The 72,089-nt window shown below is 42.7% G+C and overlaps 1 protein-coding gene across 1 annotated transcript; it reads right to left on the bottom strand.

Annotated features, from left to right (window-relative positions):
- Window positions 1–35,402: 35,402 nt before the first annotated feature.
- LOC107107436 (protein kinase C alpha type) lies at window positions 35,403–64,677 on the bottom strand (the record flags this gene model as incomplete). Its single annotated transcript, XM_015407742.1, has 10 exons — window positions 35,403–35,866; window positions 39,856–39,996; window positions 42,035–42,142; window positions 44,573–44,653; window positions 48,312–48,450; window positions 49,895–49,957; window positions 52,713–52,804; window positions 53,239–53,412; window positions 55,002–55,145; window positions 64,654–64,677. Coding segments are annotated over 10 exons (1,131 nt in total), but the record flags the coding sequence as incomplete, so codon positions are not given.
- Window positions 64,678–72,089: the final 7,412 nt, after the last annotated feature.

Below are 72,089 nucleotides of genomic sequence, written 5' to 3'. Positions count from 1 at the left end.
CACAAGGACTACAGCTGTATGTTTAGGGAGGGTTGTAAACAGTGTTCCTTTTCCCCCCGGAAAAAAAATGGAAAACCCTGGGTTTTTTCCGAGCTTCAAATTTTCCAGAAATTTTACATCTCTAGCCATTTTCCTGCCTCTCTCCTAAGAACTGACAACATCATATCGTTTAATTATGCAGGCACAACAAATAAAGGGTGCTGTCCTAAGGCTAGCAATGTAGGGTGGTAACCAGTTAGTGTGAGCTAGCTCAGTTTTTTAGCCTCTGGCTCACCCATTTTTGTCCCGGCTCAGGAAGGAGGGCTCCAGAGCAAACTAATTTATACAGTAGCCAAATCGCTCACTCACAACTTTAATAGCTCACAAAGTAGAATTTTTGCTGACAAGACTCCACAGCTTAGAGGAAGCATTGGCTGTAAATATTTTAATTAATAAAATAATAAGTAAATAAAATACACAAACATGAAGAATGATGGCAAATATCAATTTATTTCAGCTTGTGTGCAATCCTGCCTGCAACATATTGTTTTGCTTAGTAACTCCCCTCCCCCCCAACATTGGCATTGATGTTTCTGTGCAGTTTTAGTTCCGTATGCACACATTGTTGTTGTTCAGTCGCACAGTCGAGTCCGACTCTTTGCGACCCCATGGACCAGCTCCCGCCAGGCCTTTCAGTCTTCCGCCATCCTCTGAAGTTTGCTCAACTTTATGTTCGTTGCATCGAACATGATGCACACATTAGACTCTGCCATGTTGAGATTCAATCTACATCCAGCATGATGGACAGCCTTTTTGGAAAAAATGTAAGCTCTCAATCAAAAAATTTGTTGTGGGGATATACAGATGGCATTTTACTCCAACTAAATTGAAGAAAATCTTTAGTGATAGTTCAGATCAATCCAGGTAGTCATCTGTGTTGGTCTAAAGCAGTAGAACAAATGTAGAGTCCAGCGGCACCTTTAAGACCAACAAAGGTTTATTCAGGATATGAGCTTATGTGTGCATGCACACTTTTTCAAATACATTGGAATGGAAGGTAAGGTTCAAGCTTATAGGCAGGGGCTGAACAGCAAATTAACATGTAACATGATGAAGATGATTTAAGATATGCCACGACAAAACTAAATAACAAGCTAAGGCTATAACATCAACAGTTGTAAAGCAATAAATATGTCAAAATAAGATTGAGACTCTCCATTCACCCCTCTAAGGCATGGAGGCATTTTTTCTTTTTTGAAGTAGGTATAGTGTTATGTCAGTCAAACATTCCAGTATTCCTTGTATTCTAATATACTATTCTGAAAAGGAAATACACTAAAATACAGAGGATGTATAGTCCCTCTGTATGAGAATACATATATGAGGACTGAATGAGTTAGCATATGTAGTGAGATAAGAAACCAATATCCCTGTTGAGTCCCTGATCGCTATACTTGGAGTCTGTTCATCCATGGAACCCACTCTTTAACAGTCCCTGGGAGGTTTTTGTTCCAAGTGTTGTAATAATTCTGTTCCTGAAGTTCCTTGAGGTCACCCATTGAATGTCCTGGAAGGCTGAAGTGTTCTCCTACAGGTTTCTCAGTCTTGTGATAGCAATGTTGTAGTTGCTGTTGGGTAAGAGGAAGACTGTGTGAATTTGTCAGGAGGAGGATACCACATGCAACCTCTGCTGGACCAGCCTGAGGTTGTGTATGAGTTTTTATCTGGTTGATAGCTAGTCCTGCATTGATTTAAAGGCCAATATGGTATTTGTTCTTTTTGTCCAAAGGTATCTTGGAAAAACATAATTGTCGTGCAGTAAGTGATCAGTAATACAAAACAGTACTTAGCAGTTGCTTCAGGTCCATGAGTTTACCACAGTGTGCATGAATTTACTGACATATATGCTAGAAAAAAGAGACATCTCTTCTCTACTCCAAGATTTAATTTCTAGAGTCCTTGGGGAGTGAAATAAACTCTGAAAAATGACAATCCAAGATTTTAATAAGGCAACCACAGAAGACAAAAACATGGACAGCGTTTTCCCACAGGAAAAAGGAAATCAGGACTCTTCTTGGTAAACAGGTACAATAGGAGCATATGTGCCTGGGTGGAAGACACCATTTTATGAGGCATTCCCCCCTTCTTCTTTCACAGAAGAAGGCATTTGTCTTTCAAGATGGTGTGCATGCATAACCTAAAAACAAAGAATTTTGTTCTGTTTTTGTTTTGTTTATATATTTATATGTTGCAGACACAAATGTATGCATATTTAATAAACAAACTCATGCAATGAATCACCTAAGGTTACTTTAATCAGGTGATGACAGCTCTAATTTAGACACTTGTGAAACTACCCACTCATAGGCCCTGCCCTCAGCAGTTTCCAATAAACCTCATCTGTTTTTATCCTTGCTGTTGGATAGTAACTAATGATTCCCAGAGCACATAAAGATGAGCTACTGTAACTGCTGCTCTGGGATGTTTTTAGAATTTGCAACATGTACCTTGCTTATGACTGAAGGGTACTTGTATGTTAGCTATTAACTTTGCAAGCATACCTGGCATTTCTTTGCTGTGCGAGTCAGTTTAGCATGATGCATAGTTGCTAGGAGTTTTTATATACATGTTTGCTGATCTGGCATTTTATCTTCTGAATCAGCCAAGATCCAAAATAGCCATCCGCCCATATGCCTCTCATTCTAAAGCACTAACTGTAGAGAAGAATATAATCCACTGGGATATTTCTGCAACTGTTTTCTACTGAGCTCCATCTGACCTGAAATTCTGACAGGGTGGGGGATCTATTCTCTCTTTACCTTCTGCTGGAGCAGGTGTACCTACTCTGAGATTATGAGATATTTATGTTCTGACAGCATTTCCTACATTCTGCTGACAAAGATTTCAGAAACAAATATATAACATAAAACTCATGTTTATTGGAGCTTGGTGAATTATTGCAGAAGTTGTTTTGTTGTGGTGCCTTGTTGCAATTGTGGTTCTTTTGCAAGTTTATGTTCTGATGAACAGAACACATTAACTGAGCAGATACAGATAAGTATATTGTCCTAGCTCCCATATTACACAAACAAATAATTTGTTGTACATCCAGGCAATGGCCTTAAAACTGCTGAAGCAGCAGTTGAAAAGTGCACCCTGAATAAGGTGGTTTTCTGTAGGAAGATCTCATCCATTGATCTTAAAATATAGAAATCCACTTGAATCAGTTTTGTGTTTTAGTAGTTGTTCATTGTTGAGGTTTAGAAGTGTGTCCCATTAGGGAGACTGTAATCTGTTGCTGGGCAGACTAGGTTCCCTCTATATTGGAGGGGAAAGCAGAGGAAGAAAGATGGAGGAGAAAGTAAAGCAGGGGTTATAAGAGGAACAGAAGAATAAAAACTGACTTTAAGAATCCAGCTTTATGCTGTCTCCTTGCCTGCATTAAGCTACAAGAATCTGCCAGCCACTTGGCAAAATGTTCAGTATGACTGAGCTTTCTATCAGATGTTCCGGACACTTCCTTGCACCAGAAATCTTTCATTGCTCATATCAACATGCTTCCAGCCAGCATCCGGAGAACACAATACATTTGAAGCCAATCCTTAAATTTTTCAGTCTCTTGGACAGGGACCTCTAAATAATTTACTTTGGATGCTCTTAAAACTACATTAACTGAACAGAAAAATGAAGAATTTTTTTTTTTTACAAAGTCAATCTGGTACATAAGAATTCTGTACTACCAGAGAGATTTAACAAAGACGGGGTGGGTGGGCGGGCTGGGAAACTACTTTTTCCCCCTTGGAGCACAAATCTAAAACTTTTCCACTGAGTCATAAATGTTTTAAAAACTCTTGGGGGGGGGGGAATCACTCTGGTACCTTGGCTAGGTCAGTGGGTGGAACCTGGTACTTTTTGGTTGATCTGGGGGTAGAACACACTGCAAACATTACTTAATCAGCTCAGGGGGAAATGGCTGAGGGAAATACAAGGTTTGCCCTTGCTTTTCTGGCACCTGGCTTGAAAGCTGTAACCAGACAGGCCAATTTTATTTCTAGTCCATTGGTAAACCCTAGTAACAGCTTGCTTCTAAGGTCTTGGGTGGCAGACATACCCTTACTTAGAGACAACCACCTAATTTACATGGCAAGTAACATGGAAACATAGTCATCTAGTCCAACCCCTTGCATAACTCAAGAAATTCACAACTACTTCCCCACCCCACTCCCCTAGTGACCCCTGCTCTATGGCAAGAGGAAGGCAAAACAACAACAACAACAACAACACCCCTCCATGATCCCTAGCCAAGCTGGCCTGGAGGAAAATTCCTTCCTGACCCCAGAGTTGCAATTGGCATTCTCCTGGGCATGTAAGAAAGAGCCACAAAAGCCAAGCACTGGCTGATCCCTTCCTTCCCTCCCTGTCATGATCTGCCTAAGTAGGGAGAAGTATGCAGACTGTAAGAGATGGGGTAGTCTTTGGTGTGCATATACTAGCTGAAAGACTATCATGTATGATCTGCAGTTTTCTAGTATACTGTTGGACAGTTTGGGGGGGATGCTTGAACTGGTTCCTGTTAGGTTCCCTTTTATCTCAAAATCCCTGCAGCACAGAAGAAGCAGACCTGGATAGTGGAATTGCTTGAGGTACAGGTTACTCAACCAATTATATACTCCTATGCTGAATCACAGCTAACATACAGGAAGAGTGAAACTGTGTCCACAGTCATTATCAATGTGAAGGGGGGAAAACAATTTTCAGCCCAGGCAAGTGGAACAGAAGAAGATGAGTGAAAATGGATTGCAGGTGTGGAGAACAGCAATCAAATGCTTACTAACGGGCAGAAGGTGAAAATAAAAGGATAGCCCCATATGCCTTTCTTCTAAGGTGTAGAAAAAGAGAAATTAATCAGAAGTTTTTCAGACAAAACCAGTGAATAAGAAAAGAAAGGGGTTGAGATAAAGTGCTGCATATACCTTATAACACCCTGTGAGTCCCTTCTAGTGTACAAATTCTGGGTTCAGCTATGAAGCTCACTGGATGGTCTTGGTCAATTCACACCTTTCCCAGCACTATGGCTGGTCATGAGGATAAACCAGGAAAATGGTTTTCAACACCTATTTCAGAGGCGTTGGTTTTGCTTTTCATACCATTATGCTAGTATATAATATAGATGAATAAGAGGAGAGTGCAGATTGTGGGCATAATTAGCAGACAAGGGAACCACGTCCTTCGCAAAAAGAAAATTAGATACTGGTGCCTGCTTTTCTGAACCATTAGTAAAGATAAAGTTTCCCTTGCTCGAAAGCCAGTCAAATCTGACTCTAGGATTGCGGTGCTCAATCTCCATTTCCAAGCCGAAGAGCCAGCGCTGTCCAAAGATGTTTCCGTGGTCATGTGGCCGGCATGACTAAACGCCAAGGCGCATGGAACGCTGTTACCTTCCCACCGAAGCGGTACCTATTTACCTACTTGCAATTTCTTGCTTTCAAACTGCTAGGTTGGCAGGAGCTGGAACCAGAGACGGGAGCTCACTCAGTCATGCGGCCCTCAGGTCTCGAACTGCTGAACTACCGACCTTCCAGCCTGCAGTTCAGCGTCTGAACCATTAATGGTCACACAAATGAGAAAAAACATGCATCAGCCTTTCTCATCATACTGGTAGCTCTCCATGCAGAAATTCTTCCATATCTCATATACATGCATTACTCACAGAAACCTACACCTGTACAGAATGCTTGGGTCTAACAATTTATTTGGCTAGTACCAAAAAGTAGAATGTACCCTAACAAACCTATGCAGTTACTCCAGTCTAATCTTTTTGTCCATTCTGCAGCACTGTCCGTTGTTGCAGAGTGTGAATATATTCCTCAGCCATGAGACACTTTATGCTCATTGCAACATACTGGCCTTGTATGAGCTGGAAGTGGTTAGAGTCCATGACGAAGGATCAGCTCTGTAACGGAGAACCATGTTTCAGAAACAAGAGTGGTAGGATCCAAGGCTAAGCATATTGATTTCAATGGGCTTAGAATAGAATAACTCTGCATAAGATTGCACTGGGAAGTCATACTCTCCAATATTCTTCAGGTAAAAATAGGCCACCTGTATTCTCACCTCTCCCTCTCTAATATTACACACTGCTTGAGGCTCTTGTCTACCTTCAGTGTTTGTCAACTCTGCAGAGGCTGTCCTATACTGGTGTGTTAATAAGCTGGCCATAGAAGTGTTTGGAGGAAACTAATGTTTTCTTAAGGCTATCTTTTTCAGGTTGTCATTGCATTGGAGCCTGTATCTGTTTTTGCTTTTAGCACCTTTGCTTTTTATATGCTTTGAGATGTACAAGCTGTATGTTTTTCTACAAGCCACTTTGAGCTCCATTTCCTTATTTCATGTGATTTTTAATTTTTTAGTAGATATATTTTTTCTTACTGTAAAATAGTTGCATCTAAAAAAATAGCAGTTTATAGTATTTGGATAGATGATTGTGCAGGACATTCAGGTGTGGTAGTTCAGTTACACCTTGTGGGTGACCCATCAAGAAAGAATTCGTGACAGACTAGGTTGCATAATCGAAAAAGTAAAAAAGGACAGATAGCTACAAAACCTAATTATTCTAAATATGTTATTCTTAATAATTCAAAATGAATCTTAGCTGTGGCATCACAAAAAGTATGGCTCCCAGCTCAATAAGAAGAAGCACCATATGTGCCTGGTTTGTGTGTGTGAGGGAGGCAAGGATGACGGCAGGCAATTGGGCCTGGTGTTGAGTGTTGACCAGGTAGCTCTCAAGCAGCTTCCTACAAACACCTTTTCTGGCCACCTATGGATGTCACCCATGATACTTCCCTCAGACTATTCCAGGCTCTGCTGTGCCATCCACAAATACCCTTCTCTTAAAACTGTGGGCTCTGTACTAGGTGCTCCGGGAGCAGCTGGAGTGGGCAAAGCAGGAGTACAAGAAGAAGAAGAAGAAGAAGAAGAAGAGAAGAGATTGGATTTATACCCCGCCCTTCACTTGGAGTCTCAGAGCGGCTTACAAACTCCTTTCCCTTCCCCTCCCCACAACAGACACCCTGTGAGGTGGGTGGGGCTGAGAGAACTCTTGACACAAACTGTGCCAGAGCTTGTGACTGACCCAAGGTCACATCAGCAGGTGCAAGTGGAGGAGTGGGGAATCAAACCTGGTTCTCCCAGATTAGAGTCCACGCACTTAACCACTACACCAAACTGGCAGTTGTGGACCCACAATGGGCAGGAGAAACCTTGAAGATAGGAGATTCAGTCTGGCTCTCCACTAAGTACACTTGGAGTCAGCGACCCTCCTATAAATTGGATGCCCAATTCATCAGCTGTTACCAGATCACGGACGAGACAAACCCAGTGGCATATCACCTGGAACTTCTGCAAATGATGCACATTCACCTGGTATTCCATCACACTTGTAGCAACCCTACACCCACTCCATCACACTTGTGGCAACCCTACACCCACTCCGCATGCTTGCCCCACCTCCACCTCCAATGCTGGTGGAGGGCCAGGAGGAATACAAGGTGGTTCAGCTCCTGGACTCTTGTTGATGCCCCGGCCAACTTCCGTACCTTGTGGAATGGAAGGGTATGGGTCTGAGGACAGATCTTAGGAATCTGCATGCCCCTGACCTGGTGTGACAGCCTACCCCGGGAAGCCTGGGCCTAAAGGGTAGCATTCAACATAATCCGCCCCTTTCTTTTTCAGTTCTTTTTTCTGGGGAGGGAGACTTAAGGTGCAGATCAGCAACGTGCCCAGCACATAAGCAATCTAGGCCCTGCAAGTAACCCATTGCAACAGTTTTTCCCCATTGTGGTGGGCATATATTTATGGAGGGCTGAATTTGAGAACAAAAGCATTTGTTTTTGGTGTGACAACCAAGCCATGGTAAGGGTAATTAACAGTCAGGCATCAAAATCAGATAGAGTCATGGGTCTCATGAGGTATTTTGTGCTACTTTGTCTGCTAACGTTTCATTTTCAGCCAGCCTTGTCTTGGGTGGGGACGATGGCATAGCAGATTCCTTGCCTCACTTTCAGGAAAGGAGATTCTGCCCTTTGGCACTTGGCTCCCCAACCAGTCTGGATCCCTTTATGGACAATCTATGGGCTCTTGAGATCAGACCATAACAACGGGAGTACTACAATTCCACCTATTCTTGTCACCCCAAAGCATCATGGGCTGCTGATCCATCCCTGAGACATTTGTGAACCAATATCTCATTGCAACCTCAGCAGTGAATGAGTGGCCAGGTGCTAACAGAGAATGGGGACAACACCTTATGTAGCCACAAGTTTACTGATTACAGCTGTACAGGTTTGGCTGCTGAGAGGAAAGACCCTGGTATGGCAGCCAGATGGGAACACTTGGGTGCAGGCCACTCTGTCCTTCCCTTGCCCCCTGGGGGCGAGGAGAGCCCTGGATGGGAATCCCAGCTTGGCCTTGGGGAAGCTTTGGACATTACCTGCCTGGGTCGACAAGGCATGCACTGGGAAATCTGATGCCAACCCTTGCTGAGGCTGTTACTTTCCATGGCCATCCAAATGCTCTTGCAATTCAGCTGAACAAAGATTTGGGGAAGATGGCTTGTGGTCTCCCTGTGGTGTACAGCATGAGCTGACCTGGAGCAATGCCGGTGGTGGTTTCAAGATGTCTGAGCTCCTGCAGAGGAGGGAGTGATGGTAGGCTTGCTGAGTCAGCTGGACTGAAGCAAGGAGTGGAGAGCACATGGTGAGCTGCTGCTAGAAGGTAAGGGGTTTTGGTTTTTCTCCCTTTGCCTTCCTAGCTCCTGAGTGGGAAGCTGAGAGTGAGTTGGGTTCTTTGTAGCATGATAGAGAGTGGTTCTTTGGGGGGCTGTTTGTGTTTTGGGGGTTGTTGGAGGCTGAGTGAGTTGCTGTGGAGTGCTGTTGATTTTGAAACAAAGGGCTGCTCCTCGCCAGAGGCATGAGCCTTTGGCGAGAGCCAAAGGGCTCTTGCCCTATGGCTTTTAGCTTGTGGGTCTTGCTTGGAGGCCTTGTAAGTACCTGAGAAGAGGGCTGCTGCTGAGTTCTAGAGAGAGAACTGCTGGAAAGGTAGCCATGGTCAGTCTCAAAGTTTTCAGGGTAAATCACCACAACAAGAGTATGTCGGACTTTGAGGGAAGTTCCTGGAGGCTGTAGAAGGCTGTAGAAGATAGCATTGCTCCTAGGGAGATGGATAAAGAAGGATCTATTCTGGTGACCTGCCAGGGTTGCACCATTATCATTTTTCTGCCTTGCCAAGAAATGCATTATCCATGCTGCAAGTGCAAGCTTATAAGAATGCTCGAGGAGAAGGTGGGAGAACTTGAGGCACAAATCTGTACACTGAGGAACATCAGGGAGGGAGAAAGGTTTTTAGACATAACAGAAGAGGGGCTCCTGAGAGAACAGAAAGAGATAACAAATCCTAAGCAAGAGGAAGGAAGTAACAAGGAACAGGTGGGTGAGTGGAAGAATATGACTTTGAGGAGTAAGATAATCAGGAAACACAGCCAGTGGAGCTACAGAATCGCTACCAGCTGCTTCTGATGGTGGAAGATCAGAATAGCACGCTCCGAGATCAAAAGGATGTAATTGAAACAGATCAGAATAGCACACTCCAAGATTGAAAGGATGTAACTGACACACAAAAACATAGGCAAAGAAGGAACCAAGCTATTCCATGGAGGAAGAGACAAGTAGTGGTGGTTGGTGACTCCCTACTGAGAGGGACGGAAGAAGTTGTGTGCAGACTGGACAAGGAATCTCAAGAGGTTTGCTGTCTTCTTGGAGCATGTATCCAAGATGTGACTAAGAGAATTCCAAGACTGGTCAAAACCTCTGACTGCTAGCCGCTCCTGCTGATCCACGTGGGAACAAATTATACGGCCGAAAGAAACCTTGAATGGATATCCAAAGACTATGAGGCTCTGGGCAAGAAGGTGAAAGATCTGGCGGCACAGGTGGTGTTCTCCTCCATTTTACCTGTTGAGGGCCATGGAGCTGGAAGGGAGAACAGGATACTGGAGGCACCCCTCCACATTCCAGATCTATGACAGGGCTACCTGACAATGGCTGGTTACATAGATGGTGCCATCGAGAGGGATTTGGCTTCCTGGACCATGGTATGTACCTCTGACATGAGGGACTATTGGTGATGGATGGGGTGCACCTTACAAAGAATGGGAGGAATGTCTTTGCTGGAAGACTTGCGAACCTGATCAAGAGGGCTTGAAACTGAAGTCATCAGGGGAGGGAAGAAAAAGCCTGATGTTGTGCGGCATCCCGAACACTAAGTTCAAGAAAGGGAGTGACCAGAGAATAAATGGAGAGAGGTGAGTTCAGTAATTTTCAGGTAAATTCGAAGGGACCTAAGATAGGAAAGGATGTCTGTAACCTAAGATGTCTTTATACTAACGCACAGAGTAAGGGAAATAAACAGGATGAACTAGAACTTCAAGTATTGGAAATAAAGTATGATCTGATAGGTATCACTGAGACTTGATGGCGATTGAAGGATATACCTTGTTCTTAACATCACTCTAGGCTATACCATCTAATCATAGATCAAGATCTGAGGCTCAGGGCAGCGAAGATCATTGGTGGCTGATAATGGTGGGCCAGGGAATATCAGTGCTCCTGGGGAGGGGAAGGTATAGCGGTGGGACCAGGCAGAAATGGAAGGAAAGGGGGCAGAGAAAGAGAGAAGCCAGTTTGGTGTAGTGGTTAAGTGTGCGGACTCTAATCTGGGAGAACCGGGTTTGATTCCCCACTCCTCCACTTGCACCTGCTGATGTGACCTTGGGTCAGTCACAAGCTCTGGCACAGCTATTCCTGAAAGAGCAGTTTGTGTCAGAGCTCTCTCAGCCCCACCCACCTCACAGGGTGTCTGTTGTGGGGAGGGGAAGGGAAAGGAGTTTGTAAGCCTCTCTAAGACACCTTTGGGTAGTGGAAGGCGGGGTATAAATCCAATCTCTTCTTCTTCTATATCTCTATCTGCTTTATGGATGGTAGTTATTCCTAACAGTGAACGTGTTCCTGTAACCATAGTACTAGCAATAAAGTATAACCTTTCCAGAAGCGTGTACTCGATTGTTTGACTGTGGGTCCTGACATTCTGTTAGGAATAACTACCATCCATAAAGCAGATATGTAGTATCGAATTACTACCGGGTCATAAATTGCTGAAGGGACGCATTTATGCGATGGGACCGGCTGAGAAAGATGAACTGCATAAGTTTATTGATAAGAACCTGGCCCGGGGTTTTATCAGACCAGCTTCCTCGCCATTCGCAGCCCCCGTGCTGTTCCAGAAAAAGAAAGATGGGGGTTGAGGCTATGTACTGACTATAGGGGCTTAAATGATGTTTTGTCTACTAATGCCTACCCCATGCCACTCATCAAAAACTTGTTGACCGAGGCATCTAAGGGAAAAAAATCTTCTCTAAATGCATACTTCCGAGTTCGCATAAGGGAGGGGGATGAGCACAAGACCGCCTTTAATACACCCCTGGGCCAGTTCAAATACTGAGTGATGCCATTCGGCCTCCAGGGGGCTCCAGGAGTATTTATGAATTTGATTAACGAGGTGTTGCAGAAACATTTATTCAAGGGGGCCCTTGTTTACTTGGACGATATCTTGCTGTATTCCCCCGACCTCCCCTCACACGTAAAACGGGTGAGGGAAGTACTCCGGACGTTGCACAAGCACAAACTCTTTGCTAAACTCTCCAAATGCGAGTTCCATAAGCTGGTCATTGACTTCTTGGGGTATAGGATCTCCAACAAGGAGTTAGAAATGGACCTGGGGAAAGTTAGGGATGTGCTGGGGTGGGAGGCCCCCCCGCACACGCCGCCAGCTCCAGTCCTTCCTTGGATTTTCGAATTTCTATCGAAATTTTCTCCCCAACTTTGCCCAGATCAGCTTACCACTCACTGACCTGCTGAAGACCATGGGAAAGGTCCAGACATGACCAAATCGAGTGCTACGCTTCAGTGGACGGAGGAATGCCAGGAGGCTTTCGACCAGCTTAAAGCTCTGCTCATGTCAGAGCTGGTGTTGGCCCACCCGGATGAAAACAAAAAAATCATCATCCAAGTCGACGCCTTTTCCAAGTTTCTATTCACGTTGCACCATTTCCCAGGCTCTGCCAATTCACTGCTAGACACACTATCCCACCTCCCACAACGTGACAGCCAAAGGGAGGGGGTGCTTGACTCTATGTTCACACCCTCACATCTAGGAGGGGTGGTGATGACCCACAGCCGCGCAGCCTCCTCCCCTCCGGATCAGACCTCCAGACTCGACTCCTCCCGAAAGACCTGGTTTGGGAGCTACAGTACATGGCGGGATGGCTTAGACTGAGCCAATTGAAATTGAATCCGATGAAGACGGAGGTCCTGTGCCTGAATCGGAGTGGTAGGGGGGTAGGGATGGCATTACTGGCCTTCAATGGGGCACTATTGGTGCCAGCACCAAGGGTCCGGAGTCTGGGATTGCTCCTCAATACTTCCTTAACAATGGAGGCCCAGGTAGCAACCACTGCCAAGGCAGCCTTTTATCATCTCCGGCTGATCAGGCAGTTGGTTTCTTTCTTCGAACGCAATGATCTGGCGTCGGTGATCCATGCAATGGTCACCTCAAGATTGGACTACTGCAACACTCTCTACATGGGGCTGCCCTTGGTGCAACTCCAGAAGCTGCAGCTGGTGCAAAATGTGGTGACCAGGCTGTTGATGGGTCTCATTATGCGGGAACACATCCAGTTTATGCTAAAGGCATTGCACTGGCTGCCAATAGTGTTCTGGATTCGCTTCAAGGTGCTGGTTTTGACCTTTAAAGCTCTTTATGGTCAGGGACCTGTCTATCTGAGGGACCACCTTTCCCCGCATGTTCCCCAGAGAGCACTTCGATCAGGACTCCAAAACTGCCTGGCCCTCCCTGGTCCAAAGGAAGCCAGATTTACATTGATTAGGACCAGGGTGTTTTCTTTAGTAGCACTGGCTTACTGGAACAAGTTCCCTGGTGATATCAGGGCCCTGCAGGACCTCTCACAGTTCCACAGGGCCGTGAAAACAGAGCTTTTCCAGCAGGCCTTCCGATAACCTCTGGGCCGACCTAGAGCTGAAGCTTTCCAGAGCAGTAGTACAGTTGACAGCATGTGAACGCACTTTACTCAGAGAACCGCCATCAATAATAATGGTTTTAAATTGTATTATACATTATGTATTATGTATTCGTTATTTTTGTATTGAATATATATTGTTTTACTGGTTTTATGTGAGCCCCCTTGAGCCCGCTTTAGCGGGGAGGGTGAGGTAAAAGTCGAAATAATAAATAAATAAATAAATAATGGGTGGAAATTACAAGGGAGTCAATACCAGCTAAATATCAGGAGAAACTTCCTAACTGTAAGAGTGATTGAGCAGTGGAACAGACTGCCTCGGGAGGTGGTGGATGCTCCTTCGCGGGATGTTTTCAAGTGGAAGCTGGATGACCATCTTTTGGGTATGTTGTAGGGCTATCTTTTGGCTATGCTCCTGCAGAATGCAGGGGGTTGGATTAGATGACCCGCAAGGTCCCTTCCAACTCTAACATTCTATGATTCTGTGATTCTATGATGGCTGGAGCAGTGGTGTTCCTAGCCTATTTGGTGCCCAGAGCAGATAATTTTTAGCACCTCACCTCTATTTTTTTCCCTTGCCATCAAGCCACAGCTGACTTATGGCAACCCTGTAGGGTTTTCAAGGTAAGAGATGTTTGGAGGTGGTTTCCCATTGCCTGCCTTCATGTCAGCCCTGCTTAACGTCTGAGACCTGATGAGATCAGGCTAGGCTGGGGCTATCCAGGTCAGGGCCATCCTCTGTATGACAATTATTTTCATTAATAATCATGAAATAAAATGAACAATAATAATGGCCAGACAATAGATTCAGGTGGGTAATATAAACATTCATACAGAACATTAATTTTTTTACATTTGTCCCTTTCATACCCTACCCACCTCCCTTTCCCCCTCCCTAATATATGGCTTCCCACAGTGCTTCGACCTCCTGCCCATCTCTTTATTAATTTTTACAACAACAATTTTCTTTTTGTAATTCACTAGGTAACTATTATTTCACTATAGTAATTAATTTTTAACTTATCCTATCTCCCAGAACAAAGTTTGGTCTTAAAGGTGCCACGGGACCTAAACTTTGTATTCAGTGGCCAGAAAAGAAATGTAGACCATGAAAAACTGTATATATAATCATACCAGTAAAAAAAAAATCAAATCAAATTCTAACACACTGTTCCATCATGAGAGCCAGTGTGGTGTAGTGCTTAAAGTGTTGGACTAGGATCTGGAAATTCAGGTTCGAATCACCACTCAAGCCACGGAAATCTGCTGGGTGACTTTGGACCAGTAACATTAGTCTCAGCCTAGCCATGATCTGGATAACCCCAGGATCGTCTGATCTCATCAGATCTCAGAGGCTAAGCAGGGCTAACGTGGAAATGGCAAATCACCTCCAAATGTCTCTTGCCTTGAAAACCCTACAGGGTCATCATAAGTCAGATGTGACTTGATGGCAAAAAAATAATAATCCATCATACCATTTGTGTTGGGAGGGCTTCTGTTCTCCCTTTTGAAGCCGAAGAGATGACCATCCCAAACATCTACATCTACAAAGCATTTTTGAGAGCTAGGAATTTGCCTTTGTACTAACATTTAGTAACTAACACTAGCCAAAGCATCACAAAATAGTGATCGCAAGCTTCACCAGACTGGATATTAAGAAACATACTACCCCCTACAGAAAACAGGGGGCGGACCAGAAAAATTAGGCGAAGGGAGGCAGAAAATGAATGGGAAACATGTGGAGAAGAGGGAGAGAGATTAAGAGAGGGAAAGGTTGTTTTATCTTGCTGCAACACCCTAACCACTGCTTTGCGAGATCTGGCTGAGCTGGGTGCAAAGAGGGAGAGAGAAAGGCTAGGCGATTGAAGAAAATGACCTGCAGGCTGGCAATTACCGTACTGTAGCAACTATCAGCATGATCTTTTAAGGAAGTTTGCTTGAGTCTTGGAGAAAAGGGAAGCAACAGATCTGAGAGGTTTTTGCTATGCTCAGTCTTCCCTATGCTCCTAGTAGCTGCCTTTTAAAAATAAAAGATAAGACATTTGGCTGGAGGCAGCAGAATGATGATGGCTTTGAGGGCCCCCTTCAAAGGCCTATCTTAAGCTGCACCTGAGGCAGACCAACCCCCTGCTCCCTTGGTATGCCACTAGGCTGGAGATCTCCTGGCATTACAACTGATCTCCAGGCAACAGAGATCAGTTCATTTGGAGAAAATGGCCTCTTTGAAAGGTGGATTCTATGGTATTATACTTCACTTAAGTCCCTCACCTCCTCAAACCCTGCCCTCCTCAGGCTCTACCCCTCCCCCAATCTCCAATATTTCCCAACTTGGAGCTGGCAACCCTAAGTGGCAGGGTGCCCAGGACCCCAGGAAAATTGATTGTGCACAAAGGAAATTCAACAAGGTGCTTTAGAACCTTTCTTTTGTAGCATGGTGGTGGGCTGATTGTGCACCCGGGAATTTCCCACAGGCAAGGTGGTCTCTACAAGCCAGATGGTGTGTGCCTCTCTACAGAGGGCAACAAAGTATGGCTTAGCAATCTCAGAGCTCGACTGATGTGTGAATTGCAGGTTCCTTTGACATCCAGTTCCTGTTTGGGCTGCGTGGTAGTGTCGCTGTATGCTCTGTGAGCAATTGCTTCTTTCAGTTGTTTTTAATTGGGCTTATCATGCAGTTTTATTTTCAGGGTCACTGGGTTGTGATCTGTTTTATCATGAAGGAGCTGCTTTTGGCAGTCTTGAATGTTGGTGGGGGGGGTTTCTGTCAGAGACCATCTTTTTGAAGACACCAATAGTAGCTTTACCTTGGCCCCGGTCACACGGGGGGGGGGAGCACGGCCAAAGCACAGCTTTTCTGAGCCGCAGCAAAATAGACCCGTGGCGGCGGGATCAGACAGATCCCTCGAGCCGCTGCGCAGTTGCTCGCGCGCGAGGGCGGGGGGGGTGGGAGCCACGGAACAGAGAGCAAGGCAGCCGGCTGTGCATGTGTGCACATGTGCAGTTTGGCCGGGAGCCTTGAATTCTGCGGAAGACAGGTACGCCGGCGATCCCACGGCTGCCCTTGCTGCGGAGCTTCAGGTAGGTAGTTCTCTTTTCTAGGTTTTTTTTTTGATGTGCGGTTTTGCCCGGAAAGGACGGATCGGGGATGAGTGTGCTCCGCTTCCCAGATGTTGCAGCGTGATCACGCCCATTTGATGTGTCCCCGATCCATCCCTCTTGCGGGGCAAAACCTTCCGTGTGACCGGGGCCCTTATTTAGCTATGTAGGATAAGGGAGGGAGAGAGGGAAAGTAGGTTGGTCTAGTAGGCGATACAAGATTTGGGTTAGGAAATACATATCCTGGGGAGGTGGGGTCTATGGCACAGCGATGGCGGACGCCTTTCCCAGCTCTCTGGGAAGGCGTGCCGTACTGCAGCGGGAGGGGGAGAGGTGTCTGAACTGTGAGTTAAGGAGCGAACTGTCTTCAGAAGAGAAAATCCTCCCCCAAAGGAAAACTTTTTGAGTGATTGGAATTGTGCTGAGAGAGGGACGCCTCTCAGATGCATTTATATAAGTGGAGTGGGGGGGAGAGAGAGAAACGATTGTAAACAGATACTTTGAAGCGAACCCCCCTCCTGAGACTTCTTAAGTGATTGAATTGTGCTGAGAGAGGGATGTCTCTCTGACGCATTTATAAAAGTGGAGAAGGGGGGGAGAGATGGTTGTAAATGGACATTTCTGAAAGACTTTATTTTTAAGCGTGCAGGCCTGTTGTGGGAGATATCCATGAGCATTTAAGCGATTAAACAGCATAAAGCAATTTTCAGAGCCGGGGAGAAAGCGATTTTATATTGAAAATAAAGCATTAAAATGGAGGACAGTCCAAAAAAGTTGGCGAAAACAACTCCGAGAAGAAGGGAAGTAGACGTTATTGCACTTATAGCGGAAGCCACCAAGCCGACTCTGGAGCAACTTGTTGGTATTAACCATCAGCTTGCCAAGATAAATCAACAATTTGTGTCCTGGCAGCTCCAGTTGGTCTGGTAGCAGAAAAAATGGAACTGGGGGTTTTTAAAGCGAAAGAGATGGACACTAAATTAAACAGCAATTTCAATGAGAAAAGGAGGAAAAGTACAAGAGAAACAGGAAAGATTTACAAGGACTTAACTCCTTCCTTGCAAGTGTTCTCAGAAAGTGTCATCTTAAATCCTGCTGAGAGAAAAGAGCTTGAATTTGCCTTCACAATCAAGAAACTTTTGTGATGCCACTAGGCCCCGAGGGCGAGACCAGAGAGGAAGAGGCTTAATGTTTCTAAGCAACCTGTCATGCACCTCTAATACTCAATCTGCCATTAAAGGTTGTTGGCTGACATACTCTCAAGCCAGACCTATCTCACAGGGTTGTTGTTAGGATAAAATGGAGGACAGGAGAACAATGCAGCTTTGGGTCCACACTGGGTGGAAATACTGGCCATGACATTTGTTATAAATCTAATTTTATAACATTAAAAAGATTACATCATTTGTCACATAGCAAAGTAGCCTTTACAAGGGGCTATTAGATCTTCCACCATCACAATAATAATGATAACAGCTCAGTGCCTGACCTTCTGCTCCACATGTATAACCACTAAAATAAATTAATCTCCCCTTATCATGCATGTAAAGGGGGGGGGAGCATCCTTTTACTACTTTGTTAGATCATGCGGAAATATTAATCTCCCCTTCTGTTCATAAAATTAACAAAGATTTGCTACTATGCTATTATATTTACTACTATGCTACTGTTCTGTTGCAATGCAGGATAGGGATGAAGAGTTGAGATCAAGAGTTGAAAATAAATGGGGGAGGGAAACAGAAAAATTAGGTGGAGGGAGAGAGAAATGAATAATAAAAATGTGAAAAAGAGAGCGAGAAATTAAGGAAAAGAGAGGGAAAGGTTGTTCTATCTTGCTGCAACACACTAACTACTGCTCTGCAAGATCTGGCTGTGATGGGTGCAAGGAAAGGAAGAAGGAGAGACCAGACTATTGAAAATGATCTTGTTAGCAGGCTGCAGGCTGGCAATTACTGTAGCAGCTATCAGCTGCGTTTGCTTGTCTTGTTCCAGTGCTGGTTGGTTGACAGGCTTAGCATGATCTGTTAGGCAAGTTTGCTTCAGTCTTCCTGAAAGGCATTGGTTGACAGGCTTAGCATGATCTGTTAGTCTTCCTGAAAGGCGAATCTAGGTTATAGAGTGCGTTTTATGGTGCTCAGACTTCCCTGTGCCCCTAGCAGTTGCAGCCAGTACAACATTAAAAGGAAAATAGTTGGAAAAGCATTCTACAGGATGCAGCATGATTCTGGCTTCAGGGGCCCTCCAGCTGACTTGGGCCCCCCAAATTTTGTCCCCCTAGTCCCCACTCTCAGTGGCTCTGGATAAGGGAGATGCAGTACATCAGATGCCTGCTCCCCCCCCCCCCAACATCTGTCCTGAATATAATTTCTTGGTCAAGCTGATCATGGCACTAGTGGAATACTGGGCACTGGCTGTTGCAGATGATTACTGTTGAAAAGGTATGCAGGATAAATTACTATGATCTGCAGTGGGCTTAGGACAAAATTTCTTAGCTAAATTGTGGCACTTATACATCATGGGATGAATGGTGGGGAACAAGAACAGAATAAACGCATAGTTTGAATGAGGTGCAATGTTTTAACAGAATCCTTAACTGTAAACTCCTTAGTGGAAAAGTTGCAGTGATAACTTGAATTTGAGTACTGTAAAAGGTGCAGGTTTGAAAAGGTGAGCAATTCTAAACAGGTCTACTTGAAAGTAAGTCCAACTTTAGTCAATGGGACTTACATCCAATGCTTCCTCTAAGCTATGGAGTCTTGTGAGCAAAGATTCTACTTTGTGAGCTTCTGGCATTAAAGTTGTGAGTGAGCAATTTGGCTACTGCATAGATTAGTTTGCTCTGAAGCCATCCTTCCTGAGCTAAGACAAAAATGTGTCAGCTGGAGGCTAAAAAACTGAACTAGCTCACACTAACTCAGCTTCGAGGGAACACTGCTTACGTCCAGAAAAGTATTCTCAGGATTGCAGCCAAATTGAGTCTTCTGGGTTACATATTTAGAACTCAGCAGTGGAAAACAGCTTTGACAGTTCAACAATGTAGTTTCCCTATAAGCAGTGGACACATTTAAGAAACCAAATCAGTCTTTTCTGAAGCAGACGTAAAAGGCCTTGCAGGCTTTGTCAGGTTGAACTATTTAAATATGTAAAGGGGACACTACAATTGTTTTCTTTTCTTTCATTCTTAAAACCTAGTTACAGGGTTCGCAAATCTTAGCACTGATTTAAAATTGGCTCCCTTATTGCTTTGGTGGCAGTTCTGCCAGTTTGCAAAGAACTGCCAGCAATCATTCATCATCAAAGACATTATTCTACAATGGGAATGATTAAAGACTAAAAAGGTCCAGGACAATGAAATGAAAAAGCTTTGCTGAACTGCTGCTGAGCAATGAACTGGACCTCGGAAGAACTTTAGTGAGGTGTTGCAATACCTTCTAATGTTAAAGGTGCCCAAGAATGCCTGCCTGCAGCCCCTTCCTTTTAAACTTGCAGCATAGACCAAACTGGAGCCACCAACCCTCCGGTCTATTTGTCTCCACACCCCCTCCCATGCCCACACCCATGCAACTGGTCAAAGCAGGCAGGGCTGCAGAAAGTAGGCTGGGAGCCAATTCTGGGTACAATTGCCCAGAGTCCTTCTGCTCCCTGTTCCTCTCACACCTGGGCACAATAGGTTTAGTTTATGGCTGACACCCAAACTTCAAATTTAACTGTGCCAAAGAACATAATTTGTCTATTTTAAAATTTATTTACTTCATGTATACTCCACGTTTCTCCCTAGAGGGGACCCAGAGTTGTTTACATCATTCTCGTCTCCCCCACTTTATCCTCATAACAATGTGGTAAAGTAGGTTAGGCTGATTGTGTGTGACTGGCCCAAAAAGGTCATTCAGAAAGCTTCCATGGTAGAGTGGGGAATCGAACCTGGTTCTTCAAGATCCTGGTCCAGCACTCTAACCACTACACCATACTGGCTCTCAACAATGATACTTTAGCTATTGTTTGTTCAATAACTTAAAGAGTCTCATGGAGTAATATGGATCATATACTCAACTTGACTAATAGGACGCCATTAGAGTCTTTGATTCAAACACCTAGAATCTTGTATCTTAATGCAGAGTTGTTCAATACATTTTTAAATCAAAAAGTAAAAGCCTTAGAATTAACTTCATGTAGAAGTGCTAACTCAATGAACTTCCATGTGCATCTGAACATGAGCATTAATGTTGATTCCAGGGGTGAACTTGTAACTATTCCTGAAATCTTGTAATTATGACAAAAGCCAGCAAGCTGTATTTGAGACCAAACATTGATGGGGTCCTGTGTATTAACTACAGCATCTTTTCTTAAACTGGCTGTTTAAATTCTAAAAATATTCAGTTTTCAAGGATTATGAAAACATGGTGGTCCTATAATAATGGGAAAATATGGAACATGGAAAACCCAGTAGGCTTAATGTTTTTCTCTTTAGTTGTGAAATCCATCCAGTACACACATTAATCTTGTGGACGCCGCTGGAAATTAGCCTCTTCATAAATAATTTCCAACTTAGTTTAGCACTACTGCAGATTACCACTATCACACAGACTACACATCCCAAGAAAATGGAGCCGAACTCTCACATCTTGCAGGTTAACACAAGCAATCCATTTGATAAGCAGTTGTAAGCATTTCCGTAGCATCCTCGTGGCAAGTGTAACAGTTAAACCAGCCAGATGCTGGCCATTATGATCCGAACCCAATTCTATTCCATTGCATGTGATGCAGGATATTAGGTCATATTTTCAGTTGGATGATGTTGGGGAAGTGCCATTATTAAAGTATTTCATAGTTATATCAACTTTCTGGCAGAATCATTTATTGATGTGATCTTACACATATCAAAATGCTGTTAGCAAAATACAACTCTTTGATTTTGATTAGAAGACTGGAAGTAATCTTTGCTAGAATTCAGGAACAAGTCCTTCAAGACCATGATAATGTGTAACCCAGTACTCAATGCCTCCTTTTCCTCTCTCATAGGAAAAGGTAATGAATTCGTCTCAGCGCTCATCACTTAGAGAAAGGGAGGCACACGGTATGTCTCTGATTTCCCTCTTGCCTTTCTCCGGCTCCCGCCTTTCCTAGCTGCTGACATGACACATAAGGGGCCCTTTTGAGAGCCCACCAGCAGGTAGGCCTCCTATGCAGGTAGATTGTCAGATGTGTGTTAATCCATATTCCATGCAGCCCCATGTTGTACTACAGCAAGTATGAATACTGCTAATATGCAACTGAATGAGCGTTCTTGAATCAGGTTCAGAAGTGTGGATATGCATAATTAATTGTGGGAAAGGTATTTAAATTAGTTTATCATAAGTGTGGGCCCATAAGACTGATAGAGGGAATCTCATCCCCCCCACTTTCTTGCTGGGCCTGCTGTGGCTCCCAGGCTCCACAGCAGCACTGCTGGGCCTGCCATGACTCCTGGGCTCTGCCGCAGCAACTAGGGAGCTAGTTGTGACTCCTGGGTTCTTATGTTTTGATGCAGCTGCTTCCAGGCCCACCACAGTTCCTGGGTTTTGATGCAGCTGCCAAGAGGCCCATTGTAGCTCCTAGACGTCAACACAACTGTGGCCAAGCCCGCCATGGCTTACAGGCTTTGATGCAGCTGCTGCAGCTCCTGGGCTGTAGCACAGCTGCCACCAGGCCCAATGTAGCTCCTGGACTCCATGGCAGCAACCAACAACCATACTGGAAGTAGGTGCATTCTCCACACTTGCTCAAAGAATTATTTTTTTATTTGGGGGGGGGAGGTTTAACCCCCCAATGTATTTAAGATATCAGATTTTCTCTGCAAATCTTGGAGGTCCTCCACTTTTACAGGTGTTATGTATGCAGACCGCCACCAGGGGTCCTCAGCTAAACAGGAACTTGGTCCCCAAACACAAAGGGGACCTAGAATCCAAGTCCACCTAGAGTCCACCAATAGCACCCTTGGCGGGAAATTCAAACCCTCCTATGGGAACAGAGGTGTGCCTGGTGGAGTGTATATAGTTGGGCTTGCAGTGTTGTTTTTCTTGTCTTGTTGTGAAGTACAATAAACGCATCTGAACGCGTGTCGTAGTCTGAGTTCTCCTTGCGTCGAACCCAGTACTTTTCAGTGGCGATGATGATGGGATCCTGATGAGCAGGCCAGGGTCACCTTCCAACGCAGCACCAAGCATTGTTCCAGAAAATGCCTCCGCGCCACTCTCGAGCAGCACACCGTGCCCGGTCTCACTGAATACTGCTCCCCTGCTCCGTGCTAGTCATGGCCTCTGCTCTGGGACACCTCGAGGTTTTCGACCCCACTCATCCTGAACTCTGGGATTCGTGGATGGACCAGCTAACATGCCACCTCGCCTTTCATGAGATAACTGATGCGGGCAAGAGAAGGGCTCTCCTCCTCAGCTCTTGTGGCGTGAACACCATCCGGCTCACAAAGAGCCTCCTGGCCCCGAAGGCTATCCTCGAGTGTATGTACGGGGAGATCATAAACACCCTGACCAGGTACCTCACGCCCATACCAACGATGCTAGCCAAGCGGATGGAATTCCAGGGGTGCATCCAGAAGCCCAGCGAGATGGCCGCAGCATTCACGGCTGTGCTGCGCCAGCACGCTATGGAATGCGACTTCTCCAAGGTAGAGGAGAACCTCTTGACCCAGTTGGCCTGGGGAATCAGCGACGTGAAGCTCCGCTGAAAGATGATTGGCACATCCGACATCAAACTCAACGAGGCCCTCCAGCTTGCCATCGCCCATGAGGCCTCCAACTGCGACTGACCACCGGCAGCGTCCCATCTTTTGCTTCCTGACTTGGTGCCCAAGACTTCAGACAAGGACAACGTTCATCTCGTCCGCACACCCCACCAATGGAAGCCGATGGGATCCACCGGAGCCTCCGGACACCCCGGTAAGCCTACCGGACGTTCCCTGTGCACCAGCTGCGGAGAGGTGCACGAGCGCAAGTCGTGCCGGTTCTATGACGCCAACTGTCACATATGTGGAGAACAAGAACACCTCGCCCGCGTCTGCAGATCCAAGGGCAACTGGAACTACCTACCACAGCCACAACCATGCCACCAGGCCTCCGCGCACTATGAGGCCACTGAGGGCACGGACGATCTATACCTCCTGACCAGCCAGCCCTCACTACAGGTACTATGCCTCCCCAACTTGCCCGCAGCCCCGAAGATCCAGGTCCAGGTCATGATCGAGGGGTCCCCCTGCCCAATGGAAGTGGACTCAGGGTCAGTAGCTTCCATCACATCGGTGGAAATGCTGAACAGACTTTGCTTGAATGGTGGGCCCCACCTGCGGCCTTCGCCTTTGAGCTTGGTGGACTTCCAGAGGAACCCGGTTCCAATACAGGGTGTGGGGACTTTCTGGGTGAAGTACCGGGGCTTTGAGGGTTTCCTGGACTTGATTATAGTGAAGGGAAATTTGGTTAGCTTATTGGGGCGGGCGTGGTTTGCGCCGTTGGGAATCACAGTGTGTGTGGGGTGAATAAATGTGTACCGTGGGATTTTGCTGAGGTTTGTGGGAATTCCATGCAGTTTTTGATGGGGCTCTGGGTTGTTACAAGGGCCCTGCTGTTTCATTGCAATTTGACCCCCAAGTTGCCTCCATCCGCATGTGGTTCTGCACCGCCCCGCTTGCGTTGCGGCCTAAAATCGATGCGGAGCTAGACCGTTTAGTGGCACAAGGGGTCCTTGAACCGGTCTCCCATGTACCCCCATTCTAACCCCTGTCAAGCCCAATGGTGACGCCTGCATCTGCACGGACTATAATGTACATTGAACAAGGCCCTCCATGACCATGCCTACCCAGTCCCGGTCGTGAGTCATGTGTTGGTTTCCTTAGCGGGGGCTAAGATTTTTGGCAAGTTGGATCTCGCGCAGGCATACCAACAGCTGCCAGTAGATGAGGCCATGGCCATGGCACAGACTATTGTAATGCACCGGGGGGCTTTTAAGGTTAGGCAGCTGCAGTTTGGCGTGAGTGTGGCCCTGGGGATATTTCAGCAACTAATGGACTCTTTGTTGAATGGGATCCCTGGGGTGACACCGTTCTTCGACAACGTCCTTTGTTGAATGGGATCCCTGGGGTGGCCACCCCAGTCGATTTGCCTCCCACCTCCGTGCCGTCCTTCGCCCTTTCGACACAGCGGGCCTCAAAGTCAAACAGGAGAAGTTCCTCTTTGGGGTTCTGGAGGTGGACTTCTTGGGCTTCTGGGTCGATGCATCTGGCCTCCATCCAGCGAGGGACAAGGTCAAGGCCATTGTGGAGGCCCCTATGCCCACCAGCAAGGCAGAACTTCAAACTTTCTTAGGGCTTCTGAACTTTTATCATGCCTTTCTGCCATACAAGGCTGTGGTTGCGGAGCCTCTTCCCCACCTCCTAGACAAATCAGTGCCATGGCCATGGGGCCTAAGGGAGGCGGCGGCGTTCAAAGGGGTCAAGGCACTACTAATCTCGAATGAGGTGTTGGCGCACTTTGATGAGTCCCTACCTGTAGTCCTCGCGTGCGACGCCTCCCCCTATGACATCAGCACAGTTCTGGGCCACCTTCTTCCTGATGGCCGGGAGGTCTCCGTGGCATACTACTCACGGACTTTGACGGCCGCCGAGCACAATTACGCACAGATAGACTGGGAGGGGTTGGTGATTGTGGCAGAGGTGAAAAAGTTTCATAACTTTGTGTATGGGTTTTGGGCTGGATGGTGAGGGGGTGGCCCATGCCCTCCATAGGCCCCAAGTTTACGGCGTTCGCAACCCAAAGGGACGAGCTGTCAGCGCTCAAGGGTATTCTCCCGTGAGGCGACAGGTTTGTAGTTTCCCACGCCCTGCGACAAGTCCTCCACGCTCTCCATGAGGTGCATCTGGGAATTGTGAGGATGAAGGCTATGGCCCGGAGCTACGTTTGGTGGCCGGGAATCGATGCTGAGATCGAGGCCTGGGTGAGGAGGTGGCAGACATGCGAGGTGGTCCGCCCAAACCCACCAAGCGTGCCAACCCAGTTGTGGCAGTCTACACACAAACCTTGGTCTTGGAATTTTGGGAGAGGGCCCTCCTGGATTGCCGGCCGAGTAGTCCGAGTCACCGGCCCGGTATCATATGAGGTCTCTACAGAGGACAGCCAACTCCTGAAAAAACATATCAACCAACTTAGGCGGTGACAGCTACCGGAGACAGAAGATCAACCCTAGCTCAAGGGACCGGGACTCTATGCACTGCAGGCCAGCGCTTGGCCCAAACTCCCCCACACAGGTGAAACCCACCAGTCGAGTCCCCAGCCACATCACCAGAACCTGAAGAGCCACCACTGCCCCCGCCACAACCAGACATGGTCAGCCAGCCAGAGGCGGCCGTAAGCAACCCCGTGCCAGCGTCCCGGCATTCCCTCCATGAGCGTAGAGCTCCCCCACCTATCTGCAGAACTATGTAACATAGGTTGAATCGGAACTAAGGGGGGAGGGGTGTTATGTATGCGGACTGCCACCAGGGGTCTGCAGCTAAGCAGGAGCTTAGTCCCCAAACACAAAGGGGACCTCGGATCCTAGTCCACCTAGAATCCAGCAATAGCACCCTTGGTGGGAAATTCAAACCCTCCAATGGGAACAGAGGTGTGCTGGGTGGAGTGTATATAGTTGGCCTTGCAGGACTGTTTTTCTTATCTTGTTGTGAAGTATGCATGTCGTACTCCAAGTTCTCCATACGTCAAACCCAATACTTTTCAACAGGAAAATCTGTTTAGTGTCAGTGTGGCTTTGATCTGCAGATACAGGTATCTGCAGATGGGTGACACACTTGAGAAATGATTGGTGCCTGACTGTGGAGCAGGCACTGGCATTTGCCCGCCCTCCACATCCTCGAAGGAAGCACAAGGAGGGGGCACCAATCAAGGCCCAGCACAGGAGTGCGGGCCAATCAAGGGGTGGCTCACTGGTCAGGTCTGGTGGCAGCCGCTCTCCATGGTCAGTTTGGAGACTGCACTTCTGTTGAATGGCTGGGGAGGAGAGGAATGTGTTGGAGTCAGCTGTTACCCCTCCTTCATGATCATTGGTCAGCAAGAGCACCTCCCCAGGTTGGGTGTTTAGGCAAAAACGATCTGGGCACTAGGTCAGCAGTCTCCTTGTTGGCAGAGTTCCTGTGAGATTTTGAAACACTTAGGCGATGGTTTCCTGACATAGTATGGGTCTGGTCAAATATGTTGCCTAGGTGAGTCTGGAGGGGGGTGTACCACCCATCTCAACTAGACAAGGCCCAGAACTGGCTAAACATCATCGTAGGGGGTCAGTGATCTCGGAGGGGGTAGGTGCATCATTCCACACCCCATGATCAAGTTCTTGTTGCTGCATTTTTTTCAGATCCTATGGGGTGCACCTATCTGAGGCTGGGATGGAAATTTTCTTAGCTGATCTGCAGAGCGGTCTGCGTGACCTGTTGGCATATGGTTGGTGGGATGGGAGTTAAGCTGAAGCTAACCCCCTCTGTGGTGGGAAAAGGATGGCTCAAGGGGATTTAGGGTTGGCAAACACCCCAAGGTATCAGCAATGGGATGGGTCCTCAAACTGGGTACCTGTACAGAGATTTGCCCACCCAGGCCAGTCCAGGCATGAGAGGGAATCCTGTACTTTTCAGTACATTAAACAACAAACCACGAAATGGTCTATATCCTCTCTGGTTTTCAGAACAAAATGCCACCAGAATCTCTCTTCAATAGTCCCTGCCTTTCCTAAGGGAGAGATTCCAGAACACACTAGCAACTCAATCTAGAGATGCACACTTTTACTCTCCAGTGGTAGCATATATGGTGAGCGTTTAGGCACAAGACTCAGACTTGAAATTCAGTTACAACATCAGAGACATATTAGCAATAAGAAGGATCTTTATTCAGTACAGAGCTTAGCATAGACTACCAGAGATTACAAAAATAAAGGCTAGGGCTGTTTGCCTTAACTAAACATTAATGATTCATAGTTACCAAGTCAGAACATCCACAGTCCAGGATAGTCCAAGGGATTTTGAAGGGAAATCCCATCTTTGCACAACCCGGTGCTCCAGTTCACAAAGCAACTCTTTGTCCTTCAAGAGGCAGCATTTCAGGTGCAATAAAACAGACAATGACAAGAGGAGGAAGGGAGAGCTAAGAGAGAGAGCTCACTCCCATAGGGATCAAACAATTATACTCCAATTCCAGTCACAAATTAGATGTGGTCATCAGCCAATTGCGAGTGGGCATGGGTGTGCCCAATTATTGGTTGCCATAGCTGCGTGTGGGGATAGGCTATAAGTTTGGGACCCCGCCTGCAGTCATCTGACCCAAACTCCAGCTACTTCATTGTGTATGTGACTGGTCGCAAGTGGGCCAGAGAGTGTAGCCATGAGGTCTGGCTTTTGGCATGAAAGTGTGAAAGAATGTGGGTTTATGGCATGGCTATTGAGGCCATGTGGCCTCACCATTTGGCTTGCAACAGGAAACAAGACACAGCATGTTATCAAAAGACATCACAAGAGAAGGCATGTGAATACAGAAGCAATATTTCTATACAGTACCTATAGGCTGGGCAGCCTGGGTGACTCAGCTGGGGGCCTCTTCAGGGCTTGGGGTCATATGACGTGCCTTAAGGCTTAGCAGTCATGGGCAGGAGTGTGCCCCTCCATCCCCTCTACACACTGGTGTGCAGGCCAAGATTAGAAAGGTCCAGAAGGATCTTGGACTTGGCTCCGGGCCAGGATGGGTTTGCCCTATGAGGAATCTTGCTTTGCAAGCACAATACAACCCATGCTTTAACGTGTTATGAAGGGGTGCAGATCAGCTTATTTGTAAATAGTTCCCAGTCTCACCCATAACTTGTGTTTCTTTGGAGGCATGGGTGGGCAAAGATATATAGTTGGTTAAATCAGTTTGCCATAACCTTCAAAAACAGACACTCTTCCACAAAATAAGTATCAGCATCTTTATTCATACGCATTTGCTTTTAAACTACTATTAATATTTAACAAAAAAACATGTCATGCAAACAAGATTAATCATTAAGGGAGGAAAGTGCAATAATTGTACATTAATCTTGCCTGCAATAGTTTTAGATTCCCCTCTCCAAATGTATGGCCTCTCCATATTTCCTACAGTACCTTGCAGTTATTAATTAGAAAACATTCTAATCTGTTATAAATACAAATGTCGGGCCTTAAAATGGTATATATAAATTGTAAAAGGTTATTGATTCTGACATTTACTAAAAGAAAGATTACACAGTAAATAGCATGACTTGAGAGGTATCATGCATGCATGCTAAAAGGCCATACTTTGGAGACTGCAGCTGGGCAATAGCCTGTGACCTGCATATTTTAGACTTTAAATGAAGCAAAAGCACATTTCGTTTTTTTAGACTCACTCGTGTATTCCTCTACGTAATGAAAAAAAAGATATAATCTGAAACTGTTTCTGGGAAGTTTATAGTATTCAGTCCTCTATTCATACCAGAAGGAATGACCACTGAAATCTTAGTTAAGCATCTGCAGCCCAATTCACAACAATGGAATTACTCACTGGTTGCTTACAAATAAAGACAGCAAATTCTTGTGGATGTAGGCACCCTACCAAATAGGTGCACAGTTAGTCTCCTCTTCTGCAAAGGCTTCCCAACTTACTGCAGTGGAAAGGGAAAGTATGCATATGCCAAGAAGTGAATCAACAATAATGCCTATTTTGCACAGGAACTGTTGAGGCATGTACAATGCCTTTGAATTGGGAATAAAACATCTGTGCGCTTGTGCTGAAAAGTGATGAACTTAATGATTTTGTATAGTAAAACTCTTCATCCTACCCAGTGTATCCATGAGGGTTGCATAGGAGAAATCCCTGGTAGAATATGTGCCTTTGAAGAGGAGATTCAGTACAAAAGAACTCATTGGAATTAGACTATGGCGTGCTCTGCAAACTGAGTTCCTGGGTATCCTTTTTGGCATGTCACATCTCTCTTCTAGAGGCAATCATAATGCCTAGTCACAAAAGAAGCCCAGAAAATCTCAGAGCCAAACTGAATTACCAGCTGAAGGAGATTTTTGCAGAGAGAATCAGCTACTTTCAAAACCATAGTTTGTCTCTCTCTGGCAGCTTTATTACACATTGACAGAAATTTCCTTAACAACTGGGAAGCTCTGCCCTATAGTAATCAGTGCTGTTAAGACATCCATTGACTCACTTTGAATCTTAGTAATAGGAAAATTGTGCCTAATAAATTTGCAAAAGCAGCATTTTCAGCACTGTATAGGACTTTGCTTGACAACAGCTAAACATACTCCAGATCCCATAAGAAATGCATTAGGATAAGTTTAGTTACTGTTCAGCAGAACTATTAAAGTTGTATAAAAAAGTATAAATAGTATGGCATTTCCAGCAAAATCATGTAAATTGAGTAACTGGATCCCATATTAAAAAGTGTAATACTTTAAAGAGAACTCTTCACATTGAAAGTGCACCAGGAACAATAACTAAACAGCTCTCACAATAGTCTGTGAGGGAATAAATATTATAATTCCCCCCATTTTACAGATGGGGAGACTGAGGCAGAAAGGTTTAGTACCTTTCCCAAGGCCACAGAGGGAGTCATTGGCAGAGCTGAGAAAAGTAGTCCATTGTTCCTAGATCCCAGACCTGTGATAAAACTATGGGAACAGCTACGCCCCCTCCCACTAAATATTGTCATATGGGGAGGGCTTAAGTGCATGCTTGCTTGTTTCACATGATAAGGCTGTATAATTGCCAAGCTTCACTAGCACATTTACCAGTTGATAGGAAGTCATAAAAATCAGTTACCGGTGCTACATCACAGTCAGTTCACTTATACATTTTAAATAGGTTTTGTTCTCAATTTGCAGAAAAGAGAGGTTTAACCACTAGAGTTTGTATTTGACTACACTGCAAGTAAACAGTTCTTTGTCAGATATTAGGAACTCAAGTGTAGCTATGTCCTGTTCAAAGATATTTTACATAGGTCAACAAAAAGCAATGATGATAATTTAATCCCAGTGGCAACATGAAGAACAGAAATACATTTTTCCAAATTCACTGTTGGAATAACTTTTGTAAACCAAATATTGTAAATATTTACTCCACCCCACATATACTGTGCTGGCATATTGGTGCTGAGTTTGACTGAGGGGGAAATCTCTTGCATCTGGATGACCATATATAAATAATCATTATATGCAATACACACTAAGGACACAATTCAGCTTGTCCCTGTGGTATTCCATTAGGGGCTTGAAGTTTCTTGGGTGCAAAGCTCTCCAATCACAGGAGACTGCTGATGGGAAAGCACATGGGGAGGATATAAAGGAAAACAGGGTAATACACTGAATATACAAAAAAACACCAAGTTACATCAAGCTTAGCAACCTTAGACCTTCCCTATAAGATGTGCTTTGATTCTTGCATGCCTCATAGTGCACTCCCCAAAAAACCCTTAAAACACTCGAGCAGAAGTCTGTGGTATGGATAGCTTACTAAAATTTTGATATATGATTATCAAAATATGATTTAATTCCAGAAACTATTTTTAATGCTGAAGCCGTGTTTACCAAATCTAAATCAAACTGAAATGTTGCCTTTCAAGAGGATTTTAAAAAAACAAAAACAAAAAAACCACACACACACTATTTCCATTATTTAGAAATGGTCCAGGTTAAGAAATACCTGATGACAGGGTGCTAGGGGAAGCCTTCTTTCTCTCATACCTTAAATACATCTTGTTAGATAAAATGGAGGAGATAACATGCTTTGGGCACTATAAATAGCTAAGTACATTAGTCTACCGCTTTTTATTAAAGTTTTTATGTTTTTGTATAAGTGGTGACCTCCAAGTTATAAAAAAATGAAGAATGTCACACTTATGCTGGTATTAAAGAAATCCAGTCCAAAAGAACACCCCACATTATACAAATGTAGGTAATTTAAGAATAGAAAATACTGTTTTCTATTAAATTGGCAAATTCCAAAGCAAGCAAAAGTGCTTCTGAAAGCACATATATGTTTGCTGGGAAAGAAACTAAAGGAAAATACTTTTTTGAAGTGCATAAAACAGATTTATTATTGTTATTATTTTTGTTGTTATACAATATACTTCCATATAAAATGAGAAATCAAAGTCCATGTCGCCATCAGCTACTTGCCAGTCTTTCATTTGATTTTCCTGAATGATCATTCACAAGCTTCTGTAACTCTTTATACAGATTCCTCAGTGACGATTCACAAGCCATCTGTACTTCATTTCTACAAATGCTACTCACAGTCACTCTAACAGTCCAACTTGTAGACTGTGAGTTCCCTGAGTGCAGAGGCCTGTCTTCGTTTTTACTACTCTGAAGAGCACCCTGCATACTGATGTCACTACACATATGACCCCCACCCAGACTGTGTGGCATTCCCACTGGAATGAATCTCACAATTCAGCAACAGAGGGAAGAGAAAATTTCTGTCAACAAAAATACTCTGAGATAGAGCTTCCTTATCAGGAATACTGATGGACAACATCTGAGCCTCATCACATCCACAGTGGCAAAAATTTGTTAAGTAAATGGGACATTTTTTCCAGGCTGTGCAAATTATATATCATCCACCAAGCATTCAGTCTGGACATTCAAAATTATCTATTCAATAAAGTCAAAATATACTTACTTTCTTGAAAACTGTGACAATGGCTTAGAAAAAAAGACAAATGTGGAAAAGCTGGTGTCAAAACTGAGCTTAGTAGTGTAAAATAGGCTTAGCACTTTTGCTATAGGCTTATTTAGACAGTTAAGCACTTTTGCTTGAAAGTATGTTTAGTATGCTTTGTTTAGACTGACCATATGTTTCATTTTTATGCTATTTTCTATTTTTTTTAAAAAAATGAAACAACTGGCATTCCCTATTTGGAAACTCCTCTTATTCACAGTATGCTTCTTTGTAATTGCTTTCCAATGTCATCTATGTATTCTAGCAGTAGGAGCCCCCGATATCCCTTTGTTAAAGTGATTTTCTTGACAGATACTGCCACCCACTTGAACGGCTCTTATCTGATAGCCCAGAATAAACTGAGTAAATAACTGCTGATCTGGATAAAAAGGAGTCCAGAAGTGACAACACATTTATGCAAGACAATTTAATCCTCTGTTAATATAGGGGAAAATAGGAATTGCAGCAAGTGCTATGCCTATGTCAATGCCACAAGTGGTTACCAAAGGGCAATAAGAAAATGTGAATTAAAATGTGGCAAAAATACAGGCATACTCTTGTATGGTGTCGCACACCTTATGAATTGGTATAAAAATTCTGAAAATCCTATACAAGAGTTAAACTGGGGGAGGGGTAGTATGCCATTACCCTTGAAGTAAACATAAAAACTAAAATAACCTATTATTATAATAATTAATTTTGAATAAACTTATAATTGCTAAATCTTCCCATAATTCTAAATGTAGAGGGCTCTTTATCAACTAAAATATACTTACAGAATAAGAATTGCCTAAAAAAGAGATTTCTTTGAAGTCCTCATTGCCTTTGTGGAATATAGCTGATGTGCAAGGTTTTCTACTTAGATTTTGGGGAAACCAGAGCTTTTTTTGTAGAAAAAGCCCAGCAGGAACTCATTAGCATAATAGGCCGCACCCAACAACAGAAAGTCATTAGCATATTAGGCCACACCCCATGCCTTCCCTTGGCTTGCTGGGCGCCCTGTAGCTGCCAGGAGCCTGGGCAAGCCCCCCTTGAAGGGAAGGGAATGCAGTCACCGGGGGTGTGTGTGTGTCGCTCTCCAGGCCTTCCCCTTGTAGCCACATATGCAGAGGTTTTGGCTGTAGTGGGCGTAGCCAACTCTGAAGCCAGCCGGAACTCCGTTCCTGTGCGTTCCTGCCCAAAAATAGCCCTGTGGAAAACTATGTATATAATCATATGTGCCATGCACCTCTGTAGTTCATCATTTACTTGTGCATCTTGAAAAACTGAGATCAGCAAAGGATTCTAAACATATGTATAGATGCCAAAAAACAGACATCTGCATGGTGCTCACACATGATAATGTGCATAGCTATATGTATTTCCCATTGTGCTAATGTACTCCTATGAAGATAAAACCTCATGTGAAGTGGTCCTTACACAGGTCTTCATTATCACAGAAGAAAAAGACAACAATTATTAAATTAAACAAGAATTTTCAAGAAGGGGGCAATGAAATAGTTTGGCACAATTCAGATGTAATGTAAATCTGAGAACCTCTCTTCTTCATACTGTTGTTTGCAGAACACATATAGGATAGATTCAGGTGGGTAACCATGTTGGTCTGAAGCAACAGAATGAAATTCAAGTCCAGTGGCACCTTTAAAACCAACAAAGTTTTATTCAAGGTATAAGCTTTTGTGTGCACGCACACTACTTCAAATGTAGTGACATGGAAGTTACCAGTCCATACATATAAGTAGAGGGTGAGCAGCAAATTAGCATGCAACATAATGGAGATGTTTAACAGATCCTTGCATCTGTTAAACTTCTTCATTATGTTGCCTGCTAATTTGCTGCTCACCCTCTTCCTATATGTATGGACTGGTAACTTCCATTTCACTGTATCTGAAGAAGTGTGCGTGCACACAAAAGCTTATACCTTGAATAACACTTTGTTGGTCTTAAAGGTGCCACTGGACTTTAACATACAGGAGTTATTTTTTCCTTTTTTGGCAAGTAATATGCATAGCCGCTACTCAAAAGAGCGGAAATACACATGGTCTAAGCATGCAGCTAGCTGTTTTTTTAGTTTACTGTTCAAATCTTCCTCACCACAAAAATGCCAAACTGCCCTTTAAATTGCCTAAGGTCAAAAAATAGTTTTGGAATTTGGTGCAAGAGCAGTTTAAATGCAAAAATATGCATGAGAAATTCTCACTCTTTATCAGCTTGGAGGTTTGGGGAACAGCTTTTAAACAGGAGAAAAAAATAGCACATGCATGTGTAACATGCATCTCTCTGTCATTTGTGGTGCAAGTTCTGTAGAAAACTAGTAGGTACCCATAATCATTTAGCAGTAGCTATATGCAAGAAAAAAGGAGAGATTGCCCTAAATGATCAATGCTATGCAGGCCCTCAAAATACAAAAATAAAAAACCAAACCCAAAATCATCATAATAAAACATTAAGCTAGATGTAAATAAAAGGCTATCCAGAAAAAGAACCTTCACAAATATAGCACAGCTGTGTCTTTTTAAAATTATATCATCTGCTTTATATTTGATCAAATTATCCATAATATAGATCACTTAATGTTTATTATTAAACATGCAAAATTAATTGCATGATACATATGGAAAAATGTATTATCATCTCCAACCGATTTTCATTCTCCCTTTGTTTAGTCTGACTCCAGGGCTCCTATACCAATGTTTAAAAACCAAATTTTAACTGTATTTTAAAAAACCTTAACCAACCCAGGAAAGGCTTGGAGTGACACTGAACTCCACAATTCCACGAATTTACTGCGCAAGCGCTTTCCTTACTCTAAACCTATCATGCAGCTTGCTTAATAAATAAATATAAATTGAGGGGACTGGGAGCTTGCAGATTTGTTTCAGAGTCAAAATGTTTTATCATGTAATGTTAGAACTGTCTTAATTAGAAATGTGAGTAATGGAGTAAATTAAGTAGTAAAACGGTAGCTAGAATCACAAAATAATCTCATGGAGATTAAAAGTAACACATATATCAGTATTTGGCAGTTTTCAGTTAATTAATCACAGGTAGTGGTTAACATCAATCCCATGTATCTACTTTTCCTTTCCAAACTGAGGTTTTGTCTCAGATATTCGCATCTCCTTTGACTGACAGATTTTAAAAGAGCTGGTGGACCAAATTTGTCCACTTGTTTGTTTCAAAAGGCAATTTTTCTCTCACTTTGACCTCTTCTTGTCAATCTTCTTTCATTTCCAATGATTTTATACCAAACCTACTTTATTATTAATCAATCATGTATTTGTGACACCAGCCAGACCAGTAACAGAACTGGTCCCAAAGGGCTGTGCACAAAACATTTCTGATCTGCTTGATTTTTTAAAGAGTATTTTCTCCAAACATACATGGTACCATTACATTTGTTATCAAGTTTATAAGGAGAAAATGTGAGTCATTGAGATACAAGGTACAAATGGGGACAACAGAAGTTATAAAAATGCACTGACAAAGACTAGTTTCATAAAAGTAACCTAAAAGCAGCAGTGATTCCTAAATGAATACAATGGGGTGCTCATGTGGTGATCTCCGAAGACCACACACTCTTTGCTTGTAAACCTCAAAATCTCCCTTTACTTCTTACCCCTGCTTCCTACCCCTACAATTTTCAGACCCAAATGGAATCAACAAGGCAAAGGTCTAAAAACTCCAGAGTTAAGGACAATTTTTCACTGTGTGGCTTCCATGTCTATCACTTTCATACTATGCTTTGCAAAATGGGATGAACAAATTGTGGGTTGACATAGGAGAATCCTTCAAAATCCGTTTGGTCTATATTAGAAATAACCAGCTGATCAGGTGGTGTTAACACTGGCTGTCCTCTGGTAAAGAATTTGTCAAAGTTTTCGGCACCCTTGCCACACTGTAAGGCAAAAGAAAAAATAATGAAAACAAAATTTGAAAATGGAATCTATTGAAAGTATTTAAAGTTGCACTGAAATACATCAGTCTATGCCACAAAAAATCTGACATAATAAATGAAGGACATAGTATTGTTGAACAATAATAAGCTTGTTATTAGGCAGTTGTTCATAGGCATTCAGCTCAAAATACATGCTTTTCTCTACACATATATGTTCCCCCTATTTGGACTGGAACAATGCTTGTAATACAAAGGTTTCAGTGAATTCCTATTTAATCATTAACATCAGAACTAAAAGTGGTGCAGTTAAGTAATTAATATTTCACATATTTGACATGGGCATTTCTTTTAGCATTCTAAAGGTAAAAATAGGATCCAATCTATTAGAGGAACAAGCATCATGCTACATTTTCTCAACTACATTATATGGCTATGTCTATGAGTCATAGCTGCCCTACAGTGGGATTTATCATGATTGTGCCACTGTTCTGCCAACATACACTATCTTAATGTCTGGTTTGCTATAAATGGAAAAGTGTTTCAAATGATACACCCTATTACTCTTTCACTGTGCTTTAAAGACTTGCTACTTTGTGACAATCAAAAGGCCCTTAACTTGATGAGTGTTTTGAGTGAATTCTAGTTCACAAACCAAGAATAGATACTTTAGAGAATGCTCTTTACAATTTATTTTGCACTAAACACCTTGGAACAGCACTACTTCCTCCATAAAACATGATGTTCACAGATTATAGTCTCCACAGAAGCTATTTCAAGGTGCTCAGACTGGAACTGGTAACCACCTTTCCTGTAGTTGAATATAATTTGTATGAAGCATTTTCATTAAAGGTACTGTTGCTATTTAAACTACAAATATTACTTTTGATGCCACATTTTCTCTTAATACCATATTTTGTCAAGAAAATGATAGGTAACACTAACTATATTGGGGTAAGTCTAGTGCTGCTGGGAGAGAAATAGGGAACTCAAGAACTAAATCACTATCACCATTTCGAAAGATTACACTAAATACTCCTGACCCATCCCAACAACTCTAATGCCCAACCCTAAGATTTTGATTCCAGATCACACTTCAGAATAATGGTGTTCCAGGATGACTGTGTCAAGGTCAACTTTCTTACAGAGTGTGAAGAGGCAATAAGCTGGAAGAGACAGAGGTACAGCTGCCAAGAGACAGCATGATGACAACAATGTGGACTGGGTAAGGCTACAGCTGAATACTCCATTAAGCAACTGACAAGATCAATGTACTTTGCACACCCTGGTACCACCAGGTCCTGTTTTATCTATCAAGCCTTACAAATAGGTGGTTGCTCTGCAAACAGATTACAGGACAGTAAGGTTACTTCACTGATTGGTGTGCATACATTTGTACCACATGTTCAATACAGTAATGGGATCAATGACAGATGATTAAGCCAGGTATGCCCTAAATATTTCACTTTTGCTATAGCTGCATCTCACAGCTGGGAGTTGTATGCATATGGAAGACTGCAAATCTCCTGAGAAATACACTTCCATGGCTGCGGTCACACGGAGCATTAGCCACACTACAGAGACAGAAGATAGGCGGATTTTCCAGGCGCGATCACACTGCCACATCTGGGAAGCGTAGAGCTCCCGTGGCTCACCCGAGGCTTCCCGCCGAAGATGTGGGGTAAAAAACGAGTATCTCCAAGGTACTAGTTTCTGGAAACCGCGGGGCAAGGGCGGGCATCTGATCGCATTTCCAGTGACATCTGGCGCCCGCCCATGTCCCCTCGCAAAAAGGTCCCCCCCCAAGTCTCCATGGGATGCGCACAAGCACCCAACGGAGCATGCGCACACTTCAGTTTAAAAAAAAATAATCCCGTTTGCTGCGCCGCCCCGCTTCTTTGCCTATGGTGTGATCGGCACCTCCCCCCTAACCACGGGACCTTGAGGGACCTCAACCGGCCATCTGATTGTGCAGCCGCGCGTTATTTTGCTCCGGGGCAAACAGCCACGCTTCCCCCCTGCATTTTCCAGCCCGTGTGACCGGAGCCCGTGAAGATCAGTTGGAAGTAGTAAGCTCTGCTCTGTTTGGCTTGTCCACAAGTAAATGTGCATAGGATTGTGTTTCTATGATGAAAGAGCCATAAACCATGGAGTACCGAACAAACTTCTTTTTATCAAGTTCTTGGAAATAATGGACAAGTTTGACAGAGTTTGCTAACATGAAGGCAGGAGCTTTATATGTATGCATATCTGCATGTAGACATGCTGAGTGAGAAATTATCCCAGCAACAATTATTGCCAGAGTATCTAAATGCTGTGATGTTACAGAAAACTGTTAAGAAGCCTGGATTCATTCTTCTTCTCATAATTTGTTTTGCCCAATTCTCTAATTTACTCATTTTCAAATCCATGTTTGGCTGGTAACAAAAATGTATTGAGTGCAAATTTTGTGGTCTTAAGGGTGGGCAAGGGATCCAGGGTGAAGGGGAAAACAAACTGACCAGAGAAAGTGACCAGAGAGAAAACAGGCCATGTCTTCAGTGAATACAATCACAGGAGCATTGGTGCAACACGGGACATGGATCCAGCATCAGGTGACCTGCCTGTCAGCTGATGGCACCCAACTTCCCCCAGCCCACCTGCCTGCTGGGGGAGCAACATGGAATGGCAAGTCTCCAGATCCCACAGGGGCCAGACACTGTGTGTGGTCCCCTTGCCACCTGGGGATGTGAGTTGGCCGACAGCCTCTGAGTTGGGTACATTGCTGAATGGCCCCACCCCAAGACTCGGAGCTATTGTTAGGAAGCCTCTTCACTGCCATGGCCACAAAAAGAAAACTACCCTCCAAAGGGGGAGCTGGACCCAGGCACCTTGTTGACTTGCACCTTGTGAGAGACTCCTAATGGGTTGGAATGCTGCTGCATGTGAGGGAGGGGAGGCTGGAGCCCAGCACTAGTCAAAATGCAGCCCCTGGGGAGGGGTGGGTTGCTTCCAATGGCAGCAGCTCTCTTTCTCCTTATTTATTATTTTGTTCTTCTTGTTGCTGGGGGCATGGTTTGCAACTCTCGGGTGGGGGGGGACCGAGAATCAACTCTCACAGGAAAGTGGGGGGCAACAGGTGAAATGGCGGCTGCTCTGAGGTCTCCCAGTTCCTCCACCACTGCAGGAATTACTTGTCCGCCAATACTGCAGCACTACTGCCATGCCAAAAGTTTTGTCGACAGCTCCAAAGGATCGAAGAGGGATGCTGCCAAGGTCTGCTGGAGTCCATCCCAGCCAGGATCTGCGTGCCGTGGGGAGATGGTTCCCAGCGGCACACAGATCCTGGGTCTGGTTTCTCCTGCAGTGGTTTAAAGGGACTGCAGTAGAAGCCTGACAAACAGTTGTGAGGCAGGAGAAATCTGCTCCTGCCTTTCTGCTGTTTTCAGATCTACTGGTAATTCCTGAATATATCTGGGATTTGTTTGGGATTTTCTTCTGTTTCCCCAAGAAAACCCAGATACATCTCGGATGCTGAAAAACACCCCAAAACACCGATAAAGTATTTTTCAGGTATATTTTCAGTTTAGATAGATCTGAATGCGCACCCCTATAAATTCCCCTTCTGCTCGCTCCTTGCCCTGCAGCTGCAAAAGCAGCCCCAGGTAATTCTAGGGCTGTTGCTTCTGTTTCAGAGAAAGAAATGTTTTATTTTTATATACAACAAATATACAAATATCTACAAATCTACATAAAATACAGCTGTAGTTGAGAATGAACTGTTTCAAAGCCTTGAAAGAAATGGGGTTCATTATTGCAATTTTAGGTATCACAACTCTCAGCACAACATGAATGGATTTTCCCTGCAAACCCCACCCCCTTCTACCAGTAGTCATTTTTGGCCCCTGGAAATATGATGCCAGAGGATTGTGGGACCTGCATAGACAAAAAAATTGTTTCATGGTGTGAACCTAAACAGCTTATACTTTTCTGAAAGTGGAAAGCTTTCTTACCACTTTAGGCTTGAATGGAGGCTGTATCTCTCGGTTCTCCAGTTTCTCCCAGTCAATTCTCCTGAAGAATGCATGTTCTCTGATATCTCTCTCTCCCTCTGACCCACAACCAAGACGTTTGGCAGGGTGTTTAGTCATCAACTATATATCAAACACATACCAAATGATGAAAAGTGACTTTCAAAATGGAAGGAACAGATGTCAATATAGTTCTGGGCTTACACAAAAAGCTGACATGACACAACTCCCCCCCCCCCGGTTTATTTTAATGCAACACAGTTTAAACCTTTTTCTTTCATGGGACCAGTGAATGTGATCTATGAAAGTGATTTTTGATATTTTTCTTGTCATGTAGAATGACAGCTGTCATTGTGCCTTATTAGGAGTCTGATTAAAGTGAATTTAGATTTTAATATTTAGCCCAGACAGAAGAGCTGTAGAGTAGGATTAATTAGAATATTATTTTAATGGTTAAAGGTCTTTTTCTTAGAGTCAGAAAATAATAGAATATACATTTGAAATTATAAGCTCTCCAGTTGAAGGACATCTGAGAAGTAAAGCTATGAGATGGAAAGACTCTGAGTGTTCGCAAAACAAATATCTTTCTGTGTAGAGAAGCGCATCTGGCCCCAGAAGGTTTCCTAAGAGCTAAGTTTTGTGCATCTTATCAGGAAACTCCCTAGTTTCAGACTGAAGCAAATAAGCCAGGAATGAAGCCAAAAGAAGGCCCCTCTGTTCATTGATGTCTTCCCCTGTTCCGGGACCAGATAAGTGGACGCAGTTACTGGCACTTAAGATCCTGATAGAGGTTTCCCAATAGAGACGTGCCAGCTCAAATGATGCTCTGATGATGATACCTGTTGAACACCAGTTAAGGATTTCTTTCTGTGTAAACTGTCATGATGTCATTTGGGGTGTAAGACCTATTGCCCTTCCTGGTAGGGGCAGAATACAGCTGGTGTTACTGGGTGCCAAGGTATCCAGTCCTGTATTCTCCTGATTATTGCAATAAACAGATATTTATCCTCTCCCTGGACTCCAACCGTGCATTCCTTATTCAGCCCCGGGAGCACACAGGGCACAGACTTGTGCATCATTATTACAGGACCAGAACTTATTATGCATGCTGAAATTCCTGAACCAAAAATACACAAGAAAATTGCTGTTTCAAGTTGTTACTGCAGTTTCCAATATGGTAGATGCAAAACTAGCATTATGCAAAACACCCCCAAGAAAATCCATGTTTCCTATAACATAAAAAATTATATAAAAATAAAAAATTACATAAAAAAGAGAAAATCCATGTTGTCTTCTGTGTTCTAGTGCTTCCCATCATCAGCAGCAGACATCTTGTTTTTCTTTGATTCTCCTAATTTCCCAGGCCTTTAAAAGGATCCGGAGAATCTCCTGGCCAATCACTATTGGAGACAAGCCCTAGAGAAGGAAGTTTTAAGCTTGCAGCTGCTGCTCTGCGCCTGATGACATTTTCAGAGGAGTGAGAGACCTCACCCACCATTTTCCTGGCCTGAAATGACACCAGGGAGTGCTCTTTGCCCTATTGAGGCTTACTGTGTACTTATGGGGTAAATGTCGGTACCTCCAATAGGGCAAATAGCAACCTCTGAGGCTATTTCAGTTTGTGAGAGTAGCATGGGGTAGAAAGTTTATATACTCTCTCTATGTGTGCTGTGGTTCTGATCATTTTTCAGCAGAGAACTCACATCACACTTCTGATTCAAAGTCGTTGTGGTGGACCCATGTAGGACCCAAAGATCATTTGACATGTAATTAGGCCCTTAGAGAACTCTTATCTTTTTGCAACACTAGAGAAAACCATTTTCAGGGCAGTTTGTATCAAGCCATTGACGAGATAACAAATTAAATACACGAATCTGTGATGCCTTGTCTTTTAATGTGTGAACCATGTACTTATCTATGCTGTGACCACATAATCATGAATACAGACCTGATTTTCAATAAAGTTTAGTTTCTTCTTTGTGGAAACATTCATCTGACTTCATCTGTCTCCCTATAAATGTAGCTTTTCTCTTTGAATGCAAACCAGGCTAAAGAATGAATTTACAGATTTTACTGATTTGCCCACAGAAAAAGTACAGAATGTCATTGAGCCAAACCTTGTGGAAAATGCATCTCATATAATAATCATAAGCTTACTTACCCCCTTACAAATGGACACAGCTTCTTTGGACATGGCTTTTGGATAAGAAACATTATGTTCCATTATTGATTGAAAGAGCTCATCTTCATCCTCACCATCAAATGGGGGCTGTTAAAATAAAAGCTAAATTTTAAATAGAAGGTAAAATAAGGCCAACAAGGTAGTGCCAAAACATATTTCCCTGAGCAGGGAGTATTAGGGATGTGCATTTGGGGGAATATTCTGTATTTTTGTATTCAGATTTTGAGAACAGTTTCCGTAACGGTATTCTGGATTATTTTGGTCCCCAGTACTATTCTAGAATTCGGATTTGAGGGTCCCCCCCCCCCAGAATTCTGAAAATATTTGGGTCAGTTATTCCCTATGGGGGACTCTTTATAGAGGTCTGGAGCAGCTGTTTTACAAGTAAAGGTAAAGGTAAAGGTTCCCTTGCTCGAAAGCCAGTCGTATCCGACTCTAGAGTTGCGGTGCTCATCTCTGTTTCAAAGCCGAAGAGCCAGCGCTGTCCGAAGACGTTTCGTGGTCATGTGGCCGGCATGACTAAACACCAAGGCACACAGAACGCTGTTACCTTCCCACCGAAGCGGTACATATTTATCTACTTGCAATTTCTTGCTTTCGAACTGCTAGGTTGGTAGGAGCTGGAACTAGAGACGGGAGCTCACTCCATCATGCGGCAACTCGGGTCTCGAACTGCCGAACTACTGACCTTCCACAGCCTGCAGTTCAGCGTCTTAACCACTTGAGCCACCGCAGCTCCTTTACAAGTACATGACATTAACATTTCAGGGAACCTAGTCCTCCTTGTTCACTAAAGATCACAAGGTGCCCTCAGCCTACTTGTCTCCATTGTCTCCTATGGGGAAAACCCCGTGCTTTCTCTAGTGCAACAAAGCCAATGGTCAAAAACACAAAAGCAACAAACCCAATACAAACAGAATCAACAAGCCCAATAGAACCAATGTCAGATTAAAGAATCCAATCATGATGGTTGGGCAGACATTTCTTGGGAAGGGGAAAAGGGATGCCAGTAGTCTGCTCCCATTTGTGCAATCGTGCAGATTTAGGAGGTACTGCAGTGCAAGGCTCAGTTAGTATCAGGGAGTCTTGGTCTTGTGGGAGAAAAACTGAATATAAAACCAGTAGTTATAAAAAAAGCCACTTGTGTTCCCAGAAATGTGTGTAGGGTCTGCAAAGTGGAGTTGTTTCACCAGGCCTTTGGTTGAGGTGGCAGGTGTCCAATTACATTGGCCTCCCCTGTTCCAATCTGACCCTTGTGTTGTGCACTATATCAAACTGTGCCACCAGTGGTGGCTTCACCCACTTGCTCAATACGCTGGTCCTTTTTGGGTACACATACAGTGAGCACGTGGGAGCTTAACTATCTGTTTGCCATCATGTGCTATGTTAATTGGGTTAATTGGGCCATAGCCAGGATTTTTTGTTTTGGGGGGAGCAAATTTTTTTTTGTGGGGCACCTATTATGCTCATATGTATACTTAAAAATAATAAATAACTGGAGATTTTGGGAGTGAAGCCTGGGGAGCATGGGGTTTAGGGAGAGGAGGGATATCAATGGGATATAATGGGGATCTCCAGCCACCACCTGGAGATTAGCAACCCCAGGAGAAAGAGATTGGCTTCCCCCACCATCACCATGCCTTCTCTCTCTTTACTTTCCCAGATCCCCCTCCCAGCAGCAGGGAGGCTGGGGAAGGAAAGGAAAGTCGCCCTGCCACTTCTGGTCAGGTTCACTCTGGGAGAAACAGCCCTTAGGTTTAACAGCTGGTGGGAGAGGAGTGAAAGTGACCAAAAGTGGCAGGGCAGCTTTCCTTTCCTTCCCCAGCTCGGGGAAGTGGTGGGGAGGCTGCCCTGCTGCTTCTGGTCAGTTTCACTCCCCTCCTTTCAGCTGTTAAACCTAACAGCTGATGGGTGGGGAGTAAAACTGACCAGAAGCTGCAGGGCGGCTTCCCTTTCTTTCTACAGTCTCAGGGCTGCAGGGATAGGTGCACTGGAGGTGGGGGTGCCCGGCATCATCGGGTAGTGGGGCAGGGCTCAGGGGGGCTCAACACCCAAAGCCCCACTGTGGCTACAGGCCTGATTGGGTTTTTAAGTGTAAGTATGTGAAATTGTTCTTAACTGTTTTATTTATCTGTTGTAACCCACCCTGAGCCCACATGCAGAGGAGGGCGGGACAGAACCTCAGTAAATGAAAATGAAATGAAATCTGCGAGCTTTAAGAGGGAAAGGATGCAGGGCCACAGCACACAGCTGCTGTATATATATCCATGCTACTTCCACTGAGGAGGATTACCATAGTTTTGTCCAGATTCTAACCTGCTTTCTTTGTTTCTAGTACAATTCTTGCATTTAAACAAATTTGGTAAGCTACTTTGAGCTAAACTCTGCCACTTAGTGTTTGCTTTTCTCATTACAGGCTTAAATGCACAATATCAGACTACGAGCGCAAAGAAACAGGTTGGTAATAAAGGCTGATGGAACTATTTCGCTGTACAAAGGAATTGATGCAAACCTTACCTGACCAGCAAGCATCTCATATAACAATACACCATAGGCCCACCAGTCCACTGATTTTCCGTATGGCTGATAAGCAATTATCTGGAAATTTCAATTAAGATAATTTTAAAAGATCTAAAGTTTTTTCAGACAAGACAAACCAAACACATACCTAAAGAGACATTTACAATAGTACAAGGAGATTTACATTGCAGTCCTGAACATATGCCCTTTTAAGTCCACCGGACATTAATGGCTTACAAGGATGCAACTTAGTTTAGGACTACACTATTAGACACCGTTTGCGTAAAGTGCTGTCAAGCTGCAGCTGACATGTCGACCACTTATGGGGTTTTTCCAGGCAAGAGACAAACAGAGGTGGTTTGCGATTGCCTCGGCATAGTGACCCTGAACTTCTTTGGTCGTCTCCCATTGAAGTACTAACCAGGGCTGACCCTGCTTAGCTTCTGAGACCTGATGAGCTCAGGCTAGCCTGAACATCCAGGTCAGGGCACCGTTAGACATACAATCCCCATATTTATTTATTTAACTAAAATATTTGTACCCTGCCTTTCCTCTTGGCTCAAGGTGGCTTACAGGTAATAATTAAAATGTTACATAAAACCAAATAAAATAAAAGTCTCAAATACTTTCCCCCTCCCAAAGATGCATGTTGTTCATGCACTAACTCCAAAGGGTGAAACAATTGCAAAGATTCTGCTATGAATGGTTTTGTTCTGTATTACAACATGATAGCCAGAAGATTATTAAGTAAATATTGTAATCCCATACAGACTTAGATGTTATCCATGCCAAGCCAAACTATGATTCTCACAAGCTCCATTTGCAGCAGGATAAATAATGCAACTAAAATATTGCATTTTTGCTACTGAAACAATTTTTGTTTGAGGGTGAAACAAAACAAACAAAAAACAAAACCCAAACCTTTGGAATCTGCTGTGATGTTTCAAAATGTGGCAACATTTTGATATGAAAAGAAGTATCTCATTTGTCATCATTGGAAACATCTACTGAAACGGCAAATGCAAGGTTGCCCTGAAATTACCCTGAGTGTTCTTTCTTTTTACTGGGCTTTCAATGACTGGTTTAAGTGGAAATTCTGAATTCCCATTTCTGGTGGCTAGATTTTATAACATATAATAGAGTTCTGTTTTTTAAAAAAATAATAGACTTTCGTTAGTTCTATGTGGTTTTATTTTGTCTTGAGCTGAAGAAAGGTAGTATGTAAATATTGTAAATAAATAGGAGCTTTACACTCTCAATCACATTTAAAAGTGGAATGATAATGAGCATGTCATAAACATCCCTGTTCTATAGATTAACCTGTAACCATCCTGACTGCAAAAGGCACACAGACTTGTGCCTTCCAATTCATCCTTTGTATTTAGTAATACAAAATGGCGTGATGTGGTCCATGGGGTCGCAAAGAGTCGGACTCGACTGTGTGACTGAACAAAATTTAGTAATTGCACCAATGTCAGAATAATGTATTTACTTTGTTTCCAGTCCACTTTCCTGGCTGAGATTCAAGGCCCCTCAAATTTGTTCATATAACATAACAATGAAATAGCCTGGCTTGTACAGGTGTAAAAATATTATATTTGCCTTAAAGCTGGATAGTTAGATCAATACACAAAACTGCTGAATATATCTGAAAAATGCCTTCAACAGCAACATACAGACAGACTACAATGCGCTAATAACCAACTGAGCCCTTGCAGTCTGACATACAGCATACTGGATAGTCTCAGCATTCAGTTTATAGTGCTTCACTACATTGCAGATGATACTGTCTCTCTTTCTTTCCATCCAATTCCAGGGATGCAGTGAAAACACAACGTGGGTTTGAAGATGGCGAAAGACTGGATGAGGGCAAAACTACAATCTTAATTCAGACAGTCTTGATCTAGAAATGATCAAAGTGGTGAAGATATGATTTAAAGCTGATACAGAATATGTGCAGTTTGGGGGTGCTCTCTGACTTTTCATTGTCCCCTGATACAATTAATGGTGGTGGTGGTGGTGGGGAAACAGGCAAATGTTTAACCAATGTCCTAAGCTGAGTTAGTGTGAGCTAGCTCACAGTTTTCTAGCCTCCAGCTCACAGGTTTTTGTGTTAGCTCAGGAAGGATGGCTCCAGAGCAAACTAATTCGTGCAGCAGCCAAACTGCTCGCTCACAACTTTAATGGCAGTAGTTCACAAAGTAGAATTTTTGCCCACAAGACCCCACAGCTTAGAGGGAACATTGGTGGTGGTGGGGAAACAGGCACATTTTTAACCAATGTCCTTGTTTTGGCTGTTCCTGGAGAAAGAAGATCTGACCACCTCCACATATAAATGAGAGTTAACAAGAGTTTCAGTTTCATCCAGGCTTAGGATGCTGCTTTTTTGGGTATTTTTTGCATTTTGTGTGCATGTGTGTGCACGCATGCGTGTTTGCTTGTGCCTGGAAGTTATGGCGATCTCTGGTGACTCCTACTTGGGTGGGTGTGGAGGACATTCAGAGAAGTAGCTTGATAGCCTGCCTCTGCCTCCTGGCCCTGGTATTCTTTGGAGGTCTTCCATCCAAATACTTGCCAGGGTCGGCCCTGCTTAGCTTCCAAGATCTGATGAGACTGAGCTTACCTGGGCTATCCAGGTCAGGGTTGGTTTAGGATGCTGCTTAATGGAAGGGAATTTAGTTAACTTTCGCTGTTTATTACTTTTGTTATGAAAGTAACTAAGAAGAAGACTTCAGTTAACTTGCACACCTGCATTCATTGGAATTGGTATTGTCATGTCTTCACCAGACTGACACCAACTCAATATCATTTATTGGTTTGGGGAAGAAAAATATACTAGATATATTGTAAAGCTTGGAACTACTAAAGCAAAATAGAAACATTTTAAATGTTTTCTGCAATGAAATAAATGATAATACTATTTTTTTAATTAAAAAGAGCTAATCATTGCTTTTTTCTGGAACTTTAAAAAGGCATTTTACCCCACCTCAAACACCACAGTTAGGGAAGTGAATAATCAATTAAATTCCGATAAAGTTTTTGCAGTGAAGATATAAATAAAATGTATAAAAGCAGCCTACCATACTAATTCACTAACTTGCATGCCACACAAACTGGGACTAGAAGCTGTGTTCACACTTAACAAATGGGTGCTATTCAAGGCACTAATTGGAAGGGAGAGTTCTTCAAAGACATAATTAATTGGGAAGTAGAATTATTTCATTTCAGGTTATAAAGAGACAAGAACAAAAAGATGAGAACCAGAAAAAAAGACATTTCGGCTCATTGGCTTCACAGTCATGGATGAAGGATAAAACATTTTAATAGTATTTACTTTTATTGATCAGGGTAATGATTCAGTTCCCTATATGTAATAAGCCAGTACCAGCTGGCAATAAGTCAAGACTCAGCTGTGTGTCTTGTTGCATATAGCCAAGCCCACAGTTGTTAATGATCTCCTTCTTGATAAACAAAAACAGACAAAGTAGGTATGGAAGGCCAATCAAGTGCTTTTTCATTGTTTCTCTTTTGTCACTGCCTTTTCCATCCAGGTTTTTATTAATGGAGAAAGTTTAGACAAGAATATATTCCCCCAGCTGGTCACCAGCCATCACTTCTATCATCATGGGGGAATGGTCAGCTAGGAAACCTGGCACCTGGAAAACCTCAAATATGCCTTTCACAACTCTTTTGGGGGAATTTGTGTACAATGTTTGCAATCTCAAATAATAGTTACCTCAGGTGCAATGTAATCTGGAGTCCCACAAAAGGTCCTTGTTGTTACGCCATCACTCATATGCTCCTTACACATCCCAAAATCTGCAATCTTTATGTGTCCTTCAGAATCCAACATTACATTATCTAATTTCAGATCCCTACGATAAAGCAATTAAAATGTTTAATACTGTTGCCGATATGGTGATGACACTCAAGTCCCTTATTATGCAGCAGTTTTAGATTACTTGGAATGGGGTGGTAAGGCTGAGGGGCTGAAGATAAACAAGCAGACTAAAACTGAATCCATTCAAGATAGCAGCAATGCTGGTGAGAGATTTGGGGATTCACTTGTCAGGGAGTCTGCCTGCTATTGTAGTAACTCCAGTGACTGTGAGATTCATAGCTTGGGAGTGCTCATAGGCTTGACATTGTTCCTGAAATCACAAGGAGTAACTATTGTAAAAGGTTTTATGAGGAACTATTCTCAAAGAACCTTTAGAAGCTCCAGATAATACATGGTGAAAGATGAGCTTCTGGGCACAATGCAAAGTGCTGCTTTTAATCTACAAACCCCTACACAAAATAGGTACTGCTTATCTCAAACAATTTCTCTCCATTTATGTACAGCCCCTTCTCTCCCACTGACATTGGCTGTGAACATCTGGTTCAAGGCTTCTCCAGTCAATGAAACCAAAACTGGACAATGTCAGGGCAATTGTCTTTATTGTGGCCACAATTGTATAGAGAAGGCTTCCTAACTGACCATATCAGTGCCTGGCCATGGATTTGTCTACAGAAGCCTGTAAAGCTTTTACTAAAGTGGATTAATTTAACATACTGCATCTTTTTGTCAGACTGCTCTTTCTGATTGTTTTAATGTTTAATCTTCAACTAGTATGAGGATTTTATGTTTTCTATATTTCTTGATTTGAATGGATAGATATTGTAGAATCAAAGTATTTTATTTATTTAAAACATTTACATACCACTTTCCCATTTTGTTCAAAGTGGTTTCCACAACTTAACCATAAAGCCAAACAATCCATAAAACATCTTATCTATAGATTTTACAATAATTCTAAAAGATAATTATACCATGCAACTTGTCCAAAAAGATTAACTCAACCAAAAGCCTTTAAAATGATTCCATGTTAAACTTTCTTCTGAACACTGACAGAGATGCCCCCTCCTTCACCAGGTGAAATGTCATCATCCTTTCAGTCCAATAGTATAATATGTGGCACTATAGTATATGGCTATTTAGAGAGAGCAGATATCCCACAATTGCTTTCTTTAGGCAATACAACTCAGAATACCCTACTCAACTCACCATACTGTAGAGAATTGTTCAGATGTGCTAGTTTCTTTATTCTAGAAGTCCAACAACGAAACTGAACCATTGTAACTTGACTTTTATGTTGAGTCATTATCCCATGGAGGAGGCATATATACACTTTCCCCTCCTTCTACTTGGGATAGCCCAGAATCACTCTTGCCTACACACAGAGACACACACACACAATCTCACATGTCTCACCACTGATGAAAGAACATGCACAGCAACACAAAGAAGGATTAGTTTGGGCATCAGTTAATACTCACCGATAAACGATTCCTTTTTTATGGAGAAAGAAAAGTCCCACTGAGATCTCTGCTGCATAGAACCTGAAAGGAAAGTATACCACATCAGCCATATGATGGCTGCGGTCACACGGAGCATTAGGCACGCTAGAGAGACGGAAGATAGGCAGATTTTCCGGGCACGATCTCACTGCCATATCTGGGAAGCGTAGAGCTCCCGTGGCTCACCCGAGGCTTCACTCCGAAGATGCACTGTAAAAAACTAGTACCTCCGAGGTACTAGCTTCCGGAAACCACGGGGCATGGGCGGGCATTTGATCGCGTTTCTGGTGGTAGTTCCGGCACCCGCCCATGTCCCCTCGCAAAAAAGTCCCCCCCCCGTCTCCACGGATGCGCACAAGCACCCAACGGAGCATGCGTACACTTTACTTTAAAAAAACCCCACAACCCCGTTTGCCCCGCGGCCCCGCTTCATTGCAGCGCCGCAGGATTGTCCTATGATCGGCACTTCCCTCTTAACCACGGGACCGCCACGGGACGTCTGCTCGCGCAACCGTGCATTATTTTGCCCCGGGGCAAACAGCCACGCTTCCCACCCGCATTTTCCAGCCTGTATGACCGGGGCCGATGCATACTTTTTCTTCTGCTGAATTATGTTTGCAAAAAAGCCACAAGGGCACCTGCAAACTGTGAAACAGAAAATAATGTAATGTCATATGGCCTGATCGTAATGACTTAATGCCTCAGGAGAGGAACAGGACCAGTTATTGTATGTGTGGAAGAGTCTGAGACTTGCCATCCCTTAAGTCAGTAGGACTGTCCTCATAGCACTGGAGCATGCAGGAGTATGGAGAGCAATTTTGCCTGTCCTAGACAATACCCAAAGTATATTCCCTTTAAAGTAGTTCTTGTTCAGTTTCTAGTTTTCAACTTGGTTAGGCCCTATGCTGCTCAAACAAGACCTGTGTGTATGTCAGTTAGGCAATGCCTAACTGGTCTGTGAAGCTTCAGCATGTCAAATGAGCAGGCCTTTACAACCAAGGAAACAGCCCAAGGGGATTATGGAATTATACGTGGAAGGCATTATATGTGGAAGGGAGATGGCAGTAGGATCTCACTCTTGGGACAAGGGGCAAAACATCTCTAGGGCTAGGAAACTGCTGACTGAATTCCAGTAACAGAAGAGTATAGGGTGAGGAAATCAGTGCTTCCCGCTGAAGCCTCTTACATACTCATTTATTTATTTATTCAATTTCTAGCCTGCCCTCCCCTGTGCAGCAGGGCTTAGGGTGGGTAACATAAGTGATTAAAACAATAAATACATTTTCTAGTAAAATCCATTCCAATACAATTTATATACCAACACCTTCCAATGCAACTAACAAATCAGTCAGATGGCACATAAAACACAATATAATACATCCTGCCTAGGGGAGAATTGTGTATCATGTGTGTCAGTAGATGTTACAACTCATACTGGGACCGAGTAGGTGGTCGGAGAAGGAACAGGGCAGGTCAGTGCAGATGAAGCTATCGTTGCCTCAACATTTTGGTCTTACAGGCCCTGAAATTGCATTAGATCCCGCAGGGCTCAGATCTTGTCTGGTAAAGCATTCCACCAGACTGGGGCTAGAGCTGAAAAAGCTCTGAGTTGAGGCCAAATGGATACTTTTTGGGCTGGGAACCACCAGGAGATAATTGTTCACTGAATGCAATGGTCTTTGGGAGACATACCAGGAGAGATGGTCCTGAAGATATGTTGGTTCCAGACCATGTAGGGGTTGGTCAGGTCAGGACCTGGTTCCAGGTCAGAACAAAACCTGGAATCTGATTCGGTATTCAACTTGGAGCCAGTGCAGCTGGCGGAACACCAGCCATATATGGGCTATAGATGATGTTTCTGTAAGAAGACACACTGCTGCATTTTGGACCTGTTGATGCTTCTGGGTCAGTCTCAGGGGTAGCCTTGCATAGAGTGAGTTACAGTGGTCTAGTCTGGAGGTGACCAGTGCATGAATCACTGTGGCTAAATCAGGGCGAGATGGGAGGGGGACCAATTGCCTGACCTGGCATTGGTGGAAAAGTGCCAGTCTGGCAACATTTGTGATCTGGGCCTCCATAGAAAGGGAGGCATCCAGAATCACACCTAAGCTCTTCACAACTGGCATTGGTAATGATACATTGTCAAGAGTTGGGAGTTGGCACCCCAACCTAGGGTCCCCCCAGTTCAGCCACAGGACCTCCATCTTTGATGGATTTAATTTCAGCTAGCTCTGTTTCAACCAGTCAACCATGGCCTCCCTGCTCTCAGCTAAGATATCTAGGGTGGTATTTGGCCGTCCATCCATCAACAGATATAGCTGGGTGTTTCTCTTTTTGTTCCTCCCTCCCTGACCTTTGGAGTTCACAAGCTGATTCTTCCCAGGGACTGTGTTCTGCCTCTATTTCTTTCCAGGAGAGGACCTACCAATGTCAGCTCAAACATTTATATCAGTTTAAGAGAAACAAATTAGACTCATCATTGAGCAATTGTTTTGACATAAGCAGTCTGAATATTGAACTACATCTAAATACTTACAACCTTCTCTGAATCAAGAGTCATACATTCAAGAAATACTGCTTCTTTCAAACCAGTCAATGGAACAGTCACATGTAGGTTATTGCAATAAATAACATGCAAAATGCAATTGTAAGTATACACATGCAATATTGATGAACTTCTAAGGCCAGAGTTACTGTCAAGTTACTGTTAGCTACATATATCATGTAATGGTGAGAAGCACAGTTCTAGAAGAAAATATTAAACAACAGTTTTGGTTTAAGAAAGAGAGATACTCACACTGCTTGGGGCTCCTTGAATTTCCCTACTTGCTGAATATGATACATGAGGTCACCACCATTCACATACTCCATGACAAAGTACAGGCGGTCCTAGCAGACAGTAAAAAAACAATAAATATGTCTGGCAGGACAGACTACTGCTATGAAATTGTTAACACTGAAATGAAACCTTAAAAGCACATCTATATAATTTGGAAAAAACGTATACAAATATTCATATAATGATACAAGGCTATAATACATTCAGCAATGTTGTGCTTTAAATACACAGCAATTCGTAATATGAACCCTATCTATACACTGGGGGTTTGGCTCTTTTCTTGTACACCTTGTATTTTTCAATCAAAATATAGACAAAGATATCAAAATTTGCTTAGTATTTTTAAGGTCCCATAATTTCTGCTGAGTGAACACAGTACATAATTGTGAAAGAAAACTCACTCAACTTGATGAAAACACTAAATCCTGAAAGAGGGAGGGGTCAGAGTGAGTGAGGGGGGGGAAGATCATGCATGAACACATACCACTGTCTGGAAGCGGGAATGAAGCTGTGTTAGGAAAGGAGGCTTCTCCAGCAAGGCTAGAACTCTTTTTTCAACCATAGTACACTCTACATCATCATCCTGAATCACCACATCTTTTTTCAGTATTTTGACTGCGTACAGTTCATCTGTATCCTTTCGTTCTGCCAGCAGCACCTGCGCGCACACACAAAAATTAAAAGAACCCAGTGAAAATCTTGATGGCAAAAGACACTTGAGCTTTCTTATTATTTTTAATAATGTGACTGTAATATCTCAACTTCCTGGTCTATAAGGAGTTACTGATTTGAGGTACACACCTTTTTTTCTTTGTTGCTTTTTAAAAGGCACTGCACTGCTTGTTTAATAAAAGCTAATATGTTCTTATTATTTTATAAACAGCACTAGCTCTCAGTAGCCAATCACAGAACCTTCTCCAGGAGTCATACTTTTAAAGACTTATTGTAACATTTTCATAACAATCTTCAGGCTATGTTGATGAAAGAGAATTAGTGACCATTTTCCATTTTTGTAAACACACATACACATGGATCTCAGTCTTCATGGCTGTGTTAAATATTTTGAGTCAACACATGGAAAAAAGGAACTCATTTTTTGATATGATTATTTGTATAAGAGGACTTCTGTATGTCTTCCATTTCTGTAGTTATTTTGTCAGCTATTAAAATTTCCCATATCCTATCACAGCAAGTATTAATGGCAGGTGTTAAATGTCTCTTCAAGTGGAGGATACACCTTATTTTGGAGACATCTCCTAAGTTGAAAGGGCAATATCAGCACCTTTAGTAGCTAAGTTTTATTTATTTACTTACTTATTTCCCCAGTGGGGAACTAAAACAGCTCATATAATTCTTTTCTCCTCCATTTTATCCTCAAATCAACCCTGTGAGGTAGGTTAGGCTGAGAATAATAATAATAATAAGAGTTGGATTGATACCCTGTCCTTCACTTGGAGTGTCAGAGTGGCTTACAATCTCCATTCCTTCCTTTACCCACAATAGACACCCTGTGAGGTAGTTGGGGCTGAGAGAGCTCTAAGAGAACTGCTCTTGAGAGAATAGCTCTGAGAGAACAGCTCTGAGAGAACTGTGACTGACTCAAGGTCGCCTATCTGGCTGCATATGGAAGAGTGGGGAATCAAACCCGGTTCTCCAGATTAGAGTCCGCCGCTCCTAACCACTACACCAAACTGGCTCCCAGGTGAGGGTGTGTGTGACTAGCCAAAGGTCACCCATCAAACTTCCACAGCACAGCAGGGATTTGAACCTGGGTCTCCTTGATCCTAGTCCAACACTCTAACCCTTACAGGATTCCTTGATTTATTGTAGGGTTGCCAGTTCTGGGTTGAGAAATACCTGGAGATTTTGGGGATGGAGCCTGAGGAGGGTGGGGTTTGGGGAATGGAGGGACTTCAGTGAGGTATAATGGCTTAGAATCCATCTTCCAAAGTGACCATTTTCTCTAGGTGAACTGATCTTTGTCACCTGGAGATCAGTTATAATCCCAGGAGATCTCCAGCCACCAACTGGAGACTAGCAACCCCATTTATTGCACTGTCTTTGGACATAAGGAACTGAGATGAACTGTGCCTTTGTTAGCTAAAGCACCTTCTTCATTTGTAAATGCAATATTTGGTGACCTTTGTAAAACCTATGATTTTATAGGATTGCCTTACCTCCCAGCAATAATTCATTTTCAACCACCTTATACCAAGGCTTGTAGAAGATAGTATCAAGGTCTCCTACCTTCCCAAAGCTCCCTTTCCCAAGTACCATGAGAAAGTTGAAATCTGTCAGCTTCACCCGATCAAGATTGTTGGAGGGTAAATTACAGATCCGGTCTTCAATTGGAGTTATTACTTTATTAGCAGAAGGTCCAAGTCTGGCTTTCTAAATAAATAAAGAATACATCTGTGAGACCTGCAGCTTGTTTTTGGAGCCAATGAAACATTAGGGTGAGGGACTGATATGAAGTTTTGTTCTCCGAGAAAGAACTGGATAAGAAAAAAATCCACAGGCACAAACTCATTCCAACAATACTATGGATATTGTTAAGTGATGCAAAGTGCCAAAACTGTATAACCAGATAGAAGAAGACTCTCTTATCTGGTTAAGAGCAACAAAAAGACCAAACAATTTATTTCATGCCAAAATCAATTAACTTGTGAATTTGTTTTCAGACATGAAGGGTGCTCTTACTAATATTCATGCTTTCCATGTGTTAGGATACATAATGTTTTATGCTTGAAATATTTTTAAGGTTCTATTTGAAATTCACTCTTCCTAGTAACATTTGGACAGTTTATGATGTACTTCATTTAAAGGAAACCTTCACTGAACAGACAACATTATATGCCAATCAACACCATGACAGTCACTTTCTAACCATCAAATTTGATTTTCAAATCAAATGTTCATCATGGACAAAAAATATTGTTGCACTCAAACCTTTCCTTACAAGTGTTATGCTTTGTTGAGGAATCCATTTGGTTTTGAAATCAGAGGATATTCATACAGGAAGAATAGCAAGTCTTACCACAAGAAAAATGTGACCTTAAATATGACTATTGCTTAGCTTCTAACAAATTTTATACTCCATATCAGTAGGTGTCAAAATAGAATGGTTAATTTTCTTATTTGTTACTGATCTCATACTCTATTTGAAGAATCACTGCAAGACTAACAGATTCCCCTGAAGAAGCCTGTTGGCAAAACACAGAGAATTTTGAAAATTTTAACGAATCAAATATATTTTTACATTATTTTGTACCATTGGCCTTGGCCTTATTTTTTTTTTTTTAAATCTCTTAGTGACTGGTGTGGCCCTTGTGTTTTCTCCTCATTTTCTTATTGGCCTGGTTCAGGCTTAACACAAAACTAAGCATAGTTTACTGATATTTTGAAAGTGGGCTACTACCCCAACTACAGTTGGTCAGGGTCCATAAAACCTGCAACTAAACTTGGCTTATTAACCATAGTTATAACCACAGTTACTCTTAACTATGGTTTAGCATTGTATGTGACTGTGTTATCCTGGCTTAAACTTGGCTTGTTTACTGATGATCCTCCATGCCTGTCCAGCTACATAAATGCCTGGCAAGAGAGGCTCAGAACAGAAGTGTTTACTGCTTCTCACAAACAGTTCTTGGAAACACACTTGTATCTTCCTTCTTTGAAAAGAATACTGGCATATTCGTGGCAGGGGACGTCTGGGAAATCGTTCACCTCTACAGCTATTTCATTATACCTGTTTCTCCCATGTTGCAGAAGAGAAGAACTGGGAACTCCCCCAGACTTGTGCCACTGCCACCCAGCTAGGTTCTAATTCTGCAGCCTGCCTTGCACACTCGGAGACTAGACACATAATCCTGCACCTGTACTGCTGGTGCCCAGCTGGGCTCCAAGACATGCTGCTGCTGTGCTGCATCTGTAGCCTGCCTGATCTAAAATGAGAAGAAATGCCTTCAGCTGCCCCTGGCCTTTTCTTGTGCTACTGCTGGCTGACCAAAGCTGTAAAGGAAGCTGGAGTGGAACAGGCACACATCTGGAAGGTATGTGCTTCTTCCCAGAAGGTCTGGGAAATGTGTTGACCTCCAGACCTGTTTGTTACAAAAGGTGCACATGAGCTCTAGTAACAGAAGCAGAAGAAGGTTGCCAGTGGTGGAATAAAACTTGGTGGGTAGTAGTATTCTACTGGACTCTTGGAAGTTGATTGTATGTGTATACATGGTTCAATTTAATTGGATGCCTTCTGATGTGGTGTGAAGAAAGGAAAGGGGTTCTGGAGTAATACTGGCCATTGTGAAGATTTCCTTCGGTTACAGGTTGGCATAGCAACCACATTTTAAAAGGAGTCTGAGAAACCTCTGGAACTAGATTTTATCAAGACATGCTAGAACTGAAAGATCATGTGAATGCTGAGTCCTGGTTTCACAAACCGTAGGTAAATTAAACCATGTTTTTGGCTTATACTGGAACATGCTGCATACCCAAAGCCTTTGAAAACATACTCTACTGGGATTTCTACATGCATCATTTGAATACTATGATGCAGCATGCCATCTTCTTCATGTGAAAATATTGCTACAGGAACCTCATTGAGAAGAAACGAAAGCTTCTTGTAGTCAGGCTCAAGTCCAACACACATATGCATGGGGAAATTCCCCAAACCTTCTTGTGTATTCACATGCAAACAGTTCTGTTCCAATCTATATATCTAATAGCAAAGGCGCCCCCTGTGTGCGGATATCTAAATCTGCACATCGGGGGCACCTGGGGGGCAGGGAGATTTTCCTGCGCACATGGGACAGAAAAATCTGAAAACTAAAAAAATATAGGGGGGATATTTAAATTCCCAAAAAAGTAACAGAGCGCCCCCTGCGCATGCGCAGGGAATGCTCTTAGAACACCCTTGCCGCTACTGCCAGAGAAGGGGAGGGGGTGGGGGGGAGAAGGCTTGGCCAGCCGGCGGCTGTAAGCCGCACATCCCTCACCACCACTGCCACTGCTGCTCAGGGGGGAGTGAGAAAGTTTGGCAGGCCGGCAAGGCCTCGTGGCTGCCGGGGACACAGTTTTTTTTGAAAGCTTGGCGAGTTGGTGGCTGTTAGCCACTCAGCCACCGCCACCACCACATGGGGAGGGAAAGCTTGGCGGGCTGGCCAGGCCTTGCTGCCACTGGGGGAGGGGGGAGGCTTGGCGGGCCGAGCTGAGGCCTCACCGCCGTTGCCGTGTGGGGGAGGTTTTGCAGGCCCGGCAGCTTGGAGCTGCACGGGCCTCGCTGTTGGGGCCAAGCAGGGGCGGGGAAGAAGGCTTACCTGCGGTGGTTTCCTCATTCTTGACAAGTAAGGGGAGGGAGGGGAGAAGGAGAAAGGTTGGGCAGGCTGGCCTCACCGCCGCCACTTGGGGTGGAGGGAGGGGGGAGGGAGAAGGATGGGCTCACCTGCTGCCAGTTCTGCAGGCTGGGAGCTGTGGGGAATATTCCCCCCCGCGAGTATTGTGGGTCCCGTCTCTTGTTATTTCTATTTTATAAAGATGCATAAATACTGTGTTGTTTTGAATGCTTCAACACTATTTTCACAGATCCATTTTATTAAAAAAACAGAAGTACTACTAGGATCCATTAGGTTGCACGTGATATGTCCTTGTAAGACCTGTGTCTTATGACACATATCATTATGAGAAAGACATCTACAGAAAAAGATACACGGAGTGCAAAGGAACTTCACATGGTTTTGACAGGCCAGAAAGCTCTTTAAACTTGTCGAAGCTACATTCAGAATTACAACGTTTCATTAGTGGTTCAGAGACTTCAAGGTTCTATATCCAAAATGAATGTAGACTGCCTTTTTGCAGAAACAGCCAAAAATAAAAGGTCCTATAAACCATAAAAGCTCTAGCATGGGAAAATAAAAAGATTACTAAGATTAAAGTCAGGACTAATCCTTCAAAAACTTGTTTAGACAACACAACAGCTACAATCTTAACACAGAAAAATACTATGAAAACTCCAGATTAGCCTGTTTCAGGACATGAATTTAAAAAGTTCAAAGTGGTACAAAAATGAAGCAATCCTTTAAATTCCATACAACTTTTGCTACTGAATTCAGAGGAAAGAGGATTGTACCCAACTAGTTATATGTGTTGGAAACATCAAGACAATAGGTATTTAGGAATATTGCAAAACACTAGAGTAGAAAGCTAAGGACCCCTCCCCCATTCCATTTAATTTGTATGACCAAATTAAAAAACAATTTGTGACTGACAGGCCAAAATTCTAAATTATCCAAATATGCATTTTGCTGCATGATCGAAAAAAGGACTGGCTCTGCCTACACAAGGGAAATGAAGCCATAGTATTTTCACTACTAGATATGCCCAGAGTCCAAGTGCAGCAATACTTACATTGCCTTTGACTATGGCTTGGGCTCTCACTGACAATTCAAGAAATATTAACCATATATTGGCATCAGTACTGGTATCTCCCCTACCATTTTTCCCAGCTGGAGGCCAACAGTGGAATAAAATTATTAGAAGACTAGCATAAGTACCAGGATGTTTTATTAATCACTTCCTCCCAATGGTGACTTCTTGTCTGAAACATACTCAAGTAATTTTGTGATACTCTGGAATCTTTAAAACCTGGACAGATTGTGAAAAGTACTGATTGCTTTAAAAATTATGACATCACTACATTATTGACATATTGAAGCCAATTTGTTAAAAGTAGAACAGTAATACATAAATACAATTATGGCCACTGATTTTTAAGATACAGTACTCTATAATCATTACACTTCAGCATATTTTCTTTCAGTCTTAAAATAATTTTAATTAGATTATTGTTTAGAGCAGAAGGCAAATTTCTGGTAATTATTTTACATTACTAGCACAAACCACCATGTGATTCTATGGTAATTATATTATGATTATTTGTGGTGTTTATTTTTCTGATGTTGGTTTTAAATGCATTCATCTCAGATGATGGTATAATGAACATAATCAGCTCATTACTTGGCTTCTACAGCATTCAAAACATCAAGACTTGGAAAATATAGGTACCTGGAGCTATAGTTCTATTTAGTCTTTAAATAGGATGGATGGTAGCAATGCATACATTCAACAACACTGGGAAAATGTAATGAACATTTTTGTATCATTCATGAAGGAGTGGACACACTTTATAATGGACCAGTTAAGTAAGGATTCAGAATGTTCTGTAATTGCACAGTTGCATAAAACTGCAGTCTTAACCATTTATTACCACTCCCAAAGAGGAATTGTTTACAAATTGTTCCTACGAAAATGGAAGAATAAAGAATATCTGAACAAGGACAGTTTACACACAATACCCATTTTCTCACAAAGGAAACATCTTTGGACACACACCCCTTCTATAATTACCTGCTCCCTATTTCTGCTCTTCTGGGCATGGCATTTGTTTGTGGTTTTCCTTCATTTCCAACAATTTCCTAAACAAAAAGGTATTTTTGGAAGGAAAAAGTATACAAATTGCATATAGCTCATGTGTAATCCTCCCATACATATCTATTTTACTACATGTATACCAGTGCTACAGCTGTGGCAAACTACTCTGAATAAATTCATATGGGCCAACAAGAAACCCCGTATTAACTTTCAAACTCTGTGTTTGCAGATGAGTCATTGGAGGTATGAATTTCCTGGATCTCCGTCTTTATCATGATTCTATTCACATTTCCAACATTGTGAAGATGCTCCGAATCTCTAATGTTTTGGACTGGCTTGCAATACAATCTGTTTGTACCTTTCCTAAGTCCATCCCGGAGGTTATCTGCGCTAAACCACTCTCCAGACCTGCTGCCATTTCCACTAATGCTTTCCTTCAATCGACACTTCAAGTTTGGGATTTATGTTGTTTGAAGTTGGTGCCACCACTTTCACGTTTCTCCTCCTTTCTCTGTTGAAAATGGTTCCTGCCATGTCAGGATTGTGTCGTTTTTTGACCTTGGCATCATAAAAACATTACCTGGTGAAAAGATATAGCTTCTCATCAGGGTATCCTCAAAAAAGGCAAACTTGAGGAACTCTTACTTTGTCCCATTCCATGGCTTCAATATTTTCAACTTCTTAGTCTTTGTGATCAATTGTGGGTTGCTACAGTATTTACTGCCCCCTTACAGAGTTTGAATTAATTCATGACTCAGAGGAGAGTAACTGACACCTTACATCTCAACTCTATAAACCTTTGCTAAATGTGACCTATGACAAACCGTTATTGCACCAGGGCCATTGGCAAAAAATATGCTCTACTCAGCTTACAGAAGAGGCTTGGTCTACTATTTGGAGCTCTTCCATGTTTACTTCATCTGTCATCAATGTGAAACACCAAACATTTAAACTTCTGGCCCACTGGTATTGGACTCCATTGCAGATTTCCTATGTTGCTTCCTCTCATTCTCCTCAATGTTCGAGAAATTGTGGATCCATAGGTTCTTATATTCATTGCTGGCTGCTTTGTCCCCAGCTACAACCTTTTTGGCGGGAAATTCAAATCCACTGTATTACTGGTCAAAAAATCCTGCTAACCCCAGAAATTTTTAAATTACTGGAGAGACACCACACTTTTGAAACTAGAGAAAGATCTCATAGCTACTCTCCTAATTGCAGCCAAATTAGTGATAGCTCATGCTTGGAAGACTTCTTCAGGTCCCACCCTTTCAATTTGGCACCACAAAATCTGGGAAAAATTTATAATGGAAAAGATTACTGCCCAGGTTTGTTGCTCTGACAACATCTCCTTATGTGAAGACTTTAACTGTCTTGCCCAGAACGAATTTGTTCCTAGGGCTTTAAAACCCCTCAATCTGTTGCTATTATGATCTGTATATGTTTTTGCTTTAGGCTTGACCTTGGTGACCCCAAAGGTCTTACTTTGCACTGGTTCACTTCTGATCTTAGTTAATATAATTTGACTTTTTTAGTTTTTAACTCACAAAGTGTATATTTCTAGATTCTTCGTAGTTGTAATATTGTATAATTTATTAAACTTTATTTTTTAAAAAATGTATACCACATATACATGAGATAGGCACAATGTAGTGATTACATGCAGGTGAAAGAGACCACATGCAACTGCTACAAATGATAATTGTGAAATCTGTCACACTGTTTGCAAGCTCCATTTTCACTCTAAACTGCTATCTATCAAAGGGCCCAGTTACAGCTTCTCTTTAGCTTCCCCTAGCTCATCATTTGGAGGTGCTTTCAATCAAACCTTCATGCCAGATTTCCCCCCTTTTCATATCTTTTGTCCAGCCCTCGTCCATGACCGCATACAAAATCTATCTGCTGATTGCCTCTGGAAGGTCATGTGGGTTGGATCCAGGCTAAATTTTCTGCTAATAGAAGAGGTATAATTTCCACGAATTCCCCCTTACTATTGAAACTAACAATGTGCACCTGGAAAAAAATCATAATTTGGGAACACTTTCCATACCAATATTCCATATTATTTAGGCTCCCCAATACCATTTCAGAATTCAAATGTGGGTTGTTTTATATATATATGAAGTTCTGGGGGTCTATGGGGGACTCTTTCTGGGCAAAGAAGCCAATAGTCAAATAAACAACAGCAACCACTGGCCAAAAGCCTCCAAATTAAAACAGAACCCACAAGCCCAACAGAAACAACATCAAACAAGAGAATTTCTGCAAAACTATGGTCCAATGTTACCAGCCCCACACAACCAAAGTTAATGCAAAAAAAAAAAAAAATCCACCGTAAGCAAAGGACCTTACTTACAACATTCTCCCCTTCCCCATTTTAATTTCACAATCCTCTGGGGGTAGGTTAGGCTGAGAGTATGAATGGACCCAAGCCCCCCAGCAAGCTTCCATAGCATAGCAGAGATTCAAAATTGGGTCTCCTCGAACCTAGTCTGAGTTTATGCTGGCTCTCCTTATGAACACTAACGAGATGGCAAAACATTTCTTAAAAGCACTTTCTGCAGTTGGTTCTAGACATGCAAGATGCCTTGACTTGTTAAATAGATTTCCTACTTGTTACAATTTGGTGACCTTAACTGTGATTAACAGTAACCTAGGTTCCCATTTAAACAGGATCTGAAATCACAATTTAGAACCTGGCTATATGGGAACTGTGGTTAGCATCACCAGTGCTGGGATGCTTTCATGTTTTCATGTTTCCCTTGGGCCTAGTATAGTAATGAGGTCGTAGAATTTTAGAGTGGTAGAATGGACTGTACCATATCTGGCTGCAGCTAGGGCAAGCTGGCTTTAATGCTCCATAATGAAAAGGACTGTATATAAAGTAAAACAAATACAAAAAACTCAAAAACCTAACATAGCAGAGAGAAAGGTTATAATTCAGCTTGCTTCTTGCTGTGCTTGCATTCCATTTGCAGGCAACATAAGCTGTCCTCCTCAACTGCTGTGAGGGGTGCGAGTTACACTCATTCCCTTTAAAATTCCAGAAATGGAATCTCCTTCATACATATCCCTTTGCTTGCCAGAGTGTGCCCACCAGGGTGACAGGTGCAGACTTACTGAGGGGGCTGATACCTTGAACTGACGCAAGTGCAATGCTAGGAAAAAGTTTTAGCTGCTTTCATTAGTGTTTTATTTCACTGACCATTTTACATCCCCCAATCATATGTGCCTCTTTCACCCCCCCCTTTCTCCTCCATTTCCTTGGATTTCCTCAGAGTCTGTAATGTCTTGTTTTCCGGTGGTATGTTTGCATAAATTAGCTCACCTCACTCTGGCATCTAAGGATTTTTGAGGTGGAGGAAACCATTGGCAATGGGTCTCCCTATCTGGTCTTTGTCTGGGGACCTGAATGTAGGTTGGTGGCATGCTTCCAGAGAGATTGGTTTACCACCACCCCTCTTCAGTTTCTTCTTCTGCACGAGCAGCCAGGGAGGTAGTAGTAGTTGTTCCTCTCTCCTCCAATTCTTCCCATCAATAAAAGAACATTAAAAAATGTAACTCCCCACTTGTACTGCAAAGTGGAATTGTCCATTCTACCACCTCAAGAGCCTACCATGTTGTTGAGTTGCATGCAGAGGCAAGATTAATTAATGTGTGTGTGAGAGAATTAATCTTAAGTGAAGGGAAGGGGTGGAAGAGTGCATGTGCTGAGGCAGACTCCATGTCTCTTAACTGTGGTTACAAAGGAGTCATTATTACCACTGATCACAAGACAAATTTTACCATGCAGTAAGCAACAAATGCTGAATGTTCTTCAGGCATGATATCATGCAATAAACTTACACTGCCCTAGCCAGAGGAAGAATTTTAAGGAGAAATTCAAAAAGGGAGGAAGAATACTGTTTAAGATATATTAAAAAAAATAGAATACTGCTTTGTTGGACAACTGTGACAGTTGTGGAGATCAGAGCCCTATCACCAGTTCACCCAAATCCATTAGCATGACTGCTTTTCCCATTCCCCAGTATAATTCTGCTGGGTTTACACATTTTTTAGAAAACATGACAGAATGGGCAAAGTAAGCTCTGACTCCCTTTCAGGGCTGTGAGAAATATGGAGGACAGCTATTTTGTTTGAGGTGATCCTGCTTTAGACATGGTGCATTGGATCTTGCTTTAGACACAGTGCTGCAAGCCATTATTTCGTGCAAGTGACAGTAGATTAACCATGCATCAAGCTGCCTGTAAGACAACTATAAGAATTGCTGCTTTGTTTATGCTTCATTTTAAAAATTCCATTGTTTACAATGTGTTAATGTCTCTTAGTAAAATTAAATAAAACTTGCACAAGAAATCTAGCTGGGTAAACTGGAAAGGCAGATTTTTAATGAAAATTAGTCTGCACTACCAAAAGTGGGGTGGGGAAAAAACAAGACATGCACATAGTCTTACTTTCTTTGGTTTGGACGCACCTTATCTTGGACCTTTCTTTTACCCTGTAATCACAGGTAAGATATACTTTATACATTTAACCTCTATGGTATAAAACAATATAATGGCTAGGAAAACCAAAACAGAAGTTGTATAGAAAAGGCATTTATTTTGAAAACTTTTCAAGGGATGTAGCCTTTAGAAATCTTAAATAAAAAGCAACAAACCCATTTTTTGCGTAACTGTTCTTTTCTCCTAAGCCAATGTGCAGAACACTGTGTTTAGTTCTATAAACACTGAATTATTCCCATTGTCTTTTGATTTAATTGCATCTGCAGTAAATACACACACACACACACACACCCCACTCATACATATTTTGCTGTGGTCCATATGTATTTATTTACTTAATACATATTCTCCCCCCCCCCCGGGACCTAAAGTGCCTTACATCATTCTCCTCTCCCTTGTATCTTCACAATAACCCTGTTGTGTGACTGACCCAAAGTCACCCAGCAAGCTTCCATGCCAGAGAGGGGATTCAGACATGTGGCATGAACCAGCTAAACTACCAGAGATGTTAATGGGAAAGGGGTGTTTGTCCTTAACTCTATACCATTACATCAATAGAACTTAACAGCCTTTCTCTAGGTTGTATCCTGTATCCACAATCCTAATAAAAGAAATCACTCAGAGTCAGATTTAATCAATCTTTTAGAATGCTTTACTGCCCACAACACTACTGCTTCCATAAGACAGAAAAAGAAGGGCAAATTATAGAAGTCAAGGTAAGAGTACCTGCAAGGAATTTGTTGAAATGCTCCTTCTAAAAACCCTGTGCATCTGCCAATTTTATAAATATTTTGTTGTATTTAGATCTGTGTTATATTAATATACTGGCTTTAATATTAATATACTGGCATTTTGCTGGCATTAATTCTTAAGGATATATTGGGAAGGAAAAGCTGTGTATTTGCTGTGTTATGGTAATACACTGCTGCCCTCCTGTGGTTTCTAACTTTAGAGGAAACTCGTCTTCTAAAAACCCTGTGCATCTGCCAATTTTATAAATATTTTGTTGTATTTAGATCTGTGTTATATTAATATACTGGCTTTAATATTAATATACTGGCATTTTGCTGGCCTTAATTCTTAAGGATATATTGGGAAGGAAAAGCTGTGTATTTGCTGTGTTATGGTAATACACTGCTGCCCTCCTGTGGTTTCTAACTTTAGAGGAAACTCGTTATCAAATGAATACAATGCAAAGAATCATCCAATTTTTCATCATCCTGAGGGTTTTCCCTTTATAATGAATATTCCCTTTCTTACAGTTGTGTAAAAGTTGGGAGGCTTCTATCCTCAAAGCATATTATATAGTAACAGAGTCTGTCATGCAATGGAAACCTGTGAACAATGTTGTTCCTCACACAGCACTTCCTGAAAAATGGAGGAAACTTTCATTGAACATGTGGCTGATGAGTGGATTCCTTAGTTTGATTGGTTACCTAGAGTTAATAGTTTATTTTTAACTTCTATGTCAAACAAGAGGGGAGTCAGGACCTCTGTATCTCCAGTGAATGTGTATGATATAAAAAGAATTAAACTGTATCTGAATGTGTATGATATAAAAAGAATTAAACTGTTTATCAATTTGCTTTGTTTTAATGCCAAAAGTTATGAAGAGATGCTCAAGACATTAGAGAATCCTTGTGTAAAAAGAACTGCCAGGGGAGTAAAAACAGCTTCCTATAAGCTCTAATGGACTCCTCCTGAACCATTAAAAAGCATTTAGAGTAGTGGGCTTCTTTGCTAGCTACTCTCTTTTCTCTTTTTGATAAAACTGGGAGGTTGGCTGAAATCAGGACTAAGGTTATAATTGTTTCTACTTTTTAAAAAGGAGACTCTAAAATACTGGGGGATTAATGAACAATATCCAGTATTGTAGGTAAGCTTTATGTAAGGCATTTACTGGATAAGCTTTCTTCTTGGATGAATGCCCTTTTCCCCCCCTTACGCTTGGAACAGATTGGCTTCTGCTCAGGCAGAGCTATACTGGATCACTGAGTTATCCTTGCCCATTTGGCTGAGAAATACAGTGGTTCAGGTGGGAAGAAATAATTTTCCGCTTTTTTTTTTTAACCTGAAGGGGACTTTTGATTCTATCCACAGGAACCTCCTGCAGAATAAATTGCATAAGATCTGGATGTGTAATAATTACTTTTCTTATTGGCAAATTATACTTATTTCACAAACTGTCAAGTATGCTATGATTTGCAGGATGAATTAACCAGTGAGATCTCCATAAATCAAGGGGTTAAACAGGTGTGGTTCCCTATTTTTAAATTTTATTTATGAACAATCTGGCACCTGTTTTGAGGTTGGTTGGTGGCCACTTCCAAAACTTGGTCCCTGTCTGGTTTTGTGGCCTATTCTGATGCTAATTTGTTGTCTATTAATTTTGAAAAATCCAAAAGTATGTTTTTTTCTAAGGCCTAGAAGTATTTTTGTTGGAGAGACAAGGGTAACACCATGGAACAAGTAAAGCAGTTCAAATATCTGTGAGTAAATTTTCAATACAATAACAGCATGTCGACCCAACAAAAATATGCACTTAACTTAGCCAGTTGCAGAAAGATCTGGACCGGGTGTTACAAGCCATGGCTGGTTGGCTTAGGTGGAGCCAACTGAAACTGAATCCAATGAAGACGGAGGTCCTGTGCCTGGGTCGGAATAGGCTGGAGTTAGGGATCCCACTCCCTTTGATGGGGCACCATTGGTGCCAGCACTGGAGGTTAAGAGTTTGGGAGCGCTCCTGAATGCCTCCTTAACTGCAGAGGCTGAGGCAGGAGCCACTGCCAAACTGGCCTTTTACCATCTTCGACTGATCAGGCAGTTGCTTCCCTTCCCCGAACACGAGAACCTGGTGACAGTGATCCATGCGATAGTTACCTCGAGATTAGACTACTGTAATGCTCTCTACATGGGGCTGCCCTTGTCTCAAATCCGGAAGCTACAGCTGGTGCAAAACGCAGCAGCCAGACTATTGATGGGGCTCTCTAGATAGGAGCACATACAGCCTGTGCTGAAGGCGTTGCACTGGCTGCCGATAGCATACTGGATTCATTTCAAGGTGCTGGTTCTTACCTTTAAAGCCCTACATGGTCAGGGACCTACATACCTGAGGGACCGCCTTTCCCCATATGTCCCCCAGAGAGCACTGCGGTCAGGGGCTCAGAACTGGCTGGCCCTCCCAGGTCTTAAGGAGGCTAGACTGTCAACAACCAGGACAAGGGCTTTCTCAGTGGCAGCCCCAACCTGGTGGAATGAGCTCCCAGAGGAGATCAGGGCCCTGCAGGACCTTCTACAGTTCCGCAGGGCCTGTAAAATGGAGCTCTTCCACCAGGCTTTTGGGAGCCACCGCCATCAATGAAGAACATCGGATGGTTGAATGGGAGAGGGCCTTGGATTCTGGAAATTGTCACCAACAGCCTAAAGAACAATAAGCACCGCAAGGACAATCAAAATGAACACTGAGAGCTGACTGCGAGCTGAGAACTGTGAATAATGGCTGCTACCGTTTGTGGACAACAATGACTACTAGCACTTTATTATGGTTTTAGAATTGTTTTAATCATAACTTATGTCTTAATGTAATTATTTGTTTTTATGTAAGCTGCCCTGAGCTGGCTTTGGCTGGGAGGGTGGGATAGAAGTTCAACAAATAAATAAATTTTACATTCACAGTAGTCAACAATGCCCTGTGGCCATTTGTGTATTTAACACTAACTCTGTAACCGAGCTATTGTATGGTGTTCCCATTTGGGTCAGTGCATTTTAATCAGTCTGTAGAGAAGGTCTAAGCTATCTTTCTGCTATCCTGGGTGTCCCAAACATTGTTGAATATGCAGCTATGTGTTTGGAAACAGAGCTGGGTCTTTTGGTAACTAAAGCCTGGATAAAGACATTGTTCTAGCTACACCTTCATTTTTTCTCTAATCATCCTAGCTATGTGCACGCTATCCTACTTAAGTGACAACTTACTTAAGTGGCATGGTTCTGTAGAAAATTAATTCAATTAAAATCAGTTCTGTAGAAAATTAATTCAATTGATATTCCATTTGACTCACTCTTTAAGTTAGAGAAACAACAGGCCTTCAGACTGCTGCATCAGAGACTGCTGAATATCGAGAGACAAATTTTGTACCCTCTGGCAAATAGAATATGTTCCTCCATTACAAACGGTATAGTGCCATGTTATGGGGCTCATGTTCCCCATTTATGCCATCTTAAATCTCCAAAAGTCCACAGAGCTTTTATGCTCACCAGGTTCGCTGCCACCACCACCAACGGTGGCAATACCAGCAGGATCTGGGACCGCCCTGGGAAGCTCAGCCATATATGGTGTGGCATTAACAACGTGTGGCTGGCATGAACGATCTACTGGACAGTGGTATCCCAGTGGGGCTGACTTGAAGATACCATCATAATTACTCATGACCATCTTGTTGTCTGAAAGCACTTTATTACTGTTCTTATTGTTATTATTGTATTTCTAAGATTTTACTGTTTTATTGGATTTTATGTGTGGGCTTTTGCCCCTGTAAGCCGCCCTGAGCCCGCTCACGGGGAGGGCGGGGTAAAAATGCCTAAATAAATAAATAAAAATAAAAACATTCTGCCTTCAACATTCCTTTATGGTAGATTTCTGGTAATTTCTCATGAGAGACACAACAGAAATGTACGAACTGATCAAAGTGTAGATAAAGCTTTATTCAGGAATTAATGTACTTGATAGTAAAGCGAAGAGATATAGATAAGTTCCTAGCTGCATCACTAGCTGAGAAAGAGAGAGAGGTGAGTTGTAGAATTTCCAAGAAGAAGCAGGATACTGCCCTAATAGTACCAATCTAGAGACAGACAAGGAATGATATCAGGAAATAAGGTGCTGACCTTACTGTCCTATTCAACTGGCCTTTCCTCTTGCTGCTCCCTGCAGGTTCTTCTCTTCTTTTTGTACACCAGACATTTCTTATTCCAATATCCTTTACATTCATGATAGTCAACAATGCTCTCCAGCCGTTTGTATATTTAAAGCTAAATCCGTGAGCCAACTATTTTATAGTGTTCCCATTTGGGTCAGTGCTTTTAATCAGTCTGTAGAGAAGGTCCAAGCTGTCATATCCTGAGTGTCTTTCCTAGCTGCTATGAGGATCTGTGGGTTGGTTGTGAATGATCATGAGTAATTTTATCTCTCTTTTATTTAAGACTATGACCATGTATCAGTGTGCTTTCTGATGTGTATATTTGTGTTAACTGACTACGTAATGTTTTAGAGTGTTCAGTGTTTGTAATAAATGCCCAACAAAGGTTCTGTAATGATGAACATAAGCTTCCTACTACAATCAACTACCCTTAGTTTTAAAGGCAACACAAAACCCTCCTAATTAATAGCTTCATTTTATAGTAACAAGACAATTTTGGATTTGCTTTAGGCACAGAAATAATTAGCAATTTAATATTCTGAATGCAGAGAATATCATTATTTTGAAGTTGTTCACTAAGATTCAGACTAGAATCTTAACATAAAAGGTTTTTACAACTACACGATGATCCATTTTTTACAACCAATGTTTTATTTGAAACATTTTTTAGTATTTGTCTCTCACACACAAATATACACAGAGGCTTGGATTCACACTAGTGTTTCCATGAGTGCCTGCAGAACACAATTTTTCTGTTTCCCTCCCCCCATGCAAGAGCCTGATATGTTCCCTGAAATCCTGTTAACAAGATTTTGCTTTTAAAATATCCATCTCTGTAGCCAGTCTTGCGATTCCAACAAACTGGAGGTCATAAAGGCCACCACATTGACTGAAAATCCAACAGAAGCCTATTTACTTAAGAACTTACATATATTAATGCACACAAACAAATCTTTATCACAACAAATGCCACTAGATCAGACACAGGGCATCCTTCATATGATTTATTCCAGTCCCCATAGTGTAACATGACTTGATTACATATTCACTGTTTGATCATGGAACAAAAGACATGTTGATTCCAAATGTCAATTTATTGACAGCAATAAGTAAAGACTTAGCTAAGGGCCAAACTACATATCCCATGTCCAGAGTTCCTAAGGCTTTTTAAAACAAGGCATGGCGGGAGAATCTGAAATGGCCTCATGGAGTTGCTATTTGCCCCACTGCAGCAAAAAGAATAAGGCACTTTCTATGTTGCAAACAGCAGCTCAGCAAAGTGATTTTACTTTAGGGAAAGTGGTGTGAAGGAAACACCCCCCCTTGTCTGTTATTTTACAAAGAAAAACACATGGAAGGTTTGGATATGGAACTCCCAAGATCAGCCCTATTGTATGCGTAATATGGGACTCATACTGATGGAATGAAAATCCTGTAGTCAACAAAATTTAAGAACAAAGCACTCTGGAAGATTTTGGGCAGAATCTGAGAAAAAGATCTGATTGCCAAGATGACAGCTCTCACATTTTTTCCTATTTTTTATAATCTGAATCATGTCCCACTAAAGCTAATAAGACAGAAGCCCAGTGGAACCTCAAACAGTAACAAAATTCATTCCAGCAGAAGCGCTTGTGAGGCACAGCTCATTTTATTATATGCCTATGGTGTGGAAAATCTTTTTACAATCATTTTAATAACCAAAATTACAGAAAGGGAAGGGAGAATGAGGAGGAGTTGTAGCAGACAAATTCATGTTGTTAATTATCTGGGTGACAATCTTAAGTGTATGTTATTTTGGTTATAAAAATCTCTGTAAAATTATCTTCCACACCATATGCATCTGATGACATGAGTTCTGACTCACGAAAGCTTATGCTGAAATAAACTTTAAAGTAGGGTTGCCAACTTTCAGGTGGTGGCTGGACATCTCCTGCAATTAAGACTGATCTCCAGGTTACAAAGATCAGTTCACTTGGAAAAAATGGCCATTACAGAAGGCGGACTCTATAGCATTATATCCCATTGAAGAGCATCCATTCCCCAAACCCCACCCTCCTCAGGGCCCATCCCCCAAATCTCCAGGTATTTCCCAACCTGGAGCTGGCAACACCACCTTAAAGTCTTATACTGGAATAAACTTTAAAGTGTTTAAAGTGCCACTGGATTTCTGCTTTATTTTGCTGTTATAGACTAACAAGGCTACCCCTGTGGAATTATAGGTAATAAGCGTTGACTATGAATTAATTTAACTTTCTTAGTCTTTTTGATGCAGACAGAAGGGGGGCATCAAACAACAACATATTTTAAATCAGATGTAACAGAGTGGGGGGAGAGAGAGATCGAGAGAGAGATCATAAATGCACACATTTACAAGTACTGGATGAGAGCTTCAGTGAAGGGAGGAATTTTATGGAAGCCTTCCCCCAGCTGCCCCCACACACATTGCTGAGAGTCAGCAGACTGTCCAGAACAATAGGCCATGTGCAATGTGG

This window comes from Gekko japonicus, unplaced genomic scaffold (assembly GCF_001447785.1).
Source record: "Gekko japonicus isolate JY-2015 unplaced genomic scaffold, Gekko_japonicus_V1.1 scaffold3493, whole genome shotgun sequence".
Lineage (NCBI taxonomy): Eukaryota > Metazoa > Chordata > Lepidosauria > Squamata > Gekkonidae > Gekko > Gekko japonicus.
Note: the sequence above shows the minus strand (reverse complement) of the source record. Positions and strands in the feature narration are given on the sequence as shown.